The sequence below is a fragment of the Pyrus communis genome, chromosome 16, assembly GCF_041283825.1.
Source record: "Pyrus communis isolate YQ-2024b chromosome 16, ASM4128382v1, whole genome shotgun sequence".
NCBI classification, from domain to species: domain Eukaryota; kingdom Viridiplantae; phylum Streptophyta; class Magnoliopsida; order Rosales; family Rosaceae; genus Pyrus; species Pyrus communis.
The window spans coordinates 12,090,283-12,148,313 of record NC_142580.1 but is presented as its reverse complement, the minus strand read 5'-3'; the positions used below and the strand labels follow the sequence as shown (position 1 = coordinate 12,148,313).

Sequence of the window (58,031 nt, the reverse complement as noted above, 5' to 3'; positions counted from 1 at the left end):
ATATGGAGTAAGTCTTCTCTCTCACTCTCTCACTCTCTCTCTTTTTTTCTTTTTTTCTCTATGCGTTTGAAAGTGTATTAGAAACAACCCATGTTTGCTTCTTCCTTCGTTTTTCCCATTGAAATATATTTTCCATGTTCTATTTAGCCATGTTAATACAGAATTTTGTACCGGTTCGTGGTTCTAAATTTGTTATTGTCATGTTACATGGAATATGGGTTTTGATAGGTTTTCTTGGTATAAACTGTCAAATTCCCTAGAGATGGGCCAACTGTGGAACACCAATATTGCTCAAACTAACCACCTCTTAGCCCAACGTGAGTAAGGTTTTACCATAAAAGATCTCGGGATAATTAGGAATGAAACCATATATGTTATATATTGTAATTTATTGATGTCAATTTTTCGTGTGGGATTTTCGACAAAAACCTTGGAAGAAAGGGAACTGTGAGTGAGTGAAAAAGAAGAGACATATATACAGATAAGTGTAATGTAAAAGATGGGAATTGGGGAGTTCAAAAATGACTATTAGAGCAAGTAATTGGATTTTCAATGACATGGTGGGTGAATTTTTTCTTTTCAAGATAGCAACATTGTCTTTTATCTTCTCATGGTTGCTTATCACACTAATATTTGCTCGTTTTATTGAAAAGCTGGACCTGCATCTGAACTTTCATAAGTTACTTTTTTGAGTCTTCTGTTGGCAAATTAGTGACAGTGTTTGCGTCTGGCAAATGCCATAGCTGGTTAATAGTGTTCATCTTTGGGTTGTTTCTAGCTTTGATTCACAGTTACATTTGGCTTCAAAGTTATATAATAGATATTGATGGAAAAACAATAATTTGAGTTCGAGAGAGGCACAACCAGTAAGTTTCACGAGTTCTTGATTTCAGGGAAGCATATTTTTACAGCTGCACAACTAATGCACATTACTAAGATAGTGCAGTCTGCACCATCACTTAGGTACAAGATTATGGAAAAGAACATGAGAATTACAAAAAACCTATTTGGTAGTCTTTCACTCCCATTGTACGATGTCACACTATAATTACTTCGAAAATATTCATCTAGTATACAGATCAAAAGGTTCAGATTGAGACACTGTTGGGAATTCCTTTTCCAGTGAGTCCACCCTCTCTACTCTTGTCTGATGTGTTAGGATAGAGCAAGGTATAAGGCATGTCTACAGGCCCAACTCTGTTCTTCAATCTCATATCCTTGTTCCTTTCATTGATTCTCTTTTCGATGTCCATCAGCTTCTCTCCAAATCTTGCAAATGCTGCTAGTGCTTCAGCATCTGAAGTCCACTCAGGAGTATCGTTTTGCCCAAGATAAACCTCATCAGTTGAATGTCGTGATAAAATCTCTATCAGAGATACACCAAGGAGAGTTTGCAATTGAGCTGTAATTGTTTTGAGGAAAGCTGCGTCAGGGTTGGACTCAAGCTCAGCATATTCAGCAGTGCCTGCCTCAGGCATGAAGCGTCGGCTTACAGTTGGGCGGTTAGGGAGGTAACCAGCATAAGAGTATTGCCCGAAATTGACAGCTGCATGGAGGGCAGAAGCCACCCATATAATTATGGTACATGATTCAATAAGTTCATCTCTTGTTTGCATCTTAGGCCACCATGGTTCATTCTTCTTGTCACCGTGGCCTACATTGCGGAGCTCTGTCCACCAGTCCTGGAGTTCAGAATCACCTTGGACCGCATCATCTGATTCATAGTACAAACAGCAGTATTCATCAACCCAAGTTTGAATCGCCGACCAGATTTCTAGCCCATCAACAGCAAATGGGTAATCTTCAATCAGAAGTCTGAGGCCATGAGGACAGGTCTTATCTAGAACTGCCATTCCTCTGAAATAGACCAGAAGCGAAATGATATTCAGTTTGATGGAAGTTCAAATCTTATAATTTTCAATTTAGGCTTTCTGGCTTACCTCTTGCATAAGTCAGCAGGTAATGCCTGGTCGGTGAAGACCCAGCCCTTATAAATAACGGCTGACATTTCCATGGAGAATCGACCTGGGAAGACTGTTTTCTCAAGTACCCCATCAGCATTGATGAGGATTTGCCTGGCCAGGGCATTTATGTTCATTGTGTCCCGGAAGTGCGGATGCAAAAGCTTATGTATCGGGTGAAGCACACTCAACTGTCTATGTGTTGCAATCACAAATGGCTCTATCACAGCATGTGTGTTTAACCTGCAAATAACAATTATTAGCATGTAAACTAGAACCAAACTGCTACCTGATGATAAAATATGGCGCTTTCTATGTTAGACATCGTACCAGTGGCTGATAAGCTGATGATATCCAGAATCATTTACAGCAGCATAAACTTTCGCAAGCTGCCACACCGACTCCTCGATGCCTTTTTTTCCTTGTCCTGGTGGAGTGAAGACTGTACTGACACAACCATAATGGTCCCCTTGTGGATGTGGTAAGCTCAACTCAATTGCCAAAGGCTTCAATGTCCCGTCTTCTTGGAGCAAGAGGAGAGTTCTGGTGGCATACGTCTTTGTGTGCGTAGAGTTTATTCGCCTCAGGTATATCATTAATGCATCATGATGATCTAATATGAACAGCCTGTTACTTTCAATTGCCTGCGCAAAACGGGACAAAAATAATTATTTCAGTTCATAGATTTAAAAACACGGACTATAGTCGTATAAAATATATACTAGAAACAAATGAAGCATCATTTGTACCTCACTAACCGTGAGGCCATTCATGTTGCTTGCAATGTGCTCTTCTCTTATCGAACTGTGCTGATTCCCGTACACTTTTGGGTCTAGCTTGCTAACTGGGGGAAACTCCTGTAGTTAAAATTTCGGTGATTATTTGGACAACTTAGAATAAATCCATGCCACTATAATTGTAATATGAACCATGGAAAATGGTATATTTTACTTGGAGGCGGGTGATGTTAACAGGGTTCACCCCTGCTAGCATTTCTCGTGCAAACTCTTCGTCTGTCCTCCATGCAGACCTATCTCCTGCAATTATATCAGGAAAAATTCATAGTTGAATACGATTTATGTTCAACAATATAGGAATGTAGCATATCTAAAACCATGTCACCGGGGAAAAAAATATCTTTATGTACTTTTAATCACATCAGGCATTGGAAACTTGAGAAATCGCTCGCCATCTGACCGAATCAGTTCCTTAAGCAGCTCCCAAGGGATGCACTCCCGTATTTTCTTGAGAGCAGGTCCATTTGGTAGCTTGATACCTCCGTCATAGAGATTAAGTACATCCTCAAAGGTGTCAAACTCGTTGATAGTTTTATCGCACAAAGACTTAAGTTCTGGAAGCAATATTTGAACCAGGGATTTCAGGCCATAGGCAAGAAAATCTGAAAACTTCACGTGGCCAAACCGCTCATCTCTCGGAACGTAAATGTCTAGACTTAGAAGCGGCAGTCTGCTCTCGGAATTGGGGTCTGTACAAAGCATAAGAGAAAATTGGTCATAGATAGAACCGCAAGGAATGCTTCATGCTGTACGTGTTGTCGCCATATTTTAACTTATTCAGGACTTGATTAGCAAAATGAGCCATTTAGGTTACGAACCGGTTTTAGTTGGTTCTCGACCAGTTCTTCCTCTTCTTGGATATGGATACTCGTTCGACCCACCAAGTGCAGGGCGGGCATATTCTGGACCCTTGTCTGGACTACCTAAATCATTGTAATAAGCATAGTCATAGACTCTGTCCCACTCCTTTAGTTCGCCTGATCCACTCCCTCGGAGATTAACGAGTTCATCTTCCCTGTAAGGGTGTAGTAGCTCAGGTGTTTTAGATGGCAGGTAGGCCTAAACAAAAACATGAAGTTTTCAGTCAGGGCAGTGCAGTCTCGTAAGCACCTTAACAAAAATTATAGCATTTCAGTTTCATTTCTGCATTTCAGCAGGGGAAGTGATTCCACCAAGCGTCTTTTTTCTTTTTCTTGCGCACTCTTATTTGATTGGTGAATCATAGGAGAAAAATGAACAAAAATAAATAAAATATGCGAAAATCATTTCTCTTTCAATAAATTAGAGAAAACCCAATTTATTGAAACTTTTGAAAATTGTTGAATTGTGTTCCACAAAAAGCCACTGAATGTAACTAATGTTGTATCTTATATTTGTCAAAACACCAAAAGATTTAATGAAACTAGAAAAAATTAAATCAAACATAATATAAAATGATTTTTTTGTGCGAGTGTTACTGTGCTAATCCAGCTGGAAAAGTAATGGATTATGATTTTTCCATACTATCGTTACAGAATCTGACCACATGGTCCGGATAAGATCAGATGCTAAAACCAATTAATCAAGTCACTAAACCTTTATTTACTTGTTATTTTAATCAAAGAACAACAAAGCATGCTGCATGAGCTACAAGATTCCAGATTTCTTCATTCTTAAATAAAAATTATAAAAAGAAAAAAAAATTAGTGAAAAGTGTCTCTCCCTAATGGATGTTATACTTGGCATTATGTTAATTAACCAGTACCTTGTTGGGGAAAAATATTCTATTGTACTTGTAACGATGTGCTGGGTAAATCCAAGAATTGCAGACAAAATGGAGTTGACCGTGCCCAGGAACGTCTTCTAATGTTATTGTCTTGAGGTAGAATTGGCTATGGTGGTGGTTTCTGATCAACAATGCCCCAGGAACACCATGAGACTCATCCCAATCCAAGGAAATGGAGAAACTAGCTTCTCCTGCCGACAAAGATGTAGTCGTTGTAACCCATTTCTCCAAGTAAGCTACCTCTCCAAGCTTCCCTCTCGATTTCAATCCATTTGCTGCACATGAATAAGAATTTTGAGTCAATCTTCAGCTTTGTCAAAATCCTAATACACTTCTCTTCTTCAACATAGCTTTTGCGTCCAGTTATGTAGGTTCCAAGATTAAATTCATGAATTGCAAACAGCTAACAAAAGAATTTTAGTAAACTAGAAAAAACACTCTGACAACTACAAGTTTTCCAATAAAAACACACACATCAACAGATCAATTAGAGAAAAAGGCCTCACATCTATTCCATTACCAAGTCAGTTGGGTTTTTTTCCCCGACGTATTGGGTTTGATGTATTTTTCTCGAAAATGTAATGTTACCTAGAGCTTTCGTGAAAAACTCAAAGAATTTTAGTGGATTGTTAATTCGATTCAACTGAAGAAACCTAGCTAGAGAAAGAGAGACTGACCTGCTGGTTCAGGATGAGTGGCACTGATGAGCTGCATGGAAACACCTTTGCCCAAGAGCTCATGGATTCTATCAACGACCGAAGCTTTGAGGTCGTTGAAGTCCAACACATTCTTCTTCATCAACACAACTTTTCCTCTGATTCTGTTGCCCCCACTCACCATGTAATCTGGCTTCTCATCGTCATCTCCCTTCTCCTTGTCCTTCAAACAACATGCTTCCATCAGTCTACTCACCATTGTTGTTGAACTTGGCACAACCCACCCGTTAGAAAAAAAGGTCAAAAATCTCAGGAAGATGGATGAGAGAATGTGGAAAGGGTTCTAGCTCTGTGTTGGAGTAAGATGTAAATCATGTAATTATGTAGTGGTGGTTCTTTCCTCCTGATGGAGGAGGGTTTATTAATGATTTATCAGATCAATCAAAATTTTTTTTTTTTTTTTTTTTTTAACTTTTACGACAACTCATGTGGTCCTAAGTTAGTGTTCCCTCTTTATTAATTAGTGGATAAATAAGGGACAGGATTCCATCTTGGCAACCTCAATCGCTACTTTTTAATGTAATAAGGTACATATAATTGTATATGTTACATAACGACAAGATAGTGTGTCATCGTTCACATGTCATAATTCGAACTATCCATTTTCTTTTTATCTTATTTGAAGATCATATTTAAAAAAAAAAATCATTAGATTTAAAGATTGTTTAATTATTCACAGCATAAAAAAGTAAACGGTTAATCATGATGATAATATTTGTTACTATAATCAAATTTACTTGTACATATAGATGACTTATGATCTCTAAATTAAATGATTTATAGGAGCTTCAGCTTAATGATAAAGAAAATAAAAATGATGGCGTTCTTACAGTCACGTTCTCATGGAAGGAGTAATCTTTTATTATCCTTGTTTATTACAATATATAAATAATATTTTAGTTGAAGTCATTTTGGCAATAATATATAAACGTTGGCATAATTTATCTATTCCCCTCATGGTCAGAAACTCAGAATATATTATACGAATTATGTGCATCTAAGTGTAGGCTTGGTAAATGGATCGTGTTTGTCATGTTCGTATTTTTGTGTGTGTAATATATGTTATCTTAACGAATTTTTAATAACTCGGGTCATTTTATCATGTGTTAAAATTGAAGACCTGTTAACATATTTTATAAAATTTGGACATACCACTATATTACTTCAAAATGAGATTTAATCTCGCAGAGAGAGAGAGAGAGAGATAGAGAGAGAGAGAGAGATATATATATATAGGAAATTGTTATTGGCACTCCAAAAATCTCATTCTACACTCTAAATTTTCTATATTTGGAAAGAAAAATACACTTGTGAGGAGTGTAGAATGAGATTTTTGGAGTGCCAATAACACTTCATATATATATTTATTTATTTATAGGAAACCTTTAAGGGAAATGATCTTCATTTTTTTTATTTATAAAAATAGGGATTAGTTGTGGGGTTTACACCATATCGAACTTTAACAATCCGAGCTGTCTATTTTTCAAGTTGCACCTCATAGATCATACTTACAAAATATTAGCCAAATCGGAAATATTTAAGACATCTAATTGGGTCAAAAAAAATTAACGAATACTTTGTTATATAAGAAACAATGAAATTTATTCTTGATAATTAAATAAGCAAATGATTTCGGATTGAAATGAATTTTTGCAAGGATGATCTATGAATCGAGACTTACAAAATAGACAGTTCGAATCGTTGAAATTCGATGTGAAGTGGGCCCTACACCTAATCCCCATTTTTTGAAAAAAAAATGGGAATCCCTTTGCATAAAGGGCATGTTATATTTATATATTAATATTATATAATTCAACTTAGGAATTTGCACATGTTTATATATTAATATATATATTATAATATATAAATAAATATATATAATTTAAACTTGTATAAATTATATATTAATTAATAATAATAGGGTGAAGTGTCGATTTAGTTCTTGAACTATAACCGTAGTGAAAATTAGGTCACTGAATTATTATTTTTTGGTAAAATATGCCCCTAAATTTATTAAAAATTGCTAATTTCATCCCTATTATTATATTCAAAGTTATTTTATCCAATTTTTAGTTAACTTAAGTCACTTGATACACTTTAGAGCAAGTCCACCGGGAGTGGATTGCCTGGCACCCAACACCCAAAACAGGCCGGCCCCCAACCTAATAGGCTAGCACTCAGTCCAAGCCAAGCAAGAGACTGGCCTAGAATTGATAGACCCAACAGCCGGGCCATTTGACGTGAGCAATCTCGTGCTCAACGGTTGCAACGGTGTTGACCATGGGGACGTTCACCACCAAGCACTCGAACTCAATCACCGCAATCAGATCCACGTTGTCGATGCCGACGCCAGCTCTTCCCATGACCTTCAACCTCCGGCCAAAGGACTCAAACACCTCGTAGGTGACCTTGGTCCCGCTATGCATGATCAATGCGTCGCAGAGCGAGATCTTGGTGCAGAGCTCCTCAGGGCTGAGATTGTAGGAGCAATCGACATTAATGAACTGCTTGAGGAGGTTGATTTCAGGTTCTCCGAGCTTTTCTTAGACAAGGACAGTGGGCTTGGCGTCACGGGTCGGGCCGGCGATGATGCTAGAGGTGTAATTTATAATAATATTTTATAAAAATATAAAAAATTAATAATATTTTTTTTTATAAAGTTAGAAATTAAAAATAAAATTATTATTTTTTATTATTTTATAATAAATAATAATAAAATTGACTAGGTTATTTTTTGTTGGGGGTGGAGATGCATTTGGCCTATTACTATTCATTGGGGTCTATCTGTGACATCCCACATCGCCTAGGGGAGTGATCCTTATATGTATATTCTCATCTTTACCTAACACGAGGCCTTTTAGGAGCTCACTGGCTTCAGGTTCCATCGGAACTCCGAAGTTAAGCGAGTAGCGCGCGAGAGCATTTCCATGATGGGTGACTCACTAGGAAGTTCTCGTGTGAATTCCCAGAAACAAAATCGTGAGGGTGTGCTGGGGCCCAAAGCGGACAATATCATGCTACGGTGGAATCGGGTTCGGGAAGTGGTCCCGCTCAGGTCAGGATGTGACAATGTTCCCAGAAACAAAACCGTGAGGGCGTGGTTCGGGGCCCAAAGCGGACAATATCGTGCTACAGTGGTGGAGTGGGCCCGAGAAGTGATCCGCCCCGCGCCGGGATGTGACACTATCACTGTTCACTGAGTGGATTAAATAGGCTAGGTGCTGACACATTTTTTCAGGGGTGGATTTGCTCTTAGACTATAATACCGTTATTTTCTTGCTTATAAACTCTTAATATTTCATTGAGGTTGTGAATCTAACGTCTAATTTACCCTCCAAAGTTAGCTTACACTATTTTTTAAGTGAAACTACCAATTTACCCGCTAAAATTAACTCTATACATTATTTCTTGATGAAAAACTAATAAGCTGCCCTCTAATGCGTATCACATGCAAGTAATGTGACTTAAATTGACGGAAAATTGAATATATGAGCTTTGAATATAATCTTAGGGATGTAATTGGTAAATTTTTATAATTTAATGATTGATTTTTCTGAAAAAAAATATTTTATGGACCTAATTTTTACTGAGGTGATAATTCATGGGCTAAATTAACAATCCACCCTTAATAATATAGAAAGCCTTTATTCAAGCAAGCTTTCTTAGAGAGACAGACGTTTTGGTTCATCTCTCATTCCAAGCGCCATTCATATTCGCGGACATAACACATAAAATAATAAATATAGAAGTTAACAGTAGGGATTTAATCTTACAAAAGGGGATTAAATCCTATTGCTATTATAGTAGTTTTTTTTTTTTTTTTTTTATTATTTTTTTTTTAACAAATGATATTATCTACACTAAATGAGAGTGATGGTTTAACCTCACACTATGTTATTAATAAAATGGTTCAAATTCATCTTTGATGAGAATTGAACTTAAGACATCTCACTTGCAAGTGAAGAGGAATATTAGTAAATTATAGTACTAAGTGACTATAGTAGTTTTTTTAGTAGTTTGAAATTACCACATTACCTATTTCTTAACTTGTTACAGTTTACACATAATTAGACATGAATCGACTCGTTATCTTAACATGTGCTTATCAATTACCCAATAATGATCTGATTTGTCAACGTATTGAAATCTATTAATTTAGTATCATTTTATGTCAAATTAACGAATCGAATAAAAAATTAACAGGTCTAATCAATTGTATGTTCGTTTAGTTCAACTACACCTTCCACACTAGTCGTTGATTTACGTGTGACATTCCCTTGAAGGTGGTTAAAATAGTTAATTTGTTAAAACATTTTTTAGTTTGATGTGATTTGTCGGTTAATGGACGCTTTCTAGCGGTCATGTACATGCACGACGGTTCTAGATTACTTTATTAATCAATGTGAATGATTAACAAGAAAAAAGTTGTCTAATTATTTTATGACTTTAATAACTTTATATGGAATGTGATTAGCCATCATATGTCATATTATATGTGAACCAAACTGGTTTGATCATTGACGAGTTACATTTTTTGATCAATGACCTACGAGTCGTCAGACCGTGTGGTCTTGATCTTGATCGTGGAATTTAATTTGCGGCCATGTTTGTGCTCGTGTCTTCCTTGTCCTGTTTGGACAGCTAATGTAGAAGACTTTTACACAAACTTGAAACGAGAGGATGCCAAAGTAGCGTTAGCTAAAACCATATATGCAAGAGGAATAAATCAATCAAATACTAGCAGAGAATATAACATCTCAATGATATTTTCTTAGGAAAGAAAAAGAAAAGTCTGCCAATTCACTACAAGAAAAGAAAAGATGAACTACATGATTGTTTTTGTTTATTAGTATGGTAGTTATCCATCTTTTACATTTTTGTTTCACTGAAAGCTGAATTTACAAACAAATGGCAAGTGGCGATTACTTGTACATGCTTATCACGATGAGCATTAAACCATAATTAATCCTATCTTTATATATGCTTGAATCGTGGTCCCACAATGTGTTGACTAGTTGTGACCCCGCAAAAGGGCAATAGCCTACAGACCTTTCTAATCTTACAAATTTCTAACAAAAAAAGTTTCCATGAACGAGTGTCAAAAAAGCTTTCAAAGTATTCATTATTAGGTATTGTAATCATCACAATGTCATGTGAGAGTTTAGAGTTTAAAATTTACGGTGCTTATTCATTTACTAATTATGTTATAACATGCATATTTGTTATTTATTTCGTATTTAAAAATCATGAAATATAAATCAATTTCACTGCACTAAAAACTTTGTCGACTTTAATTAAGTACTCTTCATCAACCAAGAAGTAATTAAATTGATAGCTACAGCAGTCTGTTGGTCAGTAATTGTGATCATGCTTACCCTACTTTCTCTTCATTAGTTAATTTATTTGCATCTTTCGTGAAGAAGAATGCATGCATTCAACTTCAATAGTTTTATCTTAAGTTTAGGGATCTTTTACCTGTTTTAAGACTTCGATTACACTTTTATGTGTCATTTTAAAAAACAATTTGCATTTGGTATTTATCAGTTGCCCAGAAATTTTGAGCGCCCACAAAATAGATGTCGAACCTCTTAAGCAGCTTCCATTTAATCCCTCGCTTACGAAGCAGGCGAAATCCCTTGCGGCTTAAACCGAAGCAAGCCTGAAGCAGTTTCTTTTCTTTTAGAACCCACTATGCAACTAACTGCCACGTTAAGTACTATAAATCTATGATATATGAATTTATTGAAGGCAATATGGGGAGTAACTCAACCTTTTATAAGGCCATGCAAAGTTCATCCTCCCATCAACGTGGGACTCATTCTTAGCATGCACCCTCACGTGTGATGAATTTTCGAGCCTAACACGTAGACAACACAACGGGATGACGTGAAGAGCGTGTAGCCGTTTGGTTTCACACGCGGGGATAACCTGCTCTGATACAATAAAGAAAGTTGAGGTTCCGTCATAAAACCAATTGGCAATATAGAGAGTAGCCCAACCTCTTATAAGCTCATGCAAGGTCCCTACTCCCATCAATATGGGACTCATTCTCAACATTTATGACATATCAATCATGTTATTTATTTATTTACATTATGACACATGAATTAATAACGCTGTATTAGTATGATCGTCATACTAAAACATTTCTCTAGTTGTCGAGATGCACTAGTATAATTACAAGCTTTACATAATCTGCAGGCCGGGAAAGGAACAATATTTAAGAGAAATTCATACAGTAAAAGTATATACCAAATTTGATCATGAAGTTATGTAAGCTCAGTACATATGCCCTCCTTTTCTTGTTAGCCATGGAAAGAATCAATGCAAAGTGGAATACAAACCAGAAAAGCAACCGAAAATGCTTCAGGAAAGCTTTAGCAGATTTCTCCATTTTACCGAAAGAGAGGAAGTGCCCTCCGATCCCCACGTGTCATGAAAGTTGAAACCCAACCCCCCCGGGGGGGGCGGGGCGTGGTGCCAAGGACGATGAAAAGGAAATAATTTTGAACCTAGATTATTTCCCCTTCCCATCCTACACCCTCCTCATTCCCTTTTACTTTTGTGGTCAGAGTTAAGCCACCGATATTATTTATATTAAGGGGGAGTGGTGGCCTTAACCTCACAATGGACTAGCAATAATGTGGTTCAAACTCGCACTTGGTGAGAATCGAACTTAAGACATCTCACTTACAAGTGAAGAAGAATAATACTAAACCGTAATACTAAGTGGCTAACGTTTCTTCTTTATCTCTGTTTAAAATATAAATATAAAAAAAAAAATACTTTCTGGTTCTAGTATATTGGTACTGGTTAATGAATAATATAACGGATATGATCTAGATTTTGGACGTCCTATGCAAAAAATTGCAGCCTCAATTGCATAAACTAAGATTTTTTTTTTTCATGCCTTAACACCATAAGGTAAAATTTAATAGAAATTCATCATCAGTTAAAATAAAAAATAATTTCGAGAAATGAAAGTATTAGTTTTTTCAAGCAAATCTATATTATAGTAGTATTTTGCCCACAAATTCATTCTAGAGTTAATTCTAAATAATGTAAATATATATTTTTATAATAGCTTGAAATAATTAGTTTGCAGGTGCGCCAAGTCATAGTGTACTCTTGAGAGAATCATTGGTTTTTTCTCCAAATTTCAGGTTTCTAAAATTTGAGATAAACCCAAGTTCACATTTTGGGACTTCATGCCCTCATTTATTTTTACATAGCTTAAAAATTTTGGTTTGTTCAGAAAGGCTAGACTAATGTGTTAATTTGGTCTTTAAATTCATTAAAAATTGCTATTTTTTTTTATTATAAATTTTTTTATTATTTAATTTAATTTTTAATCAATTTAAATAACTTGTACGTGAAACATTTTTGAAAAATAAACTGCGTAAAAGTTAAAAAAGATGTTGATTTGGGTTGAGCTAGGTTTGTAATAGAATGCACCAATGGAGGCCCGAAATGAAGCAGGCTTACCAAAACCTAGGCCTGCATATTACAGCAAAATTATATTTAATACAATATTTTTTAAGATATTTCATCCGTCTATACAGATTTCAAACGTGAACTAATTATTAATTAATTTTTTCACAACCATGAACTTAGTTTTGTTTCATAAAGAAAAATGTTGGCTAATATATTGATTTGAACGTTTGATATTACTAAATAGAAAATGCACAAAAATTATCAGATTCAGAGAAGTATTGTTTTGCATGATAATGTACGTATAATCATATGTTTAGTCTAGAAATTCAAAACTAAGGCACATATATCAAAATGTTCCTTTATTAACTAAGTTCATTATGTTTTACAAACTTCAACATAATGAAGCATGAGAGGGCTTTAACTGGTGATTGGTTTGATGACATTTTCCTTCGGTTGTAAACAAAAAAATAAAACTATTTGACTCTATCATCTTCCTAGTCGTTCAGAAACAATGTTACTTCCACACTCTCTCTATCATCTCCTCAATAGGGACATGTTTGGTCTCAGGAACAAAAAACAGCACAAGGAGTGACATGACCAAGACCCAAGCAGAGAAAAACAAGACAACAGCATATACTTCGTACTGCAAAGCATTAAGAGGAAGACTTATCTTATAAGAAAAAAGCATAGCATGTTCATACAAACCGTCACACTTTTCCCCGATGACAGAGCCTCCAACGGAAATGTCTCACCGGGAATTAACCACCCAAGGGGTCCCCAATGACAAGTTATCCCTCCTTAATAGGAGAGAAAAATAAGGAAATGATTTCCTAATATATTAAAAAAATAAAGAAAAGAATGTACGCAGGATGTTGGAGGAAATGGGTGGACGATTTGCTTTATGGCCAAGCCTACCAATTCCACGCCAACTTCATACATCAACCACTTGAGCCATTACACCCTACGGTTGCTTTATGGCCATTTGATGCATGGGGATTGGACGTCGTTGGACCAATCACACCAAAGTCGTCTACCAGAGAAGCCTACATCCTAGCTACAACTACCTACTTCTCCAAGTGGGTTGAAGTCGTACCCCTAAGGGAAGTCAAGAAGGAAACTGTCGTCCGTTTCATCAAGGAGCATATCATCCACCGATATGGTGTGCCTTGCTACATCATCATTGACAACGAAAAACAGTTCTCCAACCGATTCATGGATGAGCTCTGCGAGAAATACAAGTTCAAGCAGCACAAGTCTTCCATGTATCATGTTCCGACCAATGATCATGCAGAAGCATTTAACAAAACGGTGTGCAACCTTCTGAAGAAGGTAATTAGCAGAACAAAGAGAGACTAGCATAAAAGAATAAGCGAAGCATTTTGGGCATATAGGATGACACATAGAACTCATACCCAAGCTACACCTTATTCTCTTGTATATGACATGGAAGCTGTTCTGCCACTCAAAAGTCAAATCCCCTTACTAAATATGGTTATACAAAAAGGCTTAACTGAAGAGGAAAACGCAAAGCTACGACTTCAAGAGTTGGAAGCACTTGACGAAAAGAGGCTCGAAGCTCAAGCACGACTATCCAAGACATTCAACAAGAAAGTCCGCTAAGGTCTTTCCAAACTGGAGATCTTATCTTGGCATTATGAAGGCCCATCATCATGACTCACAAAACAAAAAGCAAATTCACATCAAAGTGGGATGGACCTTACGTAATACAAGAAGTCTACATCAACGGTGCCTACCTAATCATGGTAGAAGACGGCTTGAAGATTAGCCCCATTAACGGCAGATTCTTGAAGCGCTATTACCCCTAAAACAAACACCCAATGCTCCCCGCCCGTACGAGCCTAAACTGCAAACAGTAACAATGTTGCTCGCCTACATGAGCCTAAACTTCACACGGCAACAATGCTCATTGTCCACACAAGCTTAAAAGGCAACCCAATGCTCATTGTTCGTACGAGCTTAAAAAGTGACACCCAAATCTCCTAGCCCACAAGAGCATAAAATATGTACGGCAAAATCACCATCAAAACAATCTATCACTCTTTTGAACTACGTCATGACTTGATCCCTAATCAATCGAAGGTATGTAGGCAACTTGATGCTTCAAAACTTCAAGTACAGTCACACCATCAATAAAAAAATAAACACTTTGAAGAATAAAAAGCAAATTCAAGAATATGAATACTTTATTTCTTTAAAACAAGAATTCGGCTACAAAGTTGTATTACAAAATAAGCAAAAACAAAGACGGCTTCTCCAGTAGTCAACAAGGTGCTATTCCAAGTATCAACTCCTCTACAGACACGATCACCAAGAAGCTCAAACGAAACTAGTGAATTGCCATGAGCATGGTGTGAAGGATTCAAGATAAGAATCCTCGATGTACGTGCCTTCTTCTTCATATTTGGTCGACCAAACTCTGTCACCTCCTAAGATGCGTCAGAAGACCACGACTTGATGTGCATCGAGTTGTCTTTTAAAGGAAGAACAAGTGCCTTAGGGCCAATCAACAGCCCACAAAGCTTCAACGTCGTTCCCCTATCTTGCGAATCACCTTCCTTCGCAAGAATGGTGATGATATTGCTCTTAATGCACTTAAAAAATACCATGGCTGTAACAAAACAAACAAGGCAACATGAGCACAAGGTGGGACGGCAAGAAAAAAAAACAAAGAAGAAAAAAATTGCTTCGCTAAAGCAAAAGACATGCGAGACAAACCTCGTAAGAGTTGAAGGATGACGATGACAAAGTCACAACGATGAAAAGAAATTAGCCACAAAAACTTGAAGAGCACAACAAAGAGGGCAGCTACATGAAGGTCCTTTAACGCACGCTACAGTAGCAAAGAAAACCAAAATGCTACGCAATCGCACTACACAAACCTGCAACGATTACGTAAGGAGTTTTTTGCACTTCACGGTAAAGAGGGCAACTACAAGACGGTCCTTCAACGCATGCTACAGTAGCAAAGAAAACCAAAATGCTACGCAAACCCGCAACAATTACGCAAGTAGTTTCTTGCAATGCACAACAACATCATCACCGAGGGAAAACTGTGACCAAAAGGCACTACATAATGCAAACCCACTGTAGTCTTTTGCACAGCACCACACGGTAAAAAGTGACGCACTGCAACAAGCTCCAAGCAAGCAGCCCATGGCAAGCACAATAGCAAAAACCCAAGGCAAAGCAAGCACACGGCAAGGGTAGGAATTGTGAAAAAATACACACCCAATTGTCCTAGGGATCAATTGCTTCCTAATGTTGTAAGTGAAATACATACCCAAATAGAAAAAGGAAAATCAAAATAAGGAAGCACATTCCAACCAAAAGAAGGAAGTAAATTCCGAGCAAAAAATGGCAAGTTTCAGCCAATCTGCGCAAGCAGGACGTTTTTGGTGATAATTCGACTTTCCGGAGGAATTTTGATGTAAGGCCAATTGGAGAAAGAAGCTAAGAGGCTGATGATTGTTGTGTCAAAGTTTCATAATTTTTCCTAAAGCCAAACATTCCAGTTTCAAAGTTAATCTTGCAGAAGTTGTTTTCCCGTCAGAACTGCACAGTTGTAGGAAAATGACGAGTTGAAGGCTTTGCCGATTTTTCCTCGTGGTGTGCAATATATGCCTGAAACGATAAGAGATAAAGCTATGTTTCCCATATTTTTACAGAATTTTCCAGAAGAGAAATAGACCTCAAACTTGGCATGCAAGTTAGATGACATGTTTCCTAAACCAACAAGGGAAATAAATGTTGTTTTTGCAACAAAAATCAGCAAGGGGAAGAAAGGGAAACAAAATAAAAAATAAAAAATAAAATAAGGAAAGGGCTTCAAAATTTTCAAAACAACAAAGGAAAGAACCCCTCCTTGCCGTGGAAAACAAAAGGGGAAAGGAAAAACACCCTCCTTGCCTTGGAAAAAAAAAAAAAAAGGGAAAGAAAAAAATGCACACCCTACTTACCCAAGGGCAAACATTAAATCTTTCCAAAACCTTGAAGGAAATCACCAAATCTTTCCAACACTTTGAAGGAAATCACCCTCATTACCAAAATTGAGGGAGGTTCTTACCTAAGAAAGGAAAAACAGTTTTCCCACAACTATAAGGAAAAAGTCCAAGTCTCAAAATACACCAAATGTATTTTGTCAAAAAATTATGGAAAATCAATACACACAATAAGTATGTGCCGATTTATCCATTTTCAAATTTTCTTTCAAGATCAAGCCTCTACAGCCCTTGAAGAAAAAATTTCATTTCATTCAAGATCAAGCATCTACGACCCTTGAAGAAAAGTTTCATTTCTTTCAAGATCAAGCATCTACGGCCCTTGAAGAAAAAATTTCATTTCTCAAGATCAAGCCTTTACGGCCCTAGAAGAAAAATTTTATTTCTTTCAAGATCAAGCTTTTACGACCCTTGAAGAAAAAGTTCGTTCAAGATCAAGCTTCTATGGCCCTTGAAGAAAATTTTCATTTATTCAAGATCGAGCCTCTACGGCCCTTGAACAAAAGTTTCAATCAAGATCGAGCCTCTACGGCCCTTGAAGAAATGTTTCGTTCAAGAAATACGCCTTAACAGTCCTTAAGGAAATTCATCATTTCAATTCAAGAAACAAGCCTCTACGACCCTTCAAAAAGCAAACTAATTCAAGATTAAGTCTCAGCGACCCTTAAATTAGAACATTCACATTGCAGAACTTCAAAACACGTTTCCTACATATGACAAGCACATGCCTACAACGCGCCTTGAAGTGGGGGCATTTGTAGACATGTAAATTTTGTTGCTTACAAATGATGCATCATAAAGCTCCACGTGGCATATGACTCATCACAAATGGACAAGTCATCAATAACATGTGGCATAAATCAAGCAAGGGAAGTATAAAACATTCCCACAATTCGGCTCAAGGGAGAAGACTCCCTTAAATTCGGCAAAAGGGTCTAAAGTGGTCCTAAAACCGGAAAGAAAGTCAAGGCATCTTCACAAAACAAGTAAGAATTGATGATTGTTCACAAAATAGGCAATAAAGCCTCTAAATTTCGGCCAAGGGAGTAAAGGCGGTTGAAATTAAGACAAAAAATAAGCCTAAATTATCCCATGGACGAATCAAGACACAAATCAAAGCTAAAGTCATACAAAGGCAAGCTTTGAGAAGTCTATAAATACAAGTTCCTCCCATAAGCATAAGGTCGAAAATTACACATTCAAAAAAACCTCTGCCAAATCTTTGAAGATTAATATGTTGTCAAAGCTCTCTTCGAAGAATGCACAACCAAAGCCAAAGCTTTCTTTCAACCAAAACTAAAGCATTCCCTTAAAGAATCAACAAGCATTGGTGCCGATTCCGTCAAGACTTTGTTTCAAGCTCAAAACCTGTAACAATGTTTGATTCAAGATCAAGTCACCAAGACCCTTGAATCAATGAAATTCTACATCAACACTCCATTTGCCGCAGCCCTAAACCTAAGGTGAAAATTATCGACGCATTGTTTCAAGTTCAAAACTTGAAGCAATTGTTCAATTGTTTGTCCGAGATCAAGTTGTCGCGACCCTTGGTTCAACAACCTACGCATCTACATCAAATTTGAAGACTGAATCAGAGGAAAATTGTAAACAGAGATTGTAATCCTACAAATTCATCAATACAAATCTACTTTGTACACGTGTTCTCGTTTCATTCGATACAGAATTTTCGTGTTTACAGCTCCCTCTCCCTTTTTCATATGCGAAAAGAAAAAACAAAAAACTGAAGATGAGAGAAGGGGAGTGAATGATGGAGAGATTTAGAGAGGAAGGGAATATGGAGGAGAGAGATGGTGGGGGAAGAAGACAAAAGGTTTCACGTGAGGTTTTTTTTTAATTTATTAATTTTTGCATAATTATTATGTTTCGGTGTAACAAGAATTATTTAAATTCATAGGTTAATTTACCATAAAATTAATCTGAAAGCTCATATGAAAAATGATCTCACATGTTTTCAAAACAAAGACTTTAAGAGAACAATTTTGAGACGTATAAACATATACATAAAGAGATACGGTTAATATTCATGCCAAAAAGGGGCTCGGCCCAGAAATTACAGTATTATTGGCATTTATGTGGCCCAAAGATGAAACTAGCCCACTTTTGGAGAGCAGCCCACCACGTTAACCATCTTATTTCATGTGCTTAAATAACTAAGTTTATGCTAGGGAGTTTGTGGTTGTTTGGTACCCAACTGGAGAAACAATTTCTAGTTTTCAAAATTAATAGAAAAAAATTTTCAATTTAAAAAAAATGAATTTAATTAAATTATGAAGTAATTATTAGTTCTAAAATAAACAATTGAATCCAAAAATGAAACCAAACATGTTAATATTTTAATCATAATGCTTAAAAAGTTTAAAAGCTTGTTAGGGCGCAAACTAACTTCAAAAATTATGTGAATGTATGGACCATAGTTGAAGAAAACAAAAAATTTATATAGTTTATTAACAGTTAACATCGTGCAGCTTAGCCCATATTATTATGATCTTATTGTGAGGGTTAATCCACTTTCCTACCTCTTTAGTGTAGTTAATATTGTTTGTTAAACAAAAGGATAACAAAATACAAAATTATTTCTCGCCTCAAGTTTCACAAAATATGATAATAACAATATTGGTACCATGGAAAAATTGGGTCAGTAATTAAACCCCATGCATGAACCAAAATGTGAATGTTTAACTAAATAAGAATTGCAACCATTTAGTACTACAGTTTAGTAGTAAGTGAGTGGTCTTAGGTCCGATTTTCGTCAAAGATGAGGTGAATTCGAATTAAATTAGAGAACTGTTATTAACACTCCAAAAATCTCATTCTACACTCATCATAAGTGTAATTTTCTTTCTAATTATAAAAAGTTTGGAGTGCAAAATGAAAATTTTGAAGTGCGAATAACAATTCTCTTAAATTATTATGGTAGTCATTACGAGGATTTAGACTACTCCCACAACCCTTAGACGACATTTGGTTGGCAGAAAGAGACTTGAGAAAGGGAAATCACTTCATTTCCCACGTTTCGCAAGTCCACGTTGAAAAACTGTAATTAATGATGGAAAACATAGGGGAAAAGAAAACCCTCACCACCATGGGGAGATTTTTCAACTACTTCTATCATGACATTTTTTAACATTTTTTATGTATCGAACTGTGCTTCCAACAAATTCAAAATTTTCTCCACCCCATGAGTCCTCCTTCCCATATTTTTTCAACATTTATTGCATCCAATTAACATTACTTGCAAGTTTTTAGGACAATAATACCTTTATATAATATTAAAAAACTCAATTATATCGATAATATATATTTTTTCGATAATATCTCTGCATACCAATTTTTTATTTTCTTACTTTATCCTCCTCATTGAACTAAAACACTGAATTGTCCCTCTCTTTCCTATTTCATTCTCAACTTCACCAATCATGACAATGGAAAAATGCATTTCTTACATCCTAGGAAAAGTCATGGGAAATTATTTACCATAAATTATTTTCTACGTACCAAATGCAACTTTAGCACATATAATATCGAACATATTACGAAAGAAAAACTACATAAAAATTGCAATCATTACCTTGCTTTTTGTTACATGACTCGGTATTAAGAAATTCACTATGTCAATGCAATAAGACATTATTTTGACAAAAAAAATATCCAATAAGCAATTATGAGTTATTGATTTAGATTTGTCGTATTATAAAACATATATTTGATCAACAACTATTAGTCGCTCTTACAAGAACGACAGCATTTTCTCCCCGTAAAATTACTTTACCCTTTATATCCACAATACGTAAGCTTTGGGATCTTGAGATTTGAGGACAATATAATTATGTTTTTTTTATATCTCAATTTATAGTAATAGAGCATGAATGAATAGTTTAGTGAATAAAATAATTGAATCATTGCTTACTTGAGGTACAAATAATCGGAAATATATCATTTTCGGATTTTTCCTTCCAAAACCAGAGATCAAGTGATCCGTATTTTTTAAATTTGATCCAACGGTAAAAAATTATTATAATTTTTAAATTTTTTTACTAACTTTTTTGTTTTTAACCGTTGAATCAAATTTCAAAGGTCCGTATCACTTGATCCCTAAGCTTTGGAGGGAGAGACGGAGAGGATCTCTTTCCAAATAATCCAAATTCCAATAGAATATTGTTTGAAAAATGTAATGTGCTTTTCTTAAACAATTGTTCCATGTATTTTAGCAAATTAAAGTAAAGATAGAGGGCCTTCTCTCGAAGTAGAACTTTTTTCTCATTTTAATTCTCCTCATTTTCTCTCTTTCTCTCACATTTTATTCTTTGTCTTCTTTTTTTTTAAATAAATCAACACAAAATATTGACGTGGTTAGGATGGAAAGAAAAAGAATGGAGATTAGAAGGTGAAGAGATAATCTTACTCTTTAACACTCAAAACTTGCACACAAGGACAATGGGAAGAGAGAACTAGAACTTTAGAATGGATTTTTATAAAAATTAAATTTAAAAAGCAAAAGTTAAATTAAAATAAACAATTCGTGAAAAAATCATGATGCTACATACTTTGTCCCACTTTGTGGACCTTTCTTATGCACTTTTGTCAAAACATTGCACCGCCAAAAAGTTTAAAGCCAAATAAACTTCACGAGGAAAGTGGCTCTACCAAAGTAGTAGAAAATAATTTGTTCTTGCAACATGGTGTGGATTTGAATTCCTTCGATTTCTTAATCTAATATTTAATTTAACAAATTTATCGTGTGACAAAAAAAATAAACTTACCACAAAGTTTCATCTTCTCAAATTTTATTTTTTATTTTTCAGTTTAGGATTTGTGGTCCTATATGACTAGCTCATGAGAGATTCTTTCTTACAATTAACGTACAATCTTAAAAATTTCACATGTTCAGTATATGTTTGTTAAGTATTTTAAGAAAGAAGTTAATTGTTTAATACACTCATGTCACGTAAATAATTAGCAACGAACACAATCTCTGTGTTTAATAATTTTCAATATATATTGTGTCATACATAAGGTTGTTCATATGAGCACCGTATTCTAAGTTTGCTTTTACATATTAAAGTTATTTGCATCCCTGCTTGAATATTTTAATACGTATTTTATAGAACAAAATAAACTAAGTGCTATATAGTATTACTTCTTAGCTGTTAGCAAATATTCATAAACAAATACCCCTCACTAATTTTTTTATGAAATACTCATTAATTAATGTGCTGAGTTCAACAGAGTTCAACAAGAAGGGAAAGTGGATCCCATCCAGATCTATTTTGTGGAGAGTCTAGGATTTTCACATCTTAGTCATTCATCATGTATCGTACGGTCAAAAATCATTTAACTTTTTTATTTAAAATTAAACACAAATAGTATCTGACGAAAAATGATCGCACGATATACGATGAACGATTAGGATGTGGGGATCCCTAGGATCCCAACAAAATGAATTTGGAGAGGATCCCCTCCACAAGAAGGAACTAGATTTTCCTTTTTACTTCCCCTCTTCAAAATAAAAAGCTATGGAACAACTCTGCCCTATTCTTTTTCTCCTCTCCAGAAGAAATAAGCAATTTTAAAAATTAAAGGCTTAATTGGATTAATAGTTTCCGTGATAATGGAGTAGTCGGAAGATAGTTTCCGTGATTAAAAAAAAAAAAAAGAATTGTTATTGACACTCCAAATTTCTCATTCTACACTTCAAACTTTCTATATTTATAAAGAAAAATACACTTCTGAGGAATGTAGAATGAGATTTTTGAAGTGTCAATAACACTTCCCTAAAAAAAATTAGGATTTAAACTCATGTGGTAAAGTCGGTTAGGATTTAGGTCCAAGATGAAAATTTTTGTCACCTCTTCGTTGATTACTAGCATATGAGGCTCACATATGAGGGTAAATGGATAAAGTTAGACTCACTTGTAAGCCGTGCTAACAATTAACGACGAGTTCCGTTTTAGCCACATATGTGTGACTTACGTGCTAATAATTAATGAAGAGTTAACAAAATTTTCAATTTTAGTCATAAATCCTAACAGACTTCACCATAGGGACTTAAATCCTAATCTTTTTACCATTGAGACCATTTTCCGTGTCAATAACACTTCCCTAAAAAAAATTAGGATTTAAACTCTTGTGGTAAAGTCTGTTAGGATTTAGGTCCAAGATGAAAATTTTTGTCATCTCTTTGTTGATTGTTAGCACATGAGGCTCACATATAAGGTTAAATGGATAAAGTTAGTCTCACTTGTAAACCATGCTAACAATTAACGACGAGTTCCGTTTTAGCCACATATGTGTGACTTACGTGCTAATAATTAATGAAGAGTTAACAAAATTTTCAATTTTAGTCATAAATCCTAATCTTTTTACCACTGAGACCATTATCTTACTACTCTATTACAACGAGGACTAATAATCCAATTAGACCAAATTATAGTAAGAGATGGTGAAAGACAAGATGCTTCATAAAAATTGCACACGATTTTGTAGGACACCTACTGATTTACCAGTTTTAAAAACAAGATAAATGTAATTGAATTTAATGTAAAACTACCTAAATTTTCTCACTTAAATAATACTCACTTTGTTACAAGTCGTAAATTGCTCTATTGGATATATAGTGTAAATTATAATAGTTATCTCGCTAGTAATAAAAAAATACCACTCACTTTCGCATATTCATTCCACTAGCCGTCTCAAAAGTCTTCCGTCGCAAAGTTCTATCTCTTACTCTTCACATTTAGTTAAGGGGGTTGCGTTGGACCTCTACTGCCTAGCAATTGATTCAGGTTTGACCTCTAATCCTCTTGGTGAATTCTTCCTCCCTTTAGTTCCTGTTTGTCTCAAATCAAACTGTGTTTTTAGATCAATGCTCCTCTCACTATAAACCAGTAGCCAAATTAGCGTCATGTGAAGCCTAACTATGGTGGTTGTGCTCGGTATGGAAATGATAATGGCACCGTAAACAAGGCCTTGACATGTCCAAAGACTAGATGCTGGAATCTAACAGGAGAAAAACAAGTCACTTTCAAAGAGAAAGTACTTGCTAAATGCGTTTGCGATATAGAGGGAAACGCTAATCAAATGTGAGATTCTATTGCTAGTTATATCCGAAAAGTTACAAAAAGGGTATTAGGAAAGTCCAAGAGTTTTGTTCCACATCAAAAGGAATCTTGGTGGTGGAAGAAGGATGTACATGAAAATGTTAATGCTAAAAAGGAATGTTGTAAAACCTTATACAAGGATGTAACCAAAGAAACTTATGAGAAGTATAACAGAGTGAAGAATGAGGCAAAGAAAGCCGTGAGAGAAGCGAAGCTAGTGGCTTTTGACGACATGTATAAGCGACTAGATACCAAAAAAGGAGAATTCGATATCTATAAACTGGCTAGAGTAAAGGAAAGGAGCACAAGAGACTTGAACCAAGTAAAGTGCATCTTGGATGAGAATGGAAATGTTCTAGCTACAGAGAACTTTGTTAAAGATAGATGGAGAGCTTATTTTCATAATTTTTTCAATGAAGGACACAAAAGGATTACTTCTTTGGGTGAGTTGAGTAACTCGGAATAGTGTAGAAGTTACTCCTTCTATAGTTGAATCAGAAAATGGAAAGTGATTGTAGCTTTGAAAAAGATGAAACATAGAAAAGAATTGGGTCTGGACGATATATCGATTGAAGTGTGAAAGGTATTGGGAGAGACGGGTATAACATGGCTCACAAACATTTTCAATAAGATTTTGAAAATGAAGAAGATGTCAAATGAGTGGCTAAAAAGAAGTTTAGTGCCTATCTACAAGAATAAGAGTGACATACACAATTGCATGAAGTATAGGGGTATTAAAATAATGAGTCATACAATGAAGCTTTGAGAGAAAGTAATTGAGCATAGATTGAGGCAAGAAAAACTGGTGTTAAACAATCAGTTCGGGTGCATGCCAGAGCTTGACTATAGAAGCAATCTATCTCTTACGAAGATCGATGGAACTTTATAAAAATATGCAAAAGGATTTTCACATGACCTTTCTAGATTTGGAAAAGCGTATGATAAGGTCTCAAGAGAAATTCTTTGGAAGACTATAGAAAAGAAAGTTGGACGAGTATCATATATCCAAGCAATAAAGGATATGAATGATGGAGTAAGGACTACATTATGAACTCATGAAGGACAAACTGCAAGCTTTCCTTATAACAATAGGGTTACACCAAGGCTCAGCTTTAAGTTACCATCTTGTATTGGTAATGGACGAGTTAATGGGACATACTCAAGATGGTATCCCCTAGTGTATGCTTTTTGCATATGATATAGTGTTGATAGATGAAATGTAAGAGGAAGTAAATGTGAAGCTTAACCTTTGGCGGGAAAAGTTGGAATCTAAAAAGGTCTTTGCCTGAGTAGGTCAAAGACATAGTATAGAGAGTGCAAGTTCAGTAGAGGGGGTCTAAATGAGATAGGAGTGAGGATTGAAGATCACGAAGTACCAAAGAGTGAACCTTTTCGCTATCTTGGATGTATCTTGCAAAAGAACGGAGAATTAGATGGAGATCTCAACCATAGAATACAAGTTGGATGGATGAAGTGGAAGAGTGCATTGGATAAGTTGTGCGATTGTCATATGCCACTAAAGTTCAAGGGAAATTTTTATAGGATGACAATAAGGCTAGCAATGCTTTATTTCACATAATGTTGGTCGGTCAAAAATAAACACATAGACAAAATGAGTATAACGGAGATGAGAATGCTTTATTGAAGATGTGGGCACACGAGAAAGTATAGGATTACAAACGAGGATATTCGAGGTAAAGCAGGGGTGACTACAATTGAAGATAAGATGAGAGAAAATCGGTTAAGATGGTTTAAACACATGAACTGAAGACCTACCGATGTTTCAATTAGAAGATGCGACTATGAGACGGAAGCTCAGAGCAAAAGGAGTAGAGAAAGACCTAGGAAGACTTGGAAAGAGACTTTAAAAAAGATATAGAGTATTTGGAGCTAACGAAAGACATAGCGCAAAACCAAGTGCAGTGGCGTTCTAGGATTCATTCAATCAACCCCACTTAGTGAAATAAAGCTTGGTTGTTGGAAAAAAAATTATTAGTTTTGAGTTTTGTGTGTGGTTTATAGTCTCTTTCCGGGAGTTTTGTTTTGCTTTCAACATGCATATGCCATTATGCGATAGACTGTATTGGTGACAAGAAAACGTGTGATTTCGGTTGGTAAATTAGGTTTTATCTGTATGCTAATTTGCATACGATTCTCTTCAAATCATTTCAGTTTTTTACTTTAGATTCGTTTCACTCTAAGCAAGTAAACAAACTATATTTTCAATAAATTTATTGGGTTAACTCAAGCGACGAAGGAAGTGAAATAATGAAATAGTTTTATGATAGGTTAGGGGTCCGATCTCTCAATTTCAACCAAACAAAAAAAACACTACATTTTAAAGATGTGTACCAAAAACGTTATATTTGTAATTTCGCCCGATTCTTATCTCCAAAAAAACACTTGTGTTGAAGTGATGACACAAATTAACCAAAGGACGCCATGTTACCATTGCGATAAACTAGATCTTACATTGTGATGAACTCATCTTTTACCACTTAGATCACTCAATTATGTGTTAATGCCCATGATTGTGCAGACTTATACTTTCACATGCACTATGTAGAGGTGGTAATTGACAAGTAGTGACATCTTGTGTCACATTGTGTTATTCCATTTCGAATTCATGCAAAATACAAGTAAGCTCAAACTTCGTTTATTTAGCTAATCATGTTAAATGACTTGACATTAATTTGATTTGTTCATTAATCATGTTATGTTTCGGTACACGCATTGTTAAAATAATAAACAGAAAACATGACTTTCCATCAGCGTTTTTGACGTGTGTTCATTTACTCAATTCATACAACACATATTATGAAACGAAAATGAAAAAATAGATATTAAGAGAAACGCTTATTCTATCAGACAATGCCATTTTAAAAAGTAAACAGTAATCAGTCTAACCATCCAAACTCCCTAACTTGGTGTAACATTTCGAGCAACTTAACTCTCAAACTTGATATCACCTTCATTGCAAATAGGCAACCACGGAAATGGATCATCTCCGGATTTCTTTCATCTAATCCTCATCATCAAATAATTCGGGCTCTTGAAATTTGATCCAACGGCTAAAGTTATTATAACTTTAAAGTGGGCTCGTGTTTGTAGCCGTTAGATCAAATTTCAAGAATTTAAATTGTTTGACAAGGAGGATTAGGTAGAAGAGATCCGAAAAGGATCCATTTCCGGCGACCACCAAGCCTAACTAGCACAATCAAGTCAGAAAATGCCAATCAATTGGATATGGATTGGGGAAGGAATGGATCACCCCACGTAATGGCATTTGACCCACTTTAAATTATGTTTTACATTTTACTTTCACGAATGAGACATCCATAATTCATGCTTAATTGTACATCGGTCAAAGTATATCCCTTGTCATTTTCCCCGTATAACTGGAAAATTTTGATTTTACAACTTCAAAATTATTACGAAACATAACCATTTTTTGGATACATTCTAATGAAGTCTGATAATTTTTTGTATAACCAGGTTAGCTTGATACAAAATGATATAAAAATAACAGATTTTGAGTTACTCATTAACGAGTCGAGTTGTTATCGGATCACTTGTTAAAAACTTAATAAGATATTATTTGCCACATCTGGATATTAGATATGATAATTTTTTGCATAACTCATTAGCTTGAAATGAAATGACGCGACAAGTTAAGAAATTAGGTTGTTATTGGGTCACTTGTTAAAAATTCGTTGAGAACTTGAGATAATAAAGTTTGACACGACATAATTCGTTATTATAACATATTTGACATGAAAATGACATGATCAAAACAAACATAACCTATTTGCCAGATCTAATTCTAACTCCAAAATTTTATTTTTCTCACAACTTTGCCCGATTAACAAATTGGCCTTTTATATATGCACCCGAGTCGGAAAAAGGCCATAGATTGCAAATGCTTACATGCAATTATGCATTTAATTGTTTATTCTTATTTTGGTTGTCACATTATTATACTCTATTATGTTACCAAATGAGATTCTATAATATTATAGAATTAATAATTATGTCAATCAAATCCATTTGGATTAATTAATTATTTATCAATTAATGGGGGGTGACTACTGAGTGGCGGTGAGTTTAGTCTAAACGCAACTTATGTTCGTGCTATTTATGTGTGTTTTGGTGCTGTTGACGGCTAGGGTTTTACGTAAGCGGCCATAAACAATGCCACGTAGGACAATAGCACGTTTCCCGGACACGTGGCACACCGTCTGGACCTTGACGATAGCGAGGGGACGAAAACCTAAAGACCCCGCAAAGCGACAAAAGCTGGAGAAAGGGGATCCACTGTGGTGGGTCAACCATTTCCGGGCGGGGCCCAGTTTGACGTGGCACGCTTGTCCCCCATATTATACTTTTTTTATATTTTTTCTGTGGAGCATGAATTAACCTACCCAGCTGTGCCCTACGACTAAAACATGAATGTGACAGGCGGGTGAGAATATCGGAAGGATCCGAGCAAAAAGATATTTACCATCTTGTGAGCGTAGAAAAGTAGCCAATCGAGGCGAAATAATGGGGGGACACGTAGAATGTGAACTCCGCCATAAGCGCGTGGAGTTAGAGCCGGAAAAACGAATTTATTTATTTATATATATGAGTTTTACTTTTTTTTTAACTGCGCTGTAAAATTTGACCTCGCGAAAAAATAAAAGAGAAAAAGTATTTTGATATTATTTTATTTTTTAATTTCTGGGCCCCAGTACACGTCAGACTAGGCTGCCATATCCCATGAGCGTGACAATAGGCCAACGCGAGGAAATAATTTCTAGATCGGCAGCTAAAGCGGGACCCACACTTCTCAGAAGTTCCGTGACCGTGAGACCTTCCCTCGCTCATGCTCCTATATCTGCCGTTGGTTGGGCTGGATCCTACGGTCCAGATGAGGCGCACTGATCGACGCGCACGAGCTCTTTTAGTTTGGTGCCAGCTAGGACGAATCTGGGTTTTGGGATGTCTTTGTTAATTGACTTATCGCCACGTCAGAAAAGCATCCGACGGCTAGTAAACTTCGCGTTACTGGTTACGGGAAGATCTGGACCGTGGAATGCGCGACCGGTTCCCATTCATGTGGGGCTTACGTTGTCAATTTAGGGAAATTGTTTAAGAATTTTGCCATCATCCGTAATTAATTGAACAAAACATATAAAGAAAGGGAGGAAAAATGGAAAACAGAAAAAAAAAATGTGGGACCGGAAACAATGAATTTGACCGGTTTGATCGATATTATCTGAAAGTATCTTTGCTCACCATTCTAAATCGTGGTGTATGTTGACCATCATTAAATTTAAATTTCAAAATTCTTGTAATGGATACGCACAAATTTTAAAATTCAAAAACATATAATGATAATAAGTAAGTTGTGAACATTACTACTACTTATGGTTGATGAGTAAAAATGCACTTCATTATTTCCAGTCATGCAAATACGTTGTTATCGGCACGTTGCTTGTGCCGAGGGCTCTATGACCGGGAATAGCCGGTTAATGACGTTGATTAGGCTAATTTCTGGGGTTGCTATTTTTATTAATTTAAGTAAACACCCTGATTGGATTGGTGGGCTACAGTGTTCTTCTTTTGAGTAGAATAAAATAATTAAAAATATTAAAATAATATAATCTTTTATTGATACATTAATTGGTGGTATTTTATTGATTTGTTCAACGATTTTTATAGTATAAAAGTACCGAATCGTAGTGATTGAGTAAACATGGAAGCTTGGGCAGGAAGAAAAAATTAAAAAATCTGACACGTGGCGGCACCAGACAGAAAAGGTTGGGGCAGGGGTGTGGACGGCAACGATTTTGCCATGTCAGCTTCGGTGGAAATGAACCGCAGGATGTATCGAGGAATGTAGGGTGAAGATTGAAGGATGTGATGCCGCAGGTGAATCGTGGCCGTCGATGAGGCTTGGGAGTGGGTTTCGCTCGAAGTGAAATAGCGGAGAAGGGGATGAGATAGACTGATAGACAGCACAAAAAGGAGACAGAGTTGGAGATAGAGAGAAACGGAGAGAGAGAGAGAGAGAGAGAGAGAGGCAGTGAGAGGTGGAAGATGATAAGCGAAAGCTGAGATCTTTGGGCGTGGGAATAGCCTTGTGAGAGAGATCGTCGTTGACGGGGTTGGGAGTCGGAGCTTACAAATCAGGCCCGGCGGGCTTGACTAAATTATCCGGTGAATTATGGTGGGTTTCCGGTGATGAGAGATGGGATTAGAGTCGTGTGTGTAGCTGATTTGTCTGTAGTTAATATTATTAGATATGGATAGGAATAGGGATGCGAGAAGATCAGCTATTGCGGCCCCTAATGGCCTGTCACGGCGGAGACACCGAAGTAGCAGCCTCAGAGACTCCCCAGGTGTGGCTTCTACCAGATCTAACTCCTTTTAGCAATACCGAGCTGCTGGTTTTCGATTCGTTTTAATGGTTTTTTTTTTTTTTCGTTTTTTGCAGAGGACGATGGTCCGGTGGAGACATCGAGGCTCAGAGATCGGAAGAAGGACCGAGATCGAGATCGGGATCGAGAGAAGGACCGAGATCGCGATAGGGATCGGTTGAGCCGGAGCAAGAGGCGGAGAGGCGAGAGGTTAATGCACGGAAGCAATAGAGAAGATAGCCGCGATGATAGTTCGGAGGAGAGTGTGAACGACGAAGATGAGGACGAAGACGAAGACGGAGGTGGAAGTGGAGTCGGCGGCGGTGGGTCGTCGATTCGGATGCTTCCGCCGAACCACCCGTCGTCAACGGCATCTCTGTCATCGTCTATGATAAATCACCGGAAGAGTTTCTCGCCGGTTCATAATCTTAATAGCAACAAGCATTTCAGACCGCTCACTGCGTTGAAGGTCACCGACGAGATGATTGGCGTTTCGGTGCCCCGAAAAGCACGGTCAGGTAGAGCAGAAATGAAGTGATTTAAGGGAGAAAAAGCTGCCAGACGTTTGATTTTAATGGATTCCGGGATACTGATGTTTTTCTTCCTGTCGTTTTCAGCGTCGACGAAGAGATCCAACGAATGGCCTTCCAGTTGCGGTGTTGTCGGAGACCAAATTCACCGCCAGGCTTCGACGTCCCCTGTTCGGCCGAGCGTGTCATCGTCGACGCCGGCTCCGACTTCACCTTCTTCTTCCCACGCCTCGGCGGTCCGGAAGAGGCTGGTCGGTCTTCAATTCCATCAAATTCAATTCATTTCTCTGTTTTGGGTTTTTTTTGCTTATTTTTATTTCTTACATTTAGTGACATTTTTTTTGTTGCAGAAGCCAAACGGACCCAAACTTCGGCCGCCGAAGTCCTTGTCGACCAAGACGGCGTCGTCTAATCAGGACGACATAGAACAAGAGGTCGCGGAGGTGTTGTACGGGATGAAAAGGCAGCCGCAAGGGCCGACGAAGCAAGAAATTACAGCCACCGATTCGATTAAATTCGAATCCAGAGAAATCAACAACAAATTTACCAGCGACGCGAAATCCAGAGTTTCGTCGCCGATCTCGAACTCGCCTTGTGTGGTTCCTCAGCTGACGTCGCCTTTCCCTCAGAATTCTTGCTCCTCCGTCACTTCCATGTCCGCCGCCGGTGGGTACTATAAGCTCACTGGGCTTTCGGTTTTATTCATTTCTTTCTGGGTACCCAAATGCTCAGTTTGGTTGCTGAGAGACTGAGAAAAAGGGATTGAATCAGTTTTTCGGTGAGCAAACAGAACTGGGTTCTTTGTGTTTCTATAGTGACTGATGAAAATTTGGTGTCTTTGTTTGAATCCGCAGCACCCAAGAGGAAAAGACCACGACCCGTGAAGTATGAAGACGAGAACCCAGCAATTTTTGCAGTTCAAAACAGTCCCATTTCGTCTACGGCCAAAATGGTGGCCGATCAGCCTTCAAAGGTTGAGACTTCCTCTCCAAAATTGGAGAAAAACCCAGGATCTGCAGCTGAAAACGGTGGCTTTGCGTACGATTTGCCCAACTCGCAAGCTGTTCCAGCTGCTCCGGCATCAATGGAGGCTCAGCCGGAGGCAATTAAGCCGGAGAGCAACGTCGTGTCAAATTCAAGGCCAGCGAGCGACGAATCGGAGAGTAGAAATGTTAGAACGAACAAAGTGGAACTTCAATCTCCCAAGAAGGAATCCACTGGCCTCAGATTGGATGATAAACGTGAAGAAATCACCCTGACCAAACCGTGAGCATCGGAGATTGATTTTTTTTTTTCGGATACAAAAAGCTTTGAATTTTCTAATTTTCTGTTCGTGGGTTTTTATCTAGGAGTTCAACAATCCCAGAAGTTGAAAACCACAGAGAAGAAAAGTTCCAGATAGACCTGATGGTGAGGATCATCAATTTTTCTTTCTTTTTATTTCTTTTTATTTTTTTAAAGGATAAATTATTCATCTTTTTATTTCTTTCTATTTTTTTAATGATAAATTATTCATCTTTTTATTTCTTTCTATTTTTTTTAAGGATAAATTATTCATCTTTTTATTTCTTTCTATTTTTTCCTAATTTTTAAAGGATAAATTATTAATATTGAAATTTTTTGGTTGTTGATGTGTATATAATTATAGGCTCCTCCAGAAAGGGATGGTGAAGTTGATTTTATCTCCGTAGATCCTAAGCCTGCGGTCGTAGATGCAGAAACGGTGAGTGGGGACCACCTATGCCATATGCATATTTTGGTGTTATAATTTTTGGTTTTTGAAGATTTTTAGTTTAATGTGTGTATTACTGTTTGGTTTGCAGGACTTAAAAGCTGTGAGCAGAGAGGATGACAGCAAAGCTCTGAAAATTGGCAACAAGGAAGAAGTACAGCCTTTAAATTTGGAAACTGAGAAGTCAAAAGCAGCTTTGGAAGAAGCAGAAGCAGGTGATTTGAAAAGGCAGACTTCTTCCTTTGTTGGTGGGAAAGAAAGGAATTTTGATCTGCAGCTTGATTTGGAGAAGACTGAGAGTTTTAGTGGAAACAAGCTGCCCCATAATGTTGCAAAGCAGAACACTGAGAAAACTGGTAATTTAGTCTCTCTCTCTCTCTCTCTCTCTCTCTCTCTCTGTCTCTCTGCCCCCTTAATTTGGGTTGCTCAGTTAGTGATTTGGTCTTCTGATTCTTCAGTGCAATCGGGTTCTGTACCTTTGCCGATGTCCGTGGCGGGCTGGCCGAGCGGGCTTCCTCCTATGGGGTACGCTCTTCGGTTGTTATGTTATCTGTTCTTTTGCCATTTTCTTGGTTATTAGCCTTCATCCTTGGTTTTGAGATGTACTTATTTTGGGGGAATGGATGTGTTCTCATCAGCAGATATATGGCGCCCTTACCAGGAGTTGTATCCATGGACGGGAGCACCGTTTCTTCAGCTCCGATACAAGTGTGTAATTTTCTGTTATTTTATGAACTGTTTTTTTTATTACCCTCCTCGTGAAACTAAGTGGAGCTCTGTTGCTTTTTTGTTTTCCAATGGAATTTTCAACTGGTGCAGCCGCCGCATTTGCTTTTTAGTCAACCTCGGCCAAAGAGGTGCACAACCCATTGCTACATTGCAAGGAATATATACTGTCACCAGCAAATCTCGAGGATGAATCCTTTCTGGCCGGTAGCAGCTGGTTCGGGATCTCTGTATGGAGGAGCCAAGCATAGCAATCCCAATGTATTACCTCCAGAATTGCTTGGCAATGTTCCAGGAAGAGGGGTGAATCCTGCACAGGACAAGGGGCAGGGGATTGCTATGTTTCCTGCTCAATCTGCGAAGGAAAAAACTTCACAAGCAGCAAACCTTGTGGATGCGCAGAGAAAGCAAATCGTGCTCCAGCAAGCTCTGCCTCCCGGGCCACCTACTAATATATTGGTACGTTTCTCGTTTTGATACTGTTACATTTATTAAATGATATTGTCACTGGGGTTTGAATATTGATGCGTTTTTTTTTATTGAAAATTTCAGCATGGTCCTGCTTTCATTTTCCCATTGAGCCAGCAACAGGCCGCTCCCGCTCCTTCTGTCCGACCTGGTTCTGTGAAGTCTTCTAATGCTGGTGGTGCAGCTTCATCCAGTGCATCTAACTCTGCTTCATTGAGTGCGTCAGCTGCAACCGCTGCTGCAGCACCAGCATTGAGTTTCAACTACCCAAATATGGCTGGAAATGAACCCCAGTATTTGGCGATTTTGCAGAACAATGCATATCCATTTCCAATGCCACCTCATGTAGGTGCACAGCCGGCATACAGAGGACCCCATGCTCAGGCGATGCCTTATTTTAACGGGTCTTTCTATCCTTCTCAAATGCTCCATCCTTCTCAACTACAACAGCAGCAGCAGCAACCCCCACCGCCTTCTCAATCACAGCAAAGTCAACAAGGTCATCCAAACACTACTATTTCAAGTGGTTCTTCGTCGTCCCAGAAGCATTTGCAAAATCAGCAGCAAAGGCCACATCAAAGTGTTGTCAATGGTGGCAGTGGAAGCTTGCAAGGCTTTCCTGCCTCAAAAAACCATCCTTCGCAAGCAATACAGCTGCAGCAGCAGCAGAACCTGCATGTTTCGCGCCAACTTGAGCCTGAAATGGGTGGCGAAGACAGCCCGTCAACTGCCGATAGTCGTGTCTCTCGTGCAAACATGAGTATTTATGGTCAGAATTTTGCAATGCCAATGCATCCGCCAAACTTTGCTTTGATGACACATCCTTCAGTTGGAAGTGCCAGTGGTGCAACAGGTGCTAGTGGTAGTGAAAAGAAGCAGCAGCAACAGCAACAGGGCTCAAAGGCTGGGGTTGAAGCATCCCAAGCTTTCGCCATGTCTTTTGCTTCCTTAAATGGTGCCACCGTTTCTCCTGGAATTGACATAACATCGATGAATCATACAATTCTCCAGAACTTTCCAGATGTTACTAGGCACAGCTATCATCAGTATATGGCTGTTGCTGCGGCTGCCCAAGCTGCACAACAGAAAAAGAATTATCGAGGTGCGGAAGAAGGGAAAACCGGAGGAGGGGATTCCTCTAATGTGGAAGAGGAAAGAAAGGCCATGGCTGGGAAAGCTTCATCAAATGTTGGGCACTCTATTGCTTTCTCCAGGGCAGATTTGACCGACACATCTGGTTCTACAATACCAGGCAACAATGTGATTGATAGTTCAGCAAGAGCAGTTAACCTCAGCTCCACTCCTGTCCGATCATCCAGTTCTTCTATGCCAGCTGCTGTCAGCCCTGCAAATGCACCCATACCCCAGCAACAAATGCAGCAACAGATGCGGAATCACCAGCAACAGCAGCCGCAGCAGATGTATCAGCTTCAGAAGCAGCAGTTTTCTTCTGTGGCTCCAGCTCGTAACAAAACACCAACAACGAGTAATGGCAGTGTGTACTCTGATCACCTCCCTTCAACCTCTTCTATGGCTGCAAAGTTTCCTAATGCTCTATCATCATTCCCCCAAAACCTTGTCCAAAGCAGCACCAGTCCAGCTCAATCTCCTCAGTGGAAGAATTCTGCAAGGATAACCACTTCCCAAGTTCCTTCATCTTCTCTTGCGTCGTCAACCTCTTCGTCCCTCAAAAACCTCCCTCAAAAGCATGGGCGGACACAGCAAAGCCACACACAGATTTCTTTTGCTGCAAACACCAAGGCTTCAACCCAATCTCAAGGTTTGCAGCCTGCCAGTAGCAATCAGTCTCCATCTCCTCCTGTAATGGTTGGTTCGCCCACAACCACAACATCATCAATGTCTAGAAGTGCTGGTGGAAGCCCCAGGACAACTACTTCGACTTCCACAGGAAATAAAGCTGGCCAAATATCTTCTTTTTCATCTCAGCAGGCCAAGAACTCACCATCAGTGCCCAGTCAGAAGTCGTCTCCTGTTGGCGGGAGGAATGTCCCTTCGATCCTAGGCAACACCCATATTACCTCTTCGGGCGCTGGTACTAAGCCACAATTGCAGCAACAGCATCAGCAACATCAGCAACAACAGTTATATAAGCAATCGATTCAACAAGTGCAGTTCTTCTCTAATGCCTACATGCAGCCTCAAGCTTCACATTCCAATAGTAACACTTCTACTCAATCTCCTTCAAGCGGGTATTATCATGCTTCTAAGCGCCGACCTGAGCAACAGCAGCAGTCACAAGGCTCATCAGGAACTTCTTCGAGCGGGATGTTGTCACTCTGCCCTCCTGTTACGCATTCAAATACCAGCACCAACGATCCTGCAAAGGCGGCTGCTGCTGCTAACATGAGAGGCGGTAACTTATCCTCGCAGACTCTTATGCATGCTCAGTTTACTGCTGCACCGGCATCTGGGCCACACCAACTTGTACCAGCAGTTGTACCTGCAGGATTCTCTTACGTACAACATGCTGCTGTTCCGACTGTGGCCCAGGTAAAACCGGCAGAACAGAAGAAACAACCTGCCGGTGAGTAGAATAGTTATCCCTTGGTGCTACATTGCAACCCCCATAAAACCGGCAGACGGAAAACTGGAAAAGGAAGCTGAAAGCACTTTTGGTGGTGGGGATTGTGAGAAAATGAAGGAAAAGCTTGATTCTTGCCCAAGGAAATGAGAATTTGCAGGCACCCTCCGGGAAGAAATGGAAGATGCAAGGATGCGTTCAAGCAAGCACACAACGGGAAAAAGGTAGGAGGAATGGAATTTCAACCCACAATTTTGGAGGGAAAGTTAAGCAAGTGGGGGTAAAATTGTCATAGGGAAAAGTATATGTACACTTCTGTGTGTATAATCTGACAGGGTTGATGGTGAAGGTCTAATTAAATTTGATTGGTTTGATGAGAGGATAGGGTGGTGGGGAATGCATGCAGGAAAAGGAAAAGTAGGGAAGGGATCTTTTGTTGGGGCAGAAAGAGGGAAGAATTGCAAAGGTGGATGTAACAGTTGATTTCTTTTTTGGAGGTTTAAATTTCCATAAAGGGCAGTAAAACTTTTGACATTCTATATTTTTTTATATTATATTGGGGAAGAAGAAATGGAAAGAGGGTGTAATTTTTTTTTTTTTAATTTAAATTGTGTTTTTATTTGTATCACTAGGTTTATTCCTTGTTGGATTAGGATTATCTTAGCATGTAAAATGGTGGTAGCAGAAGATACAAAGATTTCCTTGTTGGATTAGGATTATCTTAGCATGTAAAATGGTGGTAGCAGAAGATACAAAGATGACAAGGCATGCATTGCTTTTTAGCTTTGAGGACTTTTTTATGTGGCTCTTAATGTTTGGTGATAAAATGTATGCCTTGTTGAATTTAACTTTAGCAATGTATTTTTTCCTAATTATGAATTAGACCTCAAAATTTATGTAAATACGTCAATTTGAGAGAGTTTCATTTAGATATTATATGGTGGGTCCCAAAGTGGCTCCCACTCCTGGTCCTGGTGTTTTATAATTGTTCCTTGTTGGAGAATCAAGGGGGATTTATAATCAAGTCCCAATCTTGTATTTAATTAAAGACCTAGCGGCTACGTCATCCATTTGAGTTTCCAGTTTTACCCCTTGTCAAGGGTCCTACCTGTGAACAGCCATGCCTCACCGCCACAGGGCTGTTGGGGCACTTCCCCAAAACCCTATTCCCATTTTCGTGAGTGTGTAGGGGTAGGAGGTCGTAGGACATGTTGTTCTGACAGGTCCTCATCTGCACACGTGTTCACATCTCCTTTTTCTGTGTATTTATTTGTCTTTTTTAAGAAAAGGCGAAGGCTCCCACTCACACTTTGGTCATCCACACACTTAAAGGGCAGCAGATTTTAATATTTGCCCTTTGCTATTGAAAATAAGAAAGTGATGTACAATATTGGGTGGACCGACCACGGTCCACAGCGGGTCGTCAACTGAAAAAAAATAAAATAAAAAATAAAAAATTGCTCACAATTTAGTTGTGATAATACTTACCATTCTATTTATAATTGTTAGATAAATTTAAATTTTAAGACATGTGTGAGAGTGACACAAATTAAAAAAAAAAAACTCATTAAAATAATAATAAATATAGTGGTGAGCAAAAAAACCCAAAAAAACAGACTTTTTGACGGAAATGGTCCTTAAAATTTACGTAACTCCTCGTTTTGGTTCTTGAGATTTGAAATCGATTGAAGATGTCCCTCATTGGTTCACAATCAATCATTTTGGTCATTCATGAAAATTCTGTTAAATAAGAACTAAAATGACAAAAATATCCTTAATTTAATAAACAATGGACCAAAGTAAAAAAATTGAGCATGTTTTTGTCGTTTTATTCTTATTTAATGAAGATTTTGCACGAAATAATCAAAATGATTGATGATAGATCAACTCAAGTTCCACTTCCATCGATTTTAAATCTCAGAAACACGAACAAAAAATTATACTAATCTCAATGAGTATACAGTATTGAGTGGGTTCGTCTTTGGAGACAACCACCCCATCAACCAAAAGAATCAAAAAATAAAAAAGAATAATAATAAAATAAAATCTCTACATACATACATAGAATCTATTTCTTAAATTACAGATCTTTCTCTCAAAGTTAGGTAATTGACCTAACATTATATACGATTAACTATTATTCATTATATTATTCTTTAGTTTATGATTTTTTAATTAAAATCAAACTGCTTGCTTAGTTTGTGCACACAACAGCTTGTAACATAATAAAACTTGATAGTGTTTTGCGAGCCTAAAAAACGGTAGAGGTCAACGAGATTAGATAACCAACTTCTAAATGGTGTTGATGCTAATCTGTTAAATCCCAACAAACAAATACCTAATAAATCATAAGGAATTTAACAGATTATTAACATAAGATGAAAAAAAAAATAGTTATAAAAATGACATGGATGTAATGTTGATTGAAGACTTTCCAATAGTTTAAATAAACGAAGAGTTATTATTGTTAGTCATCTTGCACTCGTTTTTAATCACAAACAAAAAATTTAAAAGTCGAAGATGATTGCAAATATGAGCATAATCATAATAAATAGAGTTAATAGGCTATCTCTTATAAATCAAGTTCGAATTCGTTTTTCCGTAATTAGATTAAGTTAAATTACATGCATAAAGTCCAATATTTTACCAGATAGAGTGTAGTGTTTCCGTTCATACGTCTCGGGTTCGAAACTCCTCATTCTCTAAATTATTGTACTAGTTACTATTTTTTTTATTACATCGATATTTTTACAAAACGGGAAGGGAGAGTTTGGCTAAGCTACATAATGGGCAACCAAATTTGGTATCGAATTTGTCATCCATAAGATTCGAACCTAAGATCTCTCACTTCCAAATGAAGATGAATATCATCAAACTGTAGTATTGTACTAGTTACTATTAAAACATTTTGTTTATTTAAAATTCATTTTTTTATATTTTTAAATTAAACAATGTTTTCTCCTATTTTTATGGATGACCACTTCTTTTCCGCTAAGTAGAATTTGTTTTGAATATAAAGGAAAAGACATAGTCTTTCTCAACTAGGTGACAAGTTGCTAATTCTTTGGCCATCTTTTCTCAACTCCTCCAACTTTAAACTCAATCCTTCTCTGTAAATATTAGAGTTTGATAAAGCTTCCAGGAATAAGAAAAAAAGGTTAACTAGTATACATCACTTTTATTGAGTTTTTTGAGCAACATAGAAGGTGTTAGTTTTCGGATCTTCCTCAGTGCAAAGGAGGGTCTAGACAAAGGCGGTTCTGGGTTGTTTCTTCCTGCGGACGGCGTGGCATTTAGACTGTTTGCACAACTTGGGCAGAGCCACGAAACGTCTTAAACAGAGCGACATTGTCCTCAACTCAACCCAAAAAATTTTGTTTGACTGTTCTTGGCTCACTGGTTACTTCATTTCTTGTTTTTATTGTGCTTCAACAATCTTAAGACGTTTCAAGTGCCATGGATGTTAAAACCAACTATGTCGTCAATGATCACAATAAACCCACCAAGTTTGAAGGATTTCACTTCAAACGTTGGAGGCAAAATGTGTTGTTTTTCTTAACCACCAAAAAAATTGCCACTAACAACACACCTAAAATGTCATCACTCCCTAATCAACCCGCTGTTGAACAATTCAAGTTGTATGAAACATGGACTGACAATGATTTTCTTTGCAAGAAATACCTCTTGAATGGTTTGCGATAAATCTGTAAGACTATTATTCTTCCTATAAGACTGCTAAGGAATTGAGGGACGCTCTCTAGAAGAAATATGATACTAAAGAAGCAGATGCAAAAAAGTTTTTTATCAGCCGCTATCTAAAGGTGCAATCACATGAGCTGCAGAAGATTGCTCATGAGATGGTCCCTGAAGGCATGAATCTGGATGAACAATTTCAGGTTAATGTGCTCATTGACAAGCTGCCACCTAGTTGGAATAAATTTAATAAGGACTTGCATCACAAGACCAAGGAATTTTCACTGTAGAGCCTGATCTCACGAGCTGTAGAAGATTGTCCACGAGATCGTCCCTAAAGGCATGAATCTGGATGAACAATTTTAGGTTGATGTGCTCATTGATAAGGTACCCACCTAGTTGGAAGGAATTCAAGATGGACATGCGTCACAAAACTAATGAATTTTCACTTCAAGGCCTGATCACCCGCTTTCGAATTGAGGAAGAAGCCAGTAAGCAAGACATGAGGGAAGAAATGCTAGTTGTTTCGAACAACAGCAACCTGAAGAAGGCTTATAACAAGAGTCATGCTGCTGTGGTGCTCAAACCCACTAGTAAGAGCATGAAGAATTCCTCCATAACTTACCGCAACAACAACAAAAACTCCTTGAAAGTACAGAATCCCCTCATGAGATGCAACAACCGAACCATTATTGTGCTGCAATTGTGACAACCTGGGCATTTAGCTCGAAACTATCACAACAAGCGGTGGTGGGTCAACTTAGTTTGGTTGCTCCTCAGGCAAACCTAATTGAGGAATAGCTTGTTACTATGATGTCTAAGGTCAACTTAGTTGCTGGACCCAAGGGGTGGTGGGTCGACACTGGTGCCTCACACCATGGCTTGCTATGACCGTGGACTTTTCCAGTCCTATTCTGAGGCTGAAGACAGAAAAGTTTTGTTGGGTGATTCTCACTCAACTAATGCTACTGGAATTGGTGAAGTTGTGCTAAAATTCACTTCAGGTAAGACTATATGTCATTCTGAAAGAGGTGCTGCATGTTCCAAAAATAAGATAGAACCTTGTCTCTGGCTATCTAATCAACAAGATTGGATTCACTCAAATAATTGGGGCTGACATATGTACTCTCACAAAGAATGGTGTTTTAGTGGGAAAGAGGTATGCTACTGATGGAATGTTTATATTGAATGTTGATGCTATGAATAAAATTGCTTCTTCTGCTTAAATGTTGAGTTCATTTGATGTTTGGCATGCAAGACTTTGTCATGTAAACAAAAGACTGGTTAAACAAATGAGTAACATAGGGCAAATTCTAGAATTTTTACTAAATTGACTTTGAGAAGTGTGAATTTTGCAGTCAAGCAAAGATAATAAAAGCACCACATAAATCAGTTTTAAGAGAATCATAACCCCTTGATCTAATTCACTATGATATTTGTGAATATGATGGCGTGGTGACTAGAAATGAGAAACAGTATTTCATCAATTTTATAGATGGTAGTTAAAATTATTGTTCTGTCTATCTCATGAAACATAAAAGTGAAGCTCTTGACATGTTTAAACTCTTCATAACTGAAGTAGAAAACCAATTCATCAAAATAAAAAGCTGCGCTGTGTTAAGTCAAGAGTATGAATTTGGAGCTTTTGACGAATATTGTAGCTACACCATCCTCTCAAGAAATGAACGGTAAAGTTGAAGAAAAAAAATATGACACTATGTGAATTGACTGTGGATGTTCTACTTAACTCAGGTGGTGCATCATTTTGGTGGGGTGAGATCTGTTGACTGTTTGTTATGTACTTAATCAAGTTCATGCTTCAAAAACCAAAACTTCACCTTATGAAATTTGAAAAAAATAAGAAACCAAATGTTCCTTATTTAAGAACTTGGGATCATTTGGCTTATGTACGTAAACTTGATCCTAAAATATCAAAATTGGTTAGTAGAGCATATGAGTGTGTGGTTCATTGGTTATGCATACAATAGCAAAGCATATAGGTTTTATGATTTGAAGAATCATGTTGTTCTTGAATCAAATGATGTTGATTTCTTTGCGAATAAGTTTCCTTTTAAATCAAGAAATAATGGAGGCTTAACTTCCATTAATTTGAATATACCTAGGACTGGAGAACATACATTTACAGATTCGGTCAAAACTGATTTCGAACCAAGGAAAAGTAAAAGAACCAAAATTGCCAAGGATTTTGGTTCTGATTTTCATGCTTAAACTTTGGAAGAAGATCCCAAACACTCCAAGAAGCGTTGACCTCCTTGGACACAGAATAACTTCAATTAGAGTTTTGTTTGCATTAGCTGCCATTTACGATCTTGTTGTGCATCAAATAAAATGCTAAAACTGCCTTTTTGAATGGTGACTTTTAAGGGGAGATTTATATGGATCAACCTGAAGGTTTTATGGTTCCTAGACAATAGCATAAAGTGTGTAAGTTGGATAAATCTCTTTATGGCTTAAAATAGGCTCATAAACAATGACATGCTAAATTTGATAGTTTATTCATCTCCAATGGTTCCAATAATATAATATCGTTTTTCTTCTTAAAAAAAGAAGAAGTATTCCTCAATTCTCAATTATCAATAAAGTTTATATTGCAGGGTCGACTAAACAGGATAACATGTTTTTTTTCCTTATTCGTTTAGTTGTAAACTTTCATTTTTTTTAATTTTAAATTAGGCTATAATGTCAAAATGGTCCCTATGGTATAGCCATATGGTCAATTTAGTCTCTGTGTTTTCAATTTGGTTAATTTAGTCCTTATGTTTGTTCTGTTAGCCAATTAAAGACATTTCATTCAATCTCCTTAAAAAAAATCATAAGAAAAATCATACGAGAAATAATTATCCTTTTTCTTTAGAGAAAAATACAAATCAATGAGAAATAACAAATATAAGAAATAAAACTTCCAATCTGAAAAATGATTAAGATTGTGGCATAGAAAAGAGGGGATAATGTTAGGAAGGTCGGAGAGCTAGGAAGAGAATAATTTTTCTTTTAATTTTTTATTTTATTTCATTTTAAATATTTAAAATCAAATAAATTATAATTTTATAAATAAGTATATAATAATTTATAATTTTTTTATATAGAATAAAGTAGGAATCTCCGCGCTACACCAATCATAAAACAATATTCCAACAATCTGGGTCAACCAATACAAAAAATAGAAAGAAAAAAAAAAAAACAGCAATCCAATGATTTCATCCAACATAACCTAACTAAACCAGCTGATCCTATGAATCTCCACTTTTCTTTACTCTTCTTCTCTTTTTTTGTTTGTTTTTGTTTTGTATAATTTACCTTTTCTTTATTTTCTTTTCTTAATTGTAGGCAGCTTACCCTTAACACTCCGCAATAAAATTTAAATAAAAAATGGGCCAGACTAATCTCCCACATAGCTAGAGCTGCGGACTACAATTCATTAACCAAGTTAATCATGGGGGTGTGAAGTATGCTTGCTTACTGGGTTGGTTTCAGGCATAAGAATTAAGAATTGATGAACCCACCATTAACCGCATTGGTGTTGCTGTTGTTGGGGTCCATGTCCATCTGATAATTTTAAATTATACCAAAATTAACGTGAAGCATGCAACATTTTGTCAACGGTTATTACTAGTGAGCTGAGATTTTGATCCATAAAACAAAGAGGTTTCAAATTATAAACTTGGGTTCGAAACTCGAAAACCCTCATGATCTTGAACCAAAACACCCTGCCTCACTAATCTGGTATTTGCTTTTTCAGAATTGAGTAGATTATAATCAATGAACTTTACGTAACCTTAGATTAGACCTACCTATAAAATTGCTTGGCCTTTGGTTGTGGTCAATGTAGATCAATGAAATCTTGTTGTCATGTCAGAGCTTATGGAGGATGTAATAGAAAGCAACTTATATAAAATGAGTTTATTATTCGCGTGACGTTTCGGTTTAAAAGTGTAATGTTATACATAGAAAAACTTACATGCGATATTGTATTATTAAATTAAGATATTAAGCTAGCAGTAAACTCATTTCATATAAATCATTTTCGAATATATTGATAAATCATTATTTCTTTATTGGCCATGTATCCCTAAAGTCAATGTCTGGACCAAAGGAATTACTTTCCACATTACTATTCATTTTTTTCTTATTAAGTATTCTTGTCGAAGGGGGAAGAGAGATGGGATTTAAAATGGACATTTGGAACACTTTTGCTTCATTATTGAGAAGAGAAGGGAATTAAAAACTAAATCAATTAGCTCAAATTAAAATAAAATCATAAATTCACTTTGACAACTGTATTAAAGTATGTCAGTAAGTTTTGTGTGTCCAAACAACGTTACTCATAAAAAAAAAAAAAATTATACTGACATCCTCTTGAGTTTATTGTGTTTTTACAAAACTCCATCAGTTAAGAAACCCACATGAATTGACATCTTTCCCTGCTTTTTTGATAAATTATACAAACAACTCTTGAGATTTTAATCCACTTGAACATATCACCAAGCACAACAAACTCGGTGGTCTCATTTTACTCAAGATCAGCACTTGACCAAATCCACTTCCAATACAAGTTTTGCCCAACCACTCTTGCATCAAATTTTGAAGATCGAATTAAAAGATTATTTTTATAACGAATAGTCAGACAGATAGAATATAATCCTACGCTTTTTTATATTCATTGCAAAAACTCTTGTGTTCACATTATTTTTCAACAAATAGGACCAAGAAATTTTGCAGATTGAATAACTAAGACAGCAATGTTACAAATTAGGGAAACTAATGAAAAAAAACTTGAAAATTTGAGTTTTAACGAAAATGACAAAATAAATGATAAATTGAATAGTACCATGGTTGACTTTTTAGTGTAAAAATATGATTTTTTGTTAAAGTAAACAGTACCGGAAGCTTTTTGTTAAAGTTACTTACAAATTAATATTATGTAATTAACCAAAAAAATCACAAAATGGGGTCCCACTCAGTATGCCCTTTTCAGTGTTAATCTCAGCGTCACACTCGCACAGTCTCGTCCTAAACGACACCAGACAAACCTAGCGTACGCAATATTCATCATGCATCTGTGTTAATTGCTAAACATGATTAATAACATGATTAAAGGGCTTAAATAAAAGAAAAAAGAGATCCCATCAAGAACAAGGAGGAAAAGGGCATATTCAATGTAACACAGCCCCACCATCCACTCGATGGGACCTACTGCTGGAAACCAATGCCACGGCGGTGCTGTTTGATTTTCGGTGGTGCCGGGAGGCCCCAGTTCCTTCTACTTGCGGGTTAGGGTGACAGCTCTCTGTCGCTTTAGCGTTCAGTCAGTAATCCAAAGTCGGGCATGTGAGGGTTCTGGCATAAACATTCATGATTGTCGGACTAGTTAATAAGCGTTGAAATAAACAATTATGATTGTCGGACTAAATTGTAGTTCTATAGTTTGTTTGATGTGACACTCGGTCGCCCAACTCACTATTTTAACTGAATTTTATCTATAAACACATTAGTAATTTGTCTAATGGTATTACTGCAACTCTTGTTAATTTTTGTTATAAATTTTTTTTAATTTATTTTATTTGGTGGACAAAAATTGAGCTAAGTATATAAGAAGTAAAAATAAGCAAGGCGGTACTACTCCCCTGAATTGGGCACAGATCATAGTGAATGGTGGCCATAGATCACTTTGTGAATAACAAACTGATGACGACTCTTGACCAGTTGCGGAACCAACAAGGGACATTAACTGCCACTGACCCAACAACTTCAAATATCCTCCCTTGAAATTTTTATATGACCCCTATAATAGCTAAGTCAAACAAAATAGAGAGACCATTTTTTGATATTTTCATAATTAAAACATACCAAAACTATAACCTTTCCAAAATAGAGAGAGGTTTTTTAGTGATCAATATTATAAAGAATCGACATCATATAGATACTCAATGATTAAATAATAATTTGGTTGCATACAATAAAAAAGTAATTGGAAATCAATGGTTTAATGAAAACTGGGTTATATACAATGAAAAATGTATTTAATTCTATTGATAATAATATTATTATACGACTTTCTAAAATATGAGAATATGTAGTTGCCAATTTAAATGAAAGTATACTTAATTTTTCGGAACTTGCTTGTTTATGATCCCATTACTGTTAATTTCTGGCCACACTGCTCTTGACACACATGAGAGCTCAAATTACACCACGCGAATCTGCTAAATCTAGGTCCAAAAAGTTATGCTAGAAAATGGGATTTTTTATCACAAAAGAATATTTTGACTTTGGTGATACATAAATGATTAAAAATCTTGACCAAGATAATTGAGTGCGCAAGATAATTACACACGTATGTTTTGGCATTTGGATCCTATTTGAATTCAAATTTTGGACATCCTAGGGATCCTGACATCTTAGTCATTCATCGTATATCGTGCAGTTAGAAATTATTTGATTTTTTTTTTATTTAAAATTAAACACAAATAGTACCTGACGAAAATTAACCGCACGATCTACGATATTTAGTAAAATTACTAAACACAAATAGGATCCTCATCCGGCCCTTTTGTTTAACTATCAGTCAAATTACAATTAAAGAGTGAAATTTTGAGACTAGTATGCTTAATTACTAGACTAAGATGTCCACATGTTTTTTTGGTTGAAAAAGATGTCCACAGTCTGAACCACCGCATATGGATAAACAACTACGTTTATATGAAACTATCTTCTAGTTGATCATCATCACTAGGGGTGCGGAAACTGTCTTCTAGTTGTTCATCATCACTAGGGGTGCGGAGAAATGAATAAGAAATGAACGAATGCATGAAGAGAAATGCCAAATAAAGTCTTGTTTGCTCGTTCTAAATTATAGAGCTCTCCACACTTGAACGCATTTTTTATTCTTTGGTGACATCGTATTGTATATTTGTATTCAAACAAAAATAGTGTTTTAATATTCCAAATAATCAAAAGGATTCATGAATAATCCGCATCATGTATTTGTGAATTCCTTCGATATATTCGCACTGTTCAACTTTGGGAACCTTAAAATATGTAATAAATAATATATAATAGTTCCTAGCAAAAAAAATCAAATATAATAGTAATCTTATATATTCAAGCTCTCGTTAAATAATTGACGTTGGGAATCTAATTGATTAATTTGCTCTCTTCGATCAAGCCCAAAAATCTGGTCAAATCCATGTTCTAAGATTTCATTCATTTGTCCTCCACTCACCCTAAATAATTCATAGATTTAAAAAAAACTAAAAATTCATTTTTAGCCACCAAAACACCCATTTCTTTGCCACCCAAATTTGGGCGTACCATAACAATATTTTTGTTTTTATTGCTGGAATTGTTTTTACTTGGATGCATGGGTTTAATGGGTCTCAAAACAAAAGAGTAAAACACAATCGAAGTTTGAGGTCAGTATCAAAGAATAATGCTACTCTTACAACATTATTAAGTCATTTTCAACTGAGGCTTCAATTCTACAATCTAACATTAGTTTTTGACATCATATGTTCCTCCAACCAATATGTTAAAACTAAGATGGAAGTTGACATCAAGTTGCTAAATTCAAATTAGACAACAACGTCTAATGATTCATTTTGGTTTTTTGAATATTTTCTACCACTTCCAAAGCAACTTATTTATTTATTTATTGGTCTGGGTCCTACTAAAAAGTAATATAACATATTTTTATGGGTCCCATTTGAACATAAAAAAAATTAAAAACTGACGTCTTCATTCGTGAATGAAATTTAAAGATGTTATGTCAATATCAGCTCAGCCATCAAATACAAATTACACACATTGTTTTTACGTCTCTATTAGAGGTGTTCTTATACCACAACTTATATACCACTCTATGTGGTAGTTTACTTTGTGACAACCTGTTTTTAATTTTATGATTGTATTAATTTTAAATGTGTGAATGTCATACCTCTAAAGATGAGATTGTTGACCGTCATTTTGTGACACATTTGAGCTATTATTTTATTGTATTCTCGAAGTACTTGACGGTACAAACGCTTACTCGCAAACATAATCGAATTTGGAGTACAATGAAAATTCTACGGAACTACGAACTCAAAGGGTGTTTAGGTAATTTCACGTTTACAGAAGATATTTTTCTATTTCATCTTTTTGTGGTTTGGACTGTGTGCCAATTGGTATCCACACCCCACTCCTGTGTTCCCACTTCCAGAACTCTTGGATTCTCTCTCTCTCTTGCTCTCTCTTTCACTCTTTCAAACCCTCTCAACTCTCATCCATCTCCCTTCTTCCTCGGCAAACATCGAGTTTGGTTTTGTTTCCTACATTTCTAGCTTCAATATGGCTTTTGAATCATTGAGTTTGGTGAAGAATTGAGCTCAAATGGAGCTCTAAAAGTTGGAGAGAAAATATGCTAAAATTTGGAAATCCCGAAGAGGGCGCGCAGTGTGCGTGGTGACCGGTACGTGGGCGCGCGTGGTGATCAGTGTGTGCAGCCGTAGAGGAACCCAAGGTCCCGCCTTAGTTTCTTTATTAGCCGAACTTTTTACGAAAACACGTATTTACGTTAGTACGATATATATTTACATAAATGGTTTTGTTTCTAAGTGAAACGCATCGCAAGGTCTTCGATACCCGCAAGGCAAGTTCTACCCGACGACATGATTTATGAGTGGGCCTTTGCTTTTCAATGTTATATATTTATTTAGTTTCCATATATATATATATATATATATTATAAAGAATTTTCTACGTATGTCTAAATTAGATTACCGTTTTTAAGAATTAGTCAAATGATGGAATTTACAAAATTATGCTAAATCCTACGAGATGCACATGTATGCGTACTATTACAGGATTTTATTTACGGCCATGATTAAATATTTTATTGAATAGTATTGTGTCGACATGAATTATCGATTTACCGTTGCATAATCGTATTTACGTTACTTGCTCATCGTGTGCTACAATGCTGACAGTACTTGTCTGGCCTAGGGCCAAGCTTCACATGTATGTTCACATCGCATCGTACGCTCACTTTGGATCCATTGTAGGTGCTAGTCCTATCCTGGATTGTTATAGGCAATTAGGACTCATATGTGACGCGCATAGCGCCAGTCTTCATGTGATTGTAGTACAAGAACGTAAATCATTGTTACACCTAGTCCTGTTCATGTCAGAATACCTCTGCATGAGCTCGTGTGTCACCATATGTAGATGAGCACCCGATATTATATGTTTGTTTATGCGAGATATTAGCTATTATACGTTTTATAGGTGAAATATTGTGATTTATTGTACTTCTGAAATATTGTTGTTTGCCAATAAGTGTTTTCATACTATACGTAGTATGTTATATTTGGAAACTATACTTGTTTTACAGCGAGGGGTTATTATATTTTTTAAAATGTTTTACAAAGCTTTATTTTCAGGCCATCTCACCCTTATTTTTCGTCCCTCCAGGATTAGTAGCAGAGCTTTTGTGCCAAAGAGGATTATTGGCAAATGTAGGTATATGAGAGTACCTTCGATGGCATAATTTTTATCCTACTTTTATTGTACTTTACTTATACTCTGCCATCACGTGTGAAATTGGTCAATTCCCATTCACATGCGCACTCTTGCATTTAGGCACGTTTATGTTTAAATTTACTCAAATTTTTCACATCACTACATTTTATGGCATCGTCACTCTCGTGGTGTCGGTCAGTACAGCTCGATTCGGACTCCAAATGAACATATAGGGTCATGGTGTGTCATACTTGGACATGCCACATCATTAATTTTAATTTTATTATTTGTATAATTAAAACACTTATTCTTTTCAAAAAAAAAAAAAAAAAAAGCCCTAATTAGAATTGAGGTCTTTCATGCTCCATTTTCCACTCCATCTCCTTTCTCCCTCTCGCCCCCAATCTCGTCCCTCCTTCCCCTTTCTGTCTATTTTTGATCGAATTTTACATGATAATAATAACATTATTAAGTTTCAAAATAAGTTACAAAGTTTTACCTTTTTATATTACATCTTATTTTTTGACTTTTGTTCTTTTTTTTTTGTTTTGTTACGTTGGTTGTCTAGTCAACTATTAATTGTTCATGTATCAAAACATAGCTCACTGTATCAAAAAAAACACATTGGGGAGATTTGAGAGTGTTTTTCCCCAACACGTTATTAATTAATATAGTTGGTCTGACGATTAACCTAACAAAAAGTATAATTTTTTTTTTATCAAATAACAAAAAGTATAATTAGTTGATGTAAAAATGTCAAGGTGTAAACATTACAACCTTTTTTGCCATTTTTAAAACTAACTTTAAACTTAGGGTAAATTGTACTCAGACCAAAATAAATTATGAAATTAAGAAATGCTTTTACACATGGATGAACTTGGTTATGCTGTCCAGGAGAATAATACATTGGATCTGCCATATTGGTGCCCCATGACAGACTTATCACCAACCCTCTCGATTCTATCACTCAATTTCCGCCATGTCTTTTTATATTCTAAAACATACTTTATATTAAAGTGATCCCCCTTATCTATTTGCTAGATATAATTTGAGATCAAGAGATTTTTCATAAGTTTTGAGTATTTAAACGGTACTCTACATATTATAATACAAGTAAAAATAAAACAATATTTGTTCTGTATCTCTTCAATTATTTTATGACAAGTAAAGTATTCACTTAAATACCAAATTTTTGGAAAAGTTAGTCTTTGAGGTCATAGGGACGTTGTTTGTGGAAATTCAGTAGTCATGCCAAATGGGATGCCAATACGAATGGTTAATTATATTAAATCTACTTGTTGGCCAAGGAATAGAATATAACTTGTATATATTTATAGGGAACTTTAACAAAAAATTTCTAATACTGTTCATTTTAACGAAAATTATATTTTTACACTACAAAATCAATCGTGATACTATTTATTTTACTTTTTTTTTTTATTATTTTCGTTATAAATCAAAATTTTCAAACCCTTTTTATTAATTTTTCTATATTTATATGGCTATCGTGGACGATGGGAATAGGTACTTATTATTAATCTACTTCTTGCTTTTGCTTCCATAGAGTACTTGATAGGGTTTGAATATGGCTTGGATGAGAATCAAACCATGATCTTGGGAACGTGGACACAAACCTCAATAACGATGCTGACTGGACTGCTTTTTATAATTTACCACTTGGAAATTTTATTTTATACATTATGTTTCTTAATATTATATAGACGCATTAGTTAGGAAAGTATGTGACATCATTCGTGTGCCTAGGACACGTAAGATGAATCATTTCTGTTTCGGATATACTAAAATAGGCTGGTATAAGACTCCACTTCAGGGGCTTCGCCTTCAATGTGTCTTGAACGGAAGGGACGTAGAATCGAACCCGAAGGTGATTATTGACATGCTGAGGAAGGGGACGACTACAGACACGGCTGTGGAAGGTATTGTTCATGATATACTACACCTCTGAGGCAATTTAAGGCATGCATGTATTTTTCCAGTTTACTCCAAGTGAGTGCAACAAAAGAGTGGTTATTCATTCCGGTAGCATATGCGAATGTAATCATTTGTATTTAATCAATGAAATCTTTCCTATTAGAGTTAGTAATATTCTTCTTCACTTGGTAAGGGAGACAAGTTCTGACTATATCGCTATGCTAGCAAGCCAAATAGATGGAAAAGGCATTCAATTTTTTTTTCAAGTCATGTAGGGACTTTAGCTTTGCTATGTATTTTGACATATAGCCTCGCTTTATGTCAACAAGCAGCGAGGCTAGTATAGCCCATGCACTTTGTTATGACATGTCAAAAGGTGTCCGAGCCTTGCTGCTTGTTGACAAGCGAAACCTTATCAACGACATGTCGTAGTGTGTTCAAGGATCATTTTGACATGTCATGACAACCCAGCAAAACATGTGAACTCCCATTTTTGTCGACATTTTTCCTCGCACAATATGCTCCCCATTGTTCTAGTTCGTGAGTATTTAGAAGACGATTGAACGCCAAAAGTTGATCAAGACGTGTTTCATAGAAAAGAAATGACGTTGCTGGAGCAGCTTGACTATTAATGCACTCTGACGGTTTAGATCACTGGAGTTTGGACTTTGTTTTGTTTGTGGTGCGTTAGATCACTTGAATGGGTAAATGCGTTCACTCTGACGGCTTTAACCGTTAAATCCTTGGTCAAATATACAATAACCAAGTTATAACAGTTTCCAAATATTTCCCAAAAGTTAGGAAAAAGTACGTCCAAAGATAAGCAATGTGCTGTGTATTAACTGAAGAATGATGAGAGAGAGAGAGAGAGAGAGAGATTAACACTGAAATGTACTAGAACCTCCAAACGTTGTCTTGCATTGCAAAGAACAATAAGATTCTAATTTCAACATTTAGTTGACAAAGGGTAAAAAACCCACCCCAAATAATGCTCTCCCCAAAATTACACACATCATAAACCTGCAACTTCTACAGTTCTCCATTATATTTGTGATCCTATACTAGCTTCTAACAAGGACATGCACGGAACATTTTGGGGAGAGATCAACAGTGCCTTCCGAAAGAGCTTTATCTAGCAATTTCTATTACTCCTAGTTGTGAAACCGAAAAGGAGAAAAGAAAAGAGAAAAAAAAAACAGCAGTGGCACCATTTTAAAGGCCATGGCCGAACATTATGTGACTGGTAGTCTACGACTTCTTTGACAACAAAGCAAGCTCCGTTTCCTGCTGTTTCTTCAGATACCTCTGAGCGGTTGCAGTAACAATCTTGACAAAGAAGTTCAACAACATAAGCCACACCAAACTGTTCCAAATTGAGGCAAACGAGAAATCCCACGTTTTCACCTGCCAAGGATTTTGAATTAGAAAAATTGAAATAAACCCGGACTTGAGATCAATATCCACAAGTTAAAAGCCAATGTCCAAGGATGCATTATAATCAGTAGAGTTACCTTGATATTTGACGAAGGAGAAGCTGTGAGATACTTTTCCTTTGCCGCATCGATTTTCGCAATGAGGTTCGGAAGGACAGCAGCAAAACCAGGAATGAGACTGAAAACCCAAATCAATTCATTCTCTATCCAATTTAGAAGTTGATTGTTGCAAACTGAGATGATGAAAACTGTCTGCATGTATAGAAAATATGCAAACCACGCCATTGATCAGAAGCCAATTTGGTTGCCAAAATCTATCACAAAAGTGCAAACTAAAAACATTTGGTGTAACCGAAACCAAAACATACCAAAAGGAACTTAAGGAACTTAACAAACCTGTAGATGAGTTTTAATAATTGCCTTTCCAATCACTGTTGCAAGGAAAAATTTCCAAAATGGAATACCAAATTGTCCACACATAATGCCAGCCAGGTCAAAAAGAGGATTCGGCACCTGAAAATATCCCAGTTAACTGGCAGGTTACAATGAAAATAGTAATGAAAACAATTTTAAGATAAGCATAACAAGTTAACAACTGATGCTTTCTGAGATCAAACAAGAAGTCCGGCAGTACAAGCATACATGAACACCAGCTTTAATGTGCACATACTTAAGAGTTCTCAAGGCTTAAAAGTTGGATTTAAAAGACTAACTCTAACTCATAGAACTACTGTGGTAATAGAAATCCAAAATTCATTTATCTGTTAGCATATTTATCTGTGTAACATTGAATAAAAATTATCCGTAATGAAGGGGAAATAATAGATTTCCCATGGCAAAGCATAAAAGGTCACTAAGATGAAACTAAATCTCATATTTTCTGAAAATGGTAATCTAGTAATGAAGAAAGATGTTCAAACTAACCGAAGCAAGTACTAGGATTGTAAAGAAGTTCAACTGCTGAGAGTGTGACAGAAGCCAGCGCTTGATTTGGTTTAGACGAGTAGCTATGAATCCTGTTCCTTCATCTGAGGGAGCATCCAATTCTTCCATGACAACTTCGTTACCAGACACGCTTGCTACATGAAGCAATAAACCAAAAGAAGATCAAAACTAAATATATAAATAACGTACATCACTGGATGAAAAGTGTGCTCCCTCCCCCTATCTATTTTGCTCGTATGCTAATGCCTCTGCATACCTGCCCTTGATGGTAAATACTAATATAAGTTGTATGACGGTTTATCAACCTAAACTTTGTTCTGCTCACCTGCTCTTGAGATAAAATATGGAGGAAGCTCCCCAATTGCAGTCCCAAGACCCCATAAAACAGCCTCTAACTGGACCTGTGGTAATATGCTGCTAAGTGGAACCCGCAAACCATGTAATGATGTAAACAAGGGGGGTCCAAAGTCAGAGCAGTTCTTCCCAAGCCACGAAGGGCCTTGTTTTAGCTGTATTGTATCGTAGTGAGCACTTTTTAGATCAACCCGACCACACTGCATTGCCTTTAATGTAAAGAACGCTATATGAGGGCCCAGATATAGGACAAACGTGTGCAAACCAGATCCTGAAGGAAAAATAAGCAGAAGAAGTCTTCATATATCAGATATCAGGTAGGTCAGATCAAGGCACACCAGGAAAGATGTGGCTAAGTAGTTAAAAATAATATCAGAGATGCTCTTTCTTGTTCCAAATATGAACAGTATGACAATTGACAATTGGAGCATCCCTTTCCGAGTTTAAATTACTTGCACCATCAGAAATTCTGATATAGGAACAAGGATTTTGTCATGTTGCTTACCAAGACCAATTGAAGATGCAACTCCAAGGGCCACCCACCATAAACCGAACTGAAAATATTTGACGAGTTCCTCAAGATGCTGCAGAAATATGGCAACAACTTGTATTCATAATTCCCAAGAAGCATTTAAACAAAACAAATAAGATAAATTCAAACACGGTATGTAATATCATGGTTCACCATCAGGAGGGTACAAATAACGTGTAAAAATTAACATCCGCACCACATAAAAAGCGTTGAAGATTGTTCACTGCCTTGAAATATAAATCTTTTAAAAAGTATACTAAGTATCAGCATTCTTAAAGCAGTCCTGTCCAAAGAATATACAGCTAACAAAAACCAAGGAGGTAGAGATTTGAAGTTGGTTCATAAGAATAAGTATCCTTCATGTAAAGGCATCAACATGGAGCCCTCTGAAAAGGTCGTGACTTGTTATGACCCTAAGTCCTAACAAGCAGCTGCAGAAGGGTTTAGTTAACCCTAGGTTAGCATCCTATCTACCATATATAATAGCCCCTAAAATAATGAACAAAATATCAGCGAGAAAAACCTCCGACTCATCCATAAGAACATAAATTGCGACAAAATGTGATATCACTAGGATAATCTACAAAGAAATATACCTTTTCATGAGGACCGTCAATGGTAATTAGAAGAAGCCCAAGAGACAGTACCATAGTACTCAAAAACACAAGCCAACCACCTCTTGCCAACAAATATGATATTGAACACTTAACATACTGAAATACAGCCAAAATGAAAAACTTCAATGTTCTCAAGGGTTGAGATGTTAGTGTCAAGTTATCTAGTTCCTCTTGATGCTTCTCATGGATCCCTGAAACATTATGCAATTTAATCAGTGAAAAATATTGAAGACCGATCGGGTCTGCAGCTTCCCTTAGAGAGTGATGATCCATAATTGACTTCATTTACTTTATAATCGTAGTTACTAACTTGCGACTGATCTCAGCTGATATTGAAACTTTGTTGACCATGCATTAACATAGAAGAAAAGAGGTGCGCAAAATAGTTTTTACAGATGAATTTATGCACAACAAAAACGAAAGTCACAGTATTTACAAGAAAGAGAGATGGCTACTGTAACATTTGCAACTGCAAGTATACAAGTTGAACGACCACAGAGGTGGATACTTGGGTGCCTATATCCCCAAGATGGAAATTTTGTTAACTAGAATATCACAGGAAACCTGTACTAAACAATTTCAATCATCTAAACTAAAGAAAACATTTGTATAATATCCTTCTACTCATAATCCTACTAAACTAAACACACTCATAAAGCCCATTAAGTAGCAAAAAGATAGAATTGCAGTCACAGGATAAGCATCAAAAGGATTCCTAATTATTTCAAATCCAGTATTCCGATAGTTTTCGAGATCAATCTTCATATCTTAGACCCTATTTCGCCTAGACTTGTTTTCTTAAGACCCTTTTGGCCTCAAATGTTACACTTCAACTTCTTTCTATTAGCAATCCACTTAATAGTCCAATTATCACCCTAATTCAAATCTCACCAATAAAACCTAAAAGTCCACTTCTTTCTAACAAATCCAAAGTTTCAAATCAATGAAATCTCAATAAATTAATAAACATGAACTCCAAACATAAAACCAATTCTGGGTTTTCGATTTGGAGGGTCAGAAATTGCAGAAAAATAACATAATAAAATAATGAATGAGGAAAAGAGAGAAATTGAATCACTTGCCTGAGATCGAAGCGTCCGTGTGCTGAGAGTGAGAGGAAGAAGAGGAAGAAGAAGAAGAAGCATTTGATCGTTTACGGTACCCCATTGGAGTAGGCTCCCACTGCCCCAATCAAAAGCTCCCTCCTTTATATATGGAAATAAAAATATGAAATTTCCATGTACGCTTTGCGATAATCTTCCTTCTCTGAATTTACGAAAAAAGAAAAAGGGTCGTAAGACAATCGGAGACTGGAGTGAATCGAAAAGTGCTGGGAAATTTTGAAAATGGATCGGACCGTTGAATCAAAGTTTCAGATCTAAGACAGATCCTTCTCCAAAAATAGAGCGAGAGGGAAGATAGATGGGGAGATACGACCCCGGAAGATTGCGTGAAGTCCCGACTCCCGAATGGAGCTTTTATATTTCTTTAGATGGAGTGTCCTCCTCCTCCTCCGACATCTATGAAGACCCAAACTTTTTGGTGCAGTGTTTCAACCACGAGACCAATGTGTTAATGTATTTGCTTCGATTCAATGCTTTCATCTCTTTTTGATTTGTTGAATAATATTTTAACATGTGTTATATTGTTTTTAAAATAATAAATATGTTATTTAATTTTGTTTGGATTTTAAAAAATAAAGAATACGTGGCATTTTTTATTAGATAAAAACAGAGCAAGGACATAAAGTAAGAGAAATTTTATTTGAACCTATATAATCGCTTTTTATACCCAATTTAAACTTTAAATGTGAATTATCATTTTCATGATTACCATTAAGTACAAGATAAAATTAATATAATAAAGTGAAATTTATCAATAAACCCACACCCAAATTAAACATTACCATCATGTAATGTTTATCCTACTTTGGCTAAAGCCCTACGTTGATCCATGTTGAAATGCTTTTTTTTTTTCTTTGTTTGATTTCTATTTTTTTTTTTATAGAGTTGAGAAGATGATTTTTTGAGTTTCAATTTACACCCATCAACACTAAAAGTTGAGAAGATGGGTTTGGGTTTTGCTATATAGGTGGTGGCAAAGCCTCACCTTGGAATTAAGACTCTCTTCTTGGTTGAATATTTCAATAAAAAAGAAGTGGTTTCCCAGCTTGAGAAGGAGGTCAGTGTTCCCGATGATAAGTCACCTTTAAGTATAACACATCATCTCCACGGTAGAGCTTGGTAAGCTCATCCTCCACTGCTACTAGCCACACAAATTGTCCATCACCTTTCTCTACACCTATGGCAGCTTCGTTGATATCCCTAGCATTCCCGCCTAACTACCGCATATCACAATATCTGCATAAAAAGAAAAGTTATTATTAGTTTATTTTCTATGGTGTTTTAAGTATAGACATATGAAAGCATGCACTTTATGCTTATGCAAATACAGTCACGGGAACATGGATATCAAGAAAGTATATGGAAGATTCATAAACAAGTAGAAATTTCACCAAATTATTCAATTGGGATATTTTTTTTTTTTAATGGATGTAAAGATAAATTTACATTTTGAATTGGGTTTGTGAGGGTAATTTAGATATAAAATTGGGTTTAAAGAGATAGTAATTCTTTCATTAAAAATAATATGAGTGTAGAGAGTAAATTGGGTGTAGAAAAAAATTATATGAATTCAAATAAAATTTCTCATTGAATAATCACCCGTGAGTACTTAAATATGAATAATACTAAAAAAAACAAAATTTTAAACCAAATGTGAAAACCAAATAAGTTGGCGT

General features: G+C 36.4%; 3 protein-coding genes across 8 annotated transcripts; 1 reads left to right on the top strand and 2 right to left on the bottom strand.

Moving 5' to 3' along the window:
- Positions 1-867: 867 nt before the first annotated feature.
- On the bottom strand, positions 868-5,669 carry LOC137731452 (putative linoleate 9S-lipoxygenase 5). Of its 2 annotated transcripts, none has more exons than XM_068470559.2 (9): positions 5,201-5,669; positions 4,503-4,798; positions 3,577-3,817; positions 3,109-3,447; positions 2,913-2,998; positions 2,711-2,818; positions 2,292-2,605; positions 1,941-2,204; positions 868-1,857 (listed from the first exon to the last, which is right to left on the bottom strand). In XM_068470559.2, the coding sequence occupies exons 1-9, from the start codon at positions 5,436-5,438 to the stop codon at positions 1,089-1,091; spliced, it is 2,655 nt and encodes an 884-aa protein (XP_068326660.2). In that variant the 5' UTR covers positions 5,439-5,669; the 3' UTR covers positions 868-1,088. The 2 variants fall into 2 exon arrangements, with proteins under 2 accessions (XP_068326660.2, XP_068326661.2); XM_068470560.2 differs by having other exon boundaries at positions 2,720-2,818; positions 5,201-5,602.
- Positions 5,670-29,791: 24,122 nt separating this feature from the next.
- On the top strand, positions 29,792-37,111 carry LOC137732565 (protein TIME FOR COFFEE-like). Of its 4 annotated transcripts, none has more exons than XR_015957565.1 (13): positions 29,792-30,193; positions 30,289-30,729; positions 30,829-30,992; positions 31,092-31,407; positions 31,596-32,007; positions 32,091-32,151; positions 32,390-32,464; positions 32,565-32,829; positions 32,932-32,998; positions 33,115-33,181; positions 33,293-33,658; positions 33,752-36,876; positions 36,935-37,111. XR_015957565.1 is itself a non-coding variant. In XM_068471882.2 (12 exons), the coding sequence occupies exons 1-12, from the start codon at positions 30,097-30,099 to the stop codon at positions 36,218-36,220; spliced, it is 4,800 nt and encodes a 1,599-aa protein (XP_068327983.2). In that variant the 5' UTR covers positions 29,792-30,096; the 3' UTR covers positions 36,221-37,111. The 4 variants fall into 4 exon arrangements, 2 of the variants coding, with proteins under 2 accessions (XP_068327983.2, XP_068327982.2); XR_015957564.1 differs by having other exon boundaries at positions 29,802-30,193; positions 33,112-33,181; XM_068471882.2 differs by having other exon boundaries at positions 33,752-37,111.
- Positions 37,112-52,242: 15,131 nt separating this feature from the next.
- Positions 52,243-56,858, bottom strand: LOC137731107 (vacuole membrane protein KMS1). 2 transcript variants are annotated; one of them, XM_068470188.2, is made up of 9 exons: positions 56,589-56,858; positions 56,314-56,497; positions 55,211-55,422; positions 54,588-54,666; positions 54,054-54,353; positions 53,708-53,862; positions 53,180-53,296; positions 52,862-53,035; positions 52,243-52,754 (listed from the first exon to the last, which is right to left on the bottom strand). In XM_068470188.2, exons 2-9 carry the CDS (start codon positions 56,396-56,398, stop codon positions 52,599-52,601), a joined length of 1,278 nt encoding a protein of 425 aa, XP_068326289.2. In that variant the 5' UTR covers positions 56,399-56,497; positions 56,589-56,858; the 3' UTR covers positions 52,243-52,598. The 2 variants fall into 2 exon arrangements, with proteins under 2 accessions (XP_068326289.2, XP_068326290.2); XM_068470189.2 differs by having other exon boundaries at positions 56,314-56,836.
- Positions 56,859-58,031: the final 1,173 nt, after the last annotated feature.

Coding starts and splice junctions, on each gene's coding strand:
- LOC137731452 (XM_068470559.2), bottom strand. CDS start 5,438: ATGGTGAGTAGACTGATGGAAGCATGTTGTTTGAAGGACAAGGAGAAG. Junction 3,448..3,576: donor TCGAGAACCAACTAAAACCG/GTTCGTAACCTA, acceptor TGCTTTGTACAG/ACCCCAATTCCGAGAGCAGA. Junction 2,999..3,108: donor AATGCCTGATGTGATTAAAA/GTACATAAAGAT, acceptor ATATAATTGCAG/GAGATAGGTCTGCATGGAGG.
- LOC137731107 (XM_068470188.2), bottom strand. CDS start 56,398: ATGGGGTACCGTAAACGATCAAATGCTTCTTCTTCTTCTTCCTCTTCT. Junction 55,423..56,313: donor CACGGACGCTTCGATCTCAG/GCAAGTGATTCA, acceptor ATAATGTTTCAG/GGATCCATGAGAAGCATCAA. Junction 54,354..54,587: donor TGCATCTTCAATTGGTCTTG/GTAAGCAACATG, acceptor TTTTTCCTTCAG/GATCTGGTTTGCACACGTTT.
- LOC137732565 (XM_068471881.2), top strand. CDS start 30,097: ATGGATAGGAATAGGGATGCGAGAAGATCAGCTATTGCGGCCCCTAAT. Junction 30,194..30,288: donor CAGCCTCAGAGACTCCCCAG/GTGTGGCTTCTA, acceptor CGTTTTTTGCAG/AGGACGATGGTCCGGTGGAG. Junction 30,993..31,091: donor CGGCGGTCCGGAAGAGGCTG/GTCGGTCTTCAA, acceptor TTTTTGTTGCAG/AAGCCAAACGGACCCAAACT.